The sequence below is a fragment of the Schistocerca piceifrons genome, chromosome X, assembly GCF_021461385.2.
Source record: "Schistocerca piceifrons isolate TAMUIC-IGC-003096 chromosome X, iqSchPice1.1, whole genome shotgun sequence".
Taxonomy (NCBI): domain Eukaryota; kingdom Metazoa; phylum Arthropoda; class Insecta; order Orthoptera; family Acrididae; genus Schistocerca; species Schistocerca piceifrons.
The window spans coordinates 207,225,860-207,297,948 of record NC_060149.1 but is presented as its reverse complement, the minus strand read 5'-3'; the positions used below and the strand labels follow the sequence as shown (position 1 = coordinate 207,297,948).

The 72,089-nt window shown below is 39.3% G+C and overlaps 1 protein-coding gene across 1 annotated transcript; it reads right to left on the bottom strand.

Moving 5' to 3' along the window:
- Positions 1-14,770: 14,770 nt before the first annotated feature.
- LOC124721234 (calcyclin-binding protein) lies at positions 14,771-49,285 on the bottom strand. The gene is made up of 5 exons (XM_047246091.1): positions 49,137-49,285; positions 38,368-38,575; positions 37,891-37,987; positions 15,250-15,359; positions 14,771-15,170 (listed from the first exon to the last, which is right to left on the bottom strand). The coding sequence occupies exons 1-5, from the start codon at positions 49,161-49,163 to the stop codon at positions 14,938-14,940; spliced, it is 675 nt and encodes a 224-aa protein (XP_047102047.1). The 5' UTR covers positions 49,164-49,285; the 3' UTR covers positions 14,771-14,937.
- Positions 49,286-72,089: the final 22,804 nt, after the last annotated feature.

The window sequence follows — 72,089 nt, the reverse complement described above, 5'->3', positions numbered from 1 at the left end:
GTACATGGCAACTAATTATATTATGAGCACTGTTTCACATGAATACACAAAAATGGATGCGACCACGATTGCTACCTATGTGATCGCTAGCCGCGAAGTAAACAGTGTAATATTAAAGTTACATTACATTAATACTTGTTCCATACACCATGACTGGAACATTTCGTAACGAAGTGAGACGTGTCAGATTAATATATTTTCTTCACACAACACTTTTTTTCTTTTTACTGTAGTATTTCATGTCTTAAAATTCCTCTATTGAGTAGAAGAAGCCGTCATCAAATTCTTTTAATTTGTTTTTAAATGTTGGTTGGCAATCTGTCATACTTTTAATGCTATTTGACAAATGAGCATAGGTTTTTGTGCCAGCATAATTCACTCCTTTCTGTGCTAAACTCAGATTTAAGCCAGACAAGTGAAGATCATCCTTTCTTTTAGTGTTGTATCTATGCACCTTGCTACTATTTTTGAATAGGGATGGATTGCTAACAACAAATTTCGTAAGTGAATCTGTGTCTTGTAAAGGTACTGTGAATATCCCTAGTTCCTTAAATAAATGTCTGCAAGATGATCTACATCTACGTGATTACTCTTCCATCCACAATAAAGTGCTTGGCAGAGGGTTTAATGAACCAACTTCAAACTGTCTCTCTGCCGTTCCACTCCGGAACGGGGCGCGGGGAACAACGAGCACTTAAATTTTTCTGTGCGAGCCCTGATTTATTTTATCGTGATGATCATTCTCCCTATGTAGGTCGGTGCCAATACAATGTTTTCGCAATCGGAGGAGAAAACTGGTGATTGAAATTTCATCAGAAGATCCCATCGCAACGAAAATCGCATTTGGCACTATCTCCCCTGTTGTGTTGTGGTCTTCAGTCCTGAGAATGGTTTGATGCAGTTCTCCATGCGACTCTGTCCTGTGCAAGCTTCTTCATCTCCCAGTACCTACTGCAGCCTACATCCTTCTGAATCTGCTTAGTGTATTCATCTCTTGGTCTCCCTCTACGATTTTTACCCTCCACACTGCCCTCCAGTACTAAATTGGGGATCCCTTGATGCCTCAGAACATGCCCTACTAACCGATCCCTTCTTCTAGTCAAGTTGTGCCACAAACTCCTCTTCTCCCCAATTCAATTCAATACCTCATTCTTATGTAGCACCAAATTTCGAAAGCTTCTATTCTCTTCTTGTCTAAACTATTTATCGTCCACGTTTCACTTCCATGCATGGCTACACTCCATACAAATACTTTCAGAAACGACTTCCTGACAAATCAATACTCTATGTTAACGAATTTTCTTTTCTTCAGAAACGCTTTCCTTGCCATTGCCAGTCTACATTTTATATCCTCTCTACTTCGACCATCATTAGTTATTTTACTCCCTAAATAGCAAAACTCCTTTACTACTTTAAGTGTCTCATTTCCTAATGTAATTCCCAAAAGCATCACCAGACGTAATTCGACTACTTCCATTATCCTCGTTTTGCTTTTGTTGATGTTCATCTTATATCCTCCTTTCAAGACACTGTGCATCCGTTCAACTGCTCTTCCAGGTCCTTTGCCATCTCTGACAGAATAACAATATCATCGGGGAACCTCAAAGTTTTTATTTCTTCTCCATGGATTTTAATACCTACTCCGAACTTTTGTTTCCTTTACTGCTTGCTCAATATACAGAATGAATAGCATCGGGGAGAGGCTACAACCCTGTCTCACTCCCTTCCCAACCACTGCTTCCCTTTTGTGCCCCTCGATTCTTGTAACTGCCATCTGGTTTTTGTACAAATTGTAAATAGCCTTTCGCTCACTATTTTACCCCTGCCACCTTCAGAATTTGAAAGAGTATTCCAATCTTGCTTCTAAGATAAGTCATAGGGTCAGTATTGTCTCACGTGTTCCAACATTTCCACAGAATCCAAACTGATCTTCCCCGAGGTCGGCTTTTACCAGTTTTTCCATTCATCTGTAAAGAATTCGCGTTAGTATTTTGCAGCTGTATTTCGCGATAATACAAAACGAGTTGCCCTTCTTTGTACTTTTTCGATGTCATCCGTCAATCCCACCACATGAGGATCCCACACGGCACAGCACATGGTGTAAGCAGTCTCTTTAGTAGACCTGTTGTTCTTTGTAAGTGTTCTGCCAGTTCTACTCACAACATTATCTGTGAGCTCGTTCCAGTTCAGGTTATTTGTAACTGTAATCCCGAAGTATTTAGTTGAATTTACAGCCTTCAGATTTGTGTGACTTATCACATAATCGAAATTTAGATGTTTTAGTACTCATGTAAGTAACTTCACACTTTCTTTATTCAGGGTAAATTGCCACTTTTCACACCATTCAGATATCTAAATCATTTTGCAATTCGTTTTGTTCGTTTGATGACTTTACAAGACGGTAAATGACAGCATCATCTGTAAACAATCTAAGATGGCTACTCAGATTGTCTCCTATGTCGTTAATATAAATCAGGAACAGTAGAGGGCCTAAACACTTCCTTGGGGAACGCCGGATATTAATTTTGTTTTACTCGATGACTTTCCGTCTATTACTACGAACTGTGACCTTTCTGACAGGAACTCACGAATCCGGTCGCACATCTGGGACGATAATCCATACGCACGCAGTTTGGTTAGAAGACGCTTGTGAGGAACAGTGTCGAAAGCCTTCCGGAAATCTAAAAATATGGAAACAATTTGACATCCCCTGTCCATAGCACTCATCACTTCATGAGTATAAAGAGCTAGCTAGCTGTGTTTCACAAGAACGATGTTTTCTGAATCGTGCAATATGTCAATAAATAGTTTTCTTCGAGATAATTTATAATGTTCGAATACAATATATGTTTCAAAATCCTGCTGCATATCAGCCTATTACTCGTACTCCTCTATTTGGGTATTGGTGTGACTTGAGCAATTTTCCCGTCTTTAGGTACGGTACTTGGTGAGCGAGCGGTTGTATATAACTGCTAAATATGGAGCTATTGTATCAGCATACTCTGAAAGGAACCTGATTGCAATACGATCTGGACCAGAGGCCTTGGCTTTATTAAGTGATTTAAGCTGCTTTGCGACACCGAGGATATCTACTTCTATGTTTCTCATCTTGGCAGTTGTTCTTGATTGGAATTCAGGAATATGTACATCGTCTTCTTTGGTGAAGAAGTTTCGGAACCGTTGTTATTGCGCAGTGAAGGTATTGACTGCGTCTTGCCACAGGAGTGCTTTCTGTATGACCAGAATATCTTTGGGTTTTCTGCCACATTCCGAGACAGTTTCGTTATGGAAATTATTAAAAGCATCTCGCATTGAAGTACGCGCTACATTTCCAACTTCTGCAAAACTTTGCGAGTCTTGGGGATCTTGCGTTCGTTTAAATTTGGTATGCTTTTCTCCCTGCTTCTGCAACAGCGATCTGACCCGTTTCTTACCGTCACTTATTAATTTATGTCGAATATTCTCTCAATTCCTGTCATACTATCTCTTTTAAATCATTCCACAACTTTTCTACACTTACATGATCAGATCGGAAGGAGTGGAGACTGTCTCTTAAAACGGCGTTAAGAGCATCTTTATCAGATTTTTCAAATAGATATACTTTGTGTTTCTTTTTTATGGTTGTAGGTGTTAAGAGTATTTAGCCAAGCACTAACTGCCTTGTGGTGTCTAATCCCTGTATTCGTAACGGTAAGTAACCACCGACTATAACTGTATGAGTCGGGTACCTATTTGAAATGACACTCCAGTTTTCTTTGAACTGCTCAGCAACTACATCCTCTTAGTCGGGGGGAGGGGTCGGTAAAACGATCAAATTAATAGTTTAGTCCGATTGTCAAGTATAACCTCTACCCATACTATTTCGCATGTACTATCTACTTCAATTTCACTACCAGCATAACTGCTTCTGGCAGCAATAAATATTCCGCCACCAACTGTATTTAATCTAACCTTTCTGAACACTGTTAGATCGTTTGAAAAAATTATGGCTGAACTTGTTTCCGGCTTTAGCTAGCTTTCTGTACGTATAATTATTTGAGCTTCAGTTCTTTCTATTATGGCTTGGAGCTCTGGCTCTTTACCAACACAGCTACGGAAATTTATAACTACAATACCGATCGTTTCTGCAACTAGCTTACTATGTTTTACCTGCTCCCTTTTAGATGGACGCCCTTTCTGTCGTTCCTTGGGGCCCTCTAACCTAAAAAACCGCACAGTCCCTTCCACACAGCCCCCGCCTCCTGTATGTAATGGACTCCTGACCTATTAAGCGGAACCCGGAAACCCACCACTCGATGGCCCAAGTCAGGGGATCTGCAGCCTGCACGGTCACAGAACCACCTGAGCCTTTGATTCAGACCCTTCACTCGACTCTGCACCGAAGGACCACAGTTGGTTCTATTGACAATGCTGCAAATGGTGAGCTCCGCCTTCATCTCTGAAGTGAGACTGACAGTCTTTACCATTTCCACTAGCTGCCCGAAGCCAGAGAATCTCCTCCGATCCAAAGCGACACGCATCACCACCTGCAGTTCGCTGCACCCTGTACTCTTCATTGCATCCAGAAGCACCCTTCCACATCTGGAATGACGAGCCCCCAGTATGCACATGGAATGCACACTGACTTCCTTTACCTCCTTGGCAGCCATGTTCCTAAGTGGCCCCATTACACACCTAACGTTGGAGCTCCCAACTACCAGCAAACCCACCCTCTGTGAATCCTCAGATCTTGTAGGCACCTCTGGAACAAGGTGGACGACTGCATCCAGCTTAGAGACATCGTCAGACACAGATAATACTCGAAACCTATTCGTGAAACAAACCAGGGAGGTCCTACGAACAGCCCATCCGATCCGATGCCAGACTTTGGAATGATCTCCCACTTGACCACGGGTGAGGAGTCAACGTCACTGCAGGCAGTATCTGGGCCGGCCACAGAAGTGGACCGATCACGGGACATGCTCGACATCCCTCGTATCCCCACATCCAACCTCCCACAGTGATGCCCCTCGACAGCAGCTTCAAGCTGTGTGATGGAAGTCAACGCAGCCTCGAGCTGTGAGTGAAGGGTCGTCAACTCAGCTTGCATCTGTACACAGCAACGACAGTTCCTATCCATTACTGTACATGCTCCCGTTTGAAGCCTGTAAAAATATATAATGAACGAACGGTTTACTTGCCTTATTAGCAACAGGAACACGAGGCGCTCTGTCTCTCTTGGGTGGGCCCAGCTTTGTGCTGATTACCCACTTTTTGTGCAATGAGTAATTTTTCTCTTAATGATGAATTACCCCAAAATATGATGCCACATGAAAGCAGTGAATGAAAACAGTCATAGTAGGCTAATTTACCAATATGTTTTTCACCAAAACTTGCAATACCCCTCATAGCATAAGTAGCTGAACCTAACTGTTTCAGCAGATCATCAATGTGTTTCTTCCAATTCAATTTCTGATTGATGCACACAAGCAGAAATTTTGAATATTCTGCTTTAGCAACAAACTCCTGTTCAAATTCTATAGTTAGCAATGGTGTTATGTCATTTACTGTACAGAGTTTTACGTAACGCGCTTTCTCAAAATTTAGAGAGAGTCCATTTACAGAGAACCACTTCACTTATGAGAGAGATTATTTACCATTTCCTCAGCCAATCCTTGTTTGTTGGGTGTGATTACTATACTTGTAATCATCATCAAAGGGAACTAGCCTTGCATGTTCATGAATATAGTGCAAGTCGTTAACACATATTAAGAACAATATGGGACCCAAGACTGAACCCTATGGGACACTGTTCTTGATACCTCTCCACTTTGAGTACTCCACTGATTTTTGCGGACTATCTGTACTGTTAATTTCAAACTTTTGCATTCTTCCAGTTACTCATGACAAACCATTTGTGAATTGTCCCACTCAAACCAGAATACTTAAGCTTATCTAGAACAATTTTATAGTTCACACAGGCAAAAGCCTTACGGATCACAATATATCCAAATGGGTTATATTCAATTATTGAGAGCAATTAGTATTTGATCAGTGATTACATATTTACTGTTGAAAAGCCTTTCTGAAAATCAAACTGACATTTTGTTGGCATTTCATTTTTACAAATAAGTGATGCTACTCTTGAATACATTACTTTTTCAAGAATTTTGGATAAAGCTGTCAGAAATGAGATTGGGTGGTGGTTGTTAGCATCAGACCTAGCCCCTTTTTTATGCAGTGGTTTAACAATAGCATATTTCAGTCTATCTGGAAAAATGCTATTTCCGTGAGCTACTACATATGTGGCTGAGAATCCTACTTATCTATTGGGAATAAGCTTTTAGTACTCTGCTGGAAATGCCATCAATTTCATGTGAGCTTTACTTTTGGGTGAATGTATTGTTCTAATTTTGGTAGGAGAGGTGGGTACATTTTCAGTTTTATCAAATTGTGTAGGTATTGCCTCTTACATGTACTGCCTTACATTTTCTAATGAATAGATGGATCCTATTTTCTCTACAACACTTAAAAAATGATAAAAGTATTTTCTACTTCTGACTTTTTGTTGCACTTTTTATTGAGTGATAGAAATAGTCTTCCCGTGCTCTTGGTTGCCCTGTTTCCCTTTCAACAATATTTCGAATTATTTTAATTTAATCATCACAGGTGCTGATCTCTGACATAATGCACATACTTCTGGACTTCTTAATAGTTGTTCTCTTTATACAGTGCAGAAGTTTTTATAATGTTCCACAGTTCCTGGATGATTACTACTCCTAACTATAGGATACACTTCCTTTTCTATTTACAAGATATTTTTATCCCTTTAGTAAGCCATAGCTGTTGACACAGTTTCTTAGAATTGTGTTTCACTATTTTCTAAGGGAAACAGTTTTAAAATATACTCAAAAAGTTATCATGAGATAGGTTAAAAATTAAATTAGCATCAGGTTCCCTGTACACCTCATCCCAGTCTAACTGTTGCTAGCTTTCCCTAAAATTTACTATTGTTAAATCATTAACTGAAAGCACTATTCTGAAGGACTGTTTTGTACTACTGTATGGAGCTATGTCATATACGATAACTAACTGTACATCACAATCTCACAGGCCATTCTTAACAGGAGACTTAATTGATTAAATTTATTTTGGTCTATAAAGACATCTATCAGTGTGCTGCTTTCCTGTACCAACCGAATGGGAAAACTGGTAACTCACATCAAATTGAAAGAACCAAGTAATACTTTAAGGTCAAGCTTTCTGTCAGACTTTCAGAAAATCAACACTCAAATCCTCACAAACTATAATTTGCTTCTCCCCGTCTGACATATAGCACAACAAAGAATCGGGGTTTTTCAAATACAGCTGAAAATTTCCCAATGGGGACCTAACAACAATTAAAGAAATATACTAGTTTGAGCTCACACACATAATGCTTCTACATGTTGCTCCTCAAAAAAATTTTTGGTTTCTAAATTTTTCACACTACGATAATTATTAACATATATGGCAACTCCAACTCTCTCCATAGTACCTGTCTATTTATATGTGCTGAAAGATTATATCCAGATACATACCTTTTCCATATCTGTCACTATATAATGTTCAGACACGTGCAGTACACCTATTCTACCCTCAGTTCCTAAATCTTCTGAACAAACCAGAAGCTTATCTTCTGTGTATTTTAATACCCCGATATTCTGAAGCAATATACTAACATTATTTTTCACTGTACTTTTACGATGATCTTATGATATTTTAAAATCTGGAGTACCTGCCTGTTTGCGCTTCTCATTAAGCTTAATTTCATTCATGTTTTATGACTGGACACTGATCTTAGCCTAAAAAGTAGGTATTCCATGAGCTTCAATGAACCCCTTAAAGATTTTGCTAGCCAATTTATCCTTTCCTATAGAGATGCAGGCCATATCCTGCAAAGTCCCACCTACCAATATCATCAACAAGAATCAAACCTATGTGTGACAAAGTAGTCACCCAAGTAAGCTGATCTAGCTCTATATTGACCCTGCTAACAAAGCTGTAAAATTTGAGCCAAACACTGCATGAAAGCAGGCACGAAGTCAACACTCGTATGGTTCATTGCTAAATTTTTTTTACCATGTCACACTCGATATTGTAGCTCTGATCTCTATTAATACTATTTCCTACTCCACCCACTATCACACCATGACCCAGCTTTGTTAAGGCCTTGCTAAATGATCCTACACCTTCTATCACTTGGCTAAAACATGCACTGGGCTTGAAAAAACTTGTGACCTGGTACCTGTCACCAAATTTTTCCTGTGACATCTTCCGTGGCTACTATCAAACAACAGAACTTTCCTCCTATTTTCTACTTTTTTTGAGGCAGCTGGTTTTCTGGTGAAAGTCTGTTGAGTACTTACTAAACTTACATCTACCTGAGCCTCTTCCATATTTAACTGAGGTAGCAAGGTGAATCTGTTTGTGCCAATAACAAAACTGTCAGATACTGCTGTTTCTGTGGCCCCTGTTCCTTGCTACCACTTCCCATCTGTCTCCACCCTTCTACCCTTTTAACCTCATCAGTGGAAACATTGTTCACAGGTCTGGCAACATAGCACACGTGTGCACAGAAAAGCAAAAGCAAATAAATTAAAGACGTGATATTAGTGTTTTATATTTAAAAACAAAGATGATGTGACTTACCATACGAAAGCGCTGGCAGGTCGATAGAAACACAAACAGACACATACATACACACAAAATTCAAGCTTTCGCAACAAACTGTTGCCTCATCAGGAAAGAGGGAAAGACGAAAGGAAGTGGGTTTTAAGGGAGAGGGTAAGGAGTCATTCCAATCCTGGGAGTGGAAAGACTTACCTTAGGGGGAAAAAAGGACGGGTATACACTCGCGCACACACACACACACATATCCATCCACACATGCAGACATATTTAAAGACAAAGACTATGGGCAGAGACGTCAGTCGAGGCGGAAGTGCAGAGGCAAAGATGATGTTGAATGACAGGTGAGGTGTGAGTGGCGGCAACTTGAAATTAGCAGAGATTGAGGCCTGGTGGGTAACGGGAAGAGAGGATATATTGAAGAGCAAGTTCCCATCTCCAGAGTTCGGGAGGGGTGGGGGGGGGGGGGTAACTTGTGTGCCCCCACTCCATGAACTGTAATTTTGTCTCTCAATTGACTTGTTTCACCCAAATCTCGTCACCAGTTATGATTTCAATCCAGTAATGTATCACCATATTTGTGGCAGGCCTCCAGAAATGTCAACGTTGCCCCCATTCGCAATTCTTTATGGTGCTCTGTAAGCATTTTGGGCACCAATCGTGCTCAAAATTTGTGGTAGCCTAGCTTTTGCGTGACCAGGGTGTATACGTGGACAAGGAAAAAAATTCCCGGATTTTTCCTGGATTTCCCGGTTGAAAATACACTTTTTCCGTGTTAAATGGCAGCATACTTTTCCTTGGCACTGCAAAACTTATCAATCCTTAGAATGTTTATGGTTTTCTACACAGACGTAGAATTTGCTGGCACTTTAGAACACGAAACCCAGGGGTGAAAAAACATGTTTTGGAAAGATCTTTGATGTGCAGCAACATGTACGCTGCATTTCTTCGTTCTACGGAGGCATAAATTCGAATTCCGCAAAACACTGCATGTTACTTTCCGAAGCAATGAAATAGAGATTGCGACGCACTTCTGTAAGCCATAGCTCATGTAACATGATCTCGGCAGCTGATGACAGCACAAGACCCTTAGTGTAGTCAACCAATAGCAAGATCACCCTTAAGTAGTGCGAACACACAAAAAGAAAAGTTGATGGTTTAAATTAATACACATAATTTTACTAGAAGAAAAACAAAGCTTTCACAAATAATATTTTCTCGAAGATTATTAAGCTGCAAGAGAAGCTAAGCTTCCACATATAATGCTGATCATTTTGCGCTTGTTACACTTCAAGATGCATCACACAAATGTGCCAGTAAAATTTTTAATAACGACGTAAATGTCTGATCTTCTGCGCTCGAAATTCTTCTAGATGGTCGTCCTCAAAGAGTTGATTTTTAAATGAGAGTCAAACGCTCCGCGATTTAAGAAATTCATCGTGCATAGTTGATCTTGCGTAAAAGGAAATTTACTTTGAAAGTAACACTTTTCAAACAACCATTCGCAATAATTTCCCATGATCTATTAGAAATTGGTTCATTTCTGCAGTTGCCAGAGAGGCGATTAATGGAAATAAAACCTGAAACTAACAACATATTTTCGCCTTCCGTAATTATGCGAACGTATTTTAATTCATTCGGTAGCTCCCGTCCACAGAAATCAATTTTGTTTTCATTTAATGTGAGAGCAATAAACGAAGAGGAAACTGCAAGATCACTAAACGTAAACACAGGTCACGTGGAGACTACCTACCTCTCCACTACAACTCAGACTTCTCTGAGTATCAGCCATGGATATACGATATTTCCGAACCGGAGCAATTTAGATAGTGGCCCACAGCCACACATCTGTAGCCAGAAGCGGGAGAAGATACTACTCAGACGCGACTCAACTGTGCATGCGCAAGAGCCCGCCCACAACTGCTCAAATGAATCAAATGTAAACAGCTGTCATGTCACGCTCATCAGAAGCAATTTGTTGTTAGGAAGCACTGTGTATTCTTCCTAAACCCTTTGACACACTTTGATTGGCAGACGCTTGTATGGGCACTGTTTTGTTGTTGTATATGGTGCATTTCCTTTGCGACGTAAGTTTTATTTTCTTTTTTTTCTGTCATTCATGTTTTTTTTCTGCAGCATTATTCTGCAGAAGCGGGATACAGTAATATCCTTCGTTAAAGTATTGGTTCTTACCAGTTAAAATCACAAAAAATAACTGGTAACTAAAACAACAAAAAATTCCCGTGATTCTAAAAAATTCTCGGGTTTTTCCCGGATCTCCCGGGTCGTATACACCCTGGTGACAATTTGAAACAACGAAGACTGTGAAACCTGTGGAAAAGAAAGTGAAAGCTCTGTTATTGTGAAGCAACACTTTTCACAAATCTTTTCAGCAACTTTAGAGACAAAATCATCAGTCAAAACGCTCGGGCATCCACTCTTCTGTCATGAACATTGGTTTGGCCATTTTTAAACCAAATGCACCATTTCCAGACAGAACATTCACTCATTACGTTGTTTCCGTACACTTCACACAGTTCACGATAAATTTCTATAGGTTTATTGCCAACAAAAACCAAATCACAGACCACATCTCACAACTGGTGGGATTTTCGATTGCACCGCACATTTCAAATTCGAATGTCGAAAAAACCAGACATGCAGTAATGTTCCCACTGTCACGGATGGATGCCGACTGAACTGCCGAGCACACACATAACAAAATATAAGCGATCGGTGCACGCCTGGCTATGTCAGACGGAAATGTTCCGTACTTTCTGAATAGCCCTCATACTACTGGGATTTGTGGCACTGTGTCACATATTCCTACAACTTTATTGGCTAGACTCTAATAATGCTGTCAGATGACGTAACAGAAGGGATTATGAAGAAGCCTGACTTCAACGTTTCACAACCCTTACCGTCTGGATCTCCTTCCCATCTCCAATCCAACACTAGCTCCCCTGAATGTCAAATGTGGGAGGGTCCACCTTCTGTCATGGAATTTCCCTGGCCTCATCACTGGTAGTTTGTGTCCCACACCCATCTCTACCCTGGGCCTCTGCTACACATTGCATGGTTATCTTTCCACATCTCATAACATAATTTGAAGGCAGAAAGTAAGACAACCCAACATATTTCTAACAGCTTATAAACATTGAGCTACAAATTAACTCCACACATGTTTAAAACATTAACATAATGATCTACATAAATTCTCAACAGATTTATATAGGATGCTTATACACTATTGCTGTGAGCAACTACCATTTTAATACTGTTCTTTCTTCCAAGATATGAGAAACCATTAAAATTATCAGTTTATTTCCAACAGTTCAATACATGATAGACTACTAATGATTATATGTGAACACTAAATTTAAGAATTAATTTAATCTACAAGTTTTTGGACTATTTTATGTTTCAACTGCAGAGTAGTATCATATTACAGCATATTTCATTAACAGTTTCTAGTAAGGTAAATTTAAAAAGATGGTAAATACTGTAAATACATGTACAATTCAGCTGATCCTTTAAATGTTTACTAAAAAAACAAGTACAACAAGGAAACAGTACTATAAGGAAATTCACCCAGTGGTATGTATATCAAGTCATAATGAAACCTACTAAAAGTAGGAAAGTGGTAGTTACGTCAAAGAACAAATGCTTCACGTCTATCAAAATATACTTTCGCAAAAAAAGAATCAATTTACACAAGCATTGTGCCAATCACACAAAATGTTTTGTAATATGTAAACCATGCATTCCGATTTGACAAGCAACTTTTTCCTGTTCTTGGGTACTTATTACTATGTACAGACATATGCAGAGTCCAACAAAATGTTTCAGCTCTCTGAGAAATACTTTGAGTAATTTGGTACACAAGACCAGTAGTCTCCCAGCAGTTCATCATGAAGTATTTGCAATTTTTTATTTTGTACTTGTCTTTATCTTTGTATCTGCATTGGGCTCAAAAAAGTGTAACCCCACTTTTACGTTCCCGGAATTAATGGTTTCCTGCTGTTTACAACAGTTTTGTATTGCTCCCATCAAATTTCGTAAGTCCACAATGTTAATTCGCACCCATTGTGTGTCAACATATTTATATTTTCCCCATGATTTACGCTTTATGAAAAACTTTCGTGGAGAAAAAACTGACGTAAAATGACATTGGCATCATGTTGGCAGTCAAGTAGTGTTCACAAACATTATGTGATTACCAGAATGAGATTTTCACTCTGCAGCGGAGATGTGCAACTTCCTGGCAGATTAGAACTGTGTACCGGACCGAGACTTGAACTCAGTACCTTTGCCTTTCGCAGGCAAGTGCTCTATCAACTGAGCTACCCAAGCACGACTCACACCCCATCCTCACAGCTTTCCTTCCAACAGTACCTCGTCTCCTACCTTCCAAACTTTACAGAAGCTCTTCTGCTTGCAAAACTAGCACTCCTGAAAGAAAGGATATTGCGGAGACATGGCTTAGCCACAGCCTAAGGGATGTTTCCAGAATGAGATTTTCATTCTGCAGTAAAGCTGTGAGGACGGGACGTGAGTTGTGCTTGGTTATCTTAGTTGGTAGAGCACTTGCCCGCGAAAGGCAAAGGTCCCGAGTTCGAGTCTCAGTCCAGCACACAGTTTTAATCTGCCAGGAAGATTTTTCATTATGTGGTTACATTTCTTGACATCAGGATGCTCTACTAAGCAAATTTTAACTGGTAAGCATGTGAACGTTAGAACAATTTGTGCCGTATCTCCTGCCGCTGCCAAACTCTACTCTGCGTGGTGGCTGATGGGACTAACTAGGTTAAGTAATGACAGCTGCAGGCATTCAGAAACATTGATTATGACGTATGAAATTGAATAAAATTTTTCTTCTTCCCAGTTATCAGTTCCTGTTGTAACAGGAGTTTTTATTAGCTAACAAACCTTATTTATTATTAAATAAATTCCCTGACAAAAGTATTTTGATGCACATACATTAAGTGCACATACATTAAGTGCACATACATTAAGTGCACATACATTAAGTGCACATACATTAAGTGCACATACATTAAGTGCACATACATTAAGTGCACATACATTAAGTGCACATACATTAAGTGCACATACATTAAGTGCACATAAAGTGCAAAATTGCAAGGGGTTATGCTATACGTAACTTTTACGGCTTAAAACATTATTTCCCCACATTTTACATTTTCCTGCATTTAAACCATTTTTTAAGGTCCCTCGAAAAGGGTAAAAGTGGGGTTTCACTGTTCCCATAACAGCGTCAATGTCTACTTATATGCTGTGTGCCTTGTTCTGAAAAAAAAGCTTGTTCAATTTACTTACTTGTTGTTGTTAATAGTAGTACCCATTTAACTCTCTACCCTCATGCTTTCATTCCCCCCTCCATCTTCCCCCCCCCCTTCCCCTCCACACCAAACGATAGTTTTACATTAACAGTGAGACACAGCAACATGGATTCAGTGAAAGCACCAGCAACCCCATCACAGTACTTTTGTATCAGTACATAAGCACTTACGAGAAACTAGGTTGTTCCACTTAGGTGATTCCATATTACAAGTGCTTTTATTGTGAAGCCATTTTCACAGAAGCCAAGGTAATTACGGTACCTATACAAATAAATGGTAATTAAATTTTTACTCTCAGATGAGCAACTGGATACTGTGGGTCCTCATACCAAAAGACTCTGAAAATATCTCTGAACAACCTCCAAAATTGGTATCAGAGTTCAAGTTTATACTGTGCATAACTACAGAACCCTACAAATATTTTTTTTAATTGCATCACTTTGGACAACTTACGAGAAGAACTAAACCAATTTTTTAACAATCGTGTTGCCTCTCCTCACTAATTTAGCGGAAGTTCATTATTTCCACTGTGTGAATACTGAAAAATCATTATTTAACACAATATAGCTAAAACAATCTGACAAAACGATGCTATATATTCAAATACAACATTTAACATAATACACACATACATACGATAACTTTCAACTATCAACATAAGATACAGGACACTATCACAAATAACTGATTCCTTGTGCTGCAGCCTATTACCAATTCTGATTCATTATGGTTTAGTCAAAGACTGCATATCAAATCAGTTTAGTCATGAAGTATCAATTTATTCTCTGTTTAATGACTGATCCCAATCTCTCTACTGGCGCAACACTGCAATGCACAAAAATTTGTATTATCCGTCCTTAGGTTCTGCACATGATGTTCAGAGAACAGCTTTAACAAAACTGATACTTATTTAAGAGTTTGCGACTTAATGAGGAAACTGTTTGTCACGAGATTCTGCCCAGGCTTTGGCAATGGTTCTCTTCATCTCATCATCACCTTCTTGATACATCTGTTTCATCATATCCATCAGCCCAGCACTTGGGTCATCAGAATGGTTTAGTTTTGGAACCTTCGGCTCACTTGCTTTCTTCTCTACTGAAGTCATATGTGACCAGTTTGCCCCTGGAGACTTTTTGGCCAAGAAAACAATCAAAGTATCTGAAAAAAAAGTGAACAGAAGTAAAGTAAGTGAACAAAATTTTATTTCTAATGAAACAGTATATAATAAAATACTTACCTCCCTTCTTTTTCCAGTAACACTTTGCAACAATTATCTTCTCTAGCAAGTTGCATATATTCAGTATATAATTTTTGCCATCAAGCCCATTGACCTTAAGACTGAAAGACCTATAAACAGAAAATATTTTATGACCTGTAAACAAATTTATGTAACACGATATCATTTTACACACAAAAATTATGTTTTATGGTCAATGTATGCAGACTGTCATTAGAAACCATTGAATATTGGTTTTACTACCACATGGGACAAGTATTACACAAAAATGAAACAACAAACAAATGGACTCCCCTATTTCCTACTACCTCTAGACCTAACATGTAGTAATATAATGCGAAAAGAGATTCATGATCTTAATTTCATGACTTATCACTTTATCCCCCTCCCCCCTCCTCTCTCTCTCTCTCTCTCTCTCTCTCTCTCTCTCTCTCTCTCTCTGTGTGTGTGTGTGTGTGTGTGTGTGTGTGTGTGTGTGTGTGTGTGTGTGTGTGTGTGTGTTTTTTGGCATGTGACATTTGTAGACAAGACAGTTCACATCTTCTGATGTAAGTAAATTATTACTTACATTTGTTAGAGGTTTTGGTGGGCATACGCATTTCCTCATCTCGTCACATGGTTGAGGTCGGAGTATAACCTCACTTATAAAAACACTTGCAAATTTTCACACTACGAACTACTTTCTTCACAATTTTCATGTTCTTTGCACTAATTGCTGTGCAGCACTATTTATTCTTCTGTTATTAGGTTAGGTATTTTATCGAAAACTGTAGAGCTCAAGAAACGTGACATTTTGCTTTTTATATCTCCGGTAGTAATTGTAGGATAAACCTGGAAACTTGCATGTTCTAAATTACCAATACAAAGTCTTTGAATACAAAATTTCGTTTTCCTAAATGCTGTGAAACACTATAGTGCTCTGCTTACAAAATTGACAATTTTGTGGAAAAAGAGGAAATAGAATTAAATTATTTCAAATCACAAACTTTTATTGTACTTAAATGTGTGTGCAATACAAGTTCTCGTATGTATATGGATACCGTGTACGTACATTTATGCTCCTATTTAAATAAAGGTAACAGTCATAGTAAAAAATCTTGTCCTTCAGAAACAGTGTACGATTCTGAACCAAAGTCAGTATATCATTTGGTCGAAAAACTGATGCTTTATGAAGTGTGTTGCACGTGAAAATTCAGAGCTGTTCATGTATTAGAATACTAGGGCGAAACATCTAAACCTACACAGATACTCTGCAAACCACATTCAAGTGCCTGGTAGAGGGTTCATCGAACCACCTTCACAGTTCTATATTATTGTAATCTCGTATAGCACGCAGAAAGAATGAACACCTGTATCTTCCCGTACAAGCTATTTCCCTCATTTTATCGTGGTGATCTTTTCTCCCTATGTAGGTTGGAGTCACAATATTTTCGTGTTCTGAGGACAAAGATGGTAATGGAAATTTCGTGAGAAGATTCCGTCACAACGAAAAACGCCTTTCTTTTAATGATTTCCAGCCCAAATCCTGTATCATTTCTGTGACACTCTCCCCCATATTTTGCGGTAATACAAAACATGCTGCCGTTCACTGAACTTTTTCGATGTACTCCGTCAGTCCTATCTGGTAAGGACCCCACACCGAGCAGTATTCTAAAAGAGGATGGACAAGCGTAGTGTAGACAGTCTCCTTAGTAGATCTGTTACATTTTCTAAGTGTCCTGCCAATAAAATGCAGTCTTTGGTTAGCTTTCCCACAACATTTTCTGTGTGTTCTTCCAATTTAAGTTGTTCGTAATTGTAATACCTAGGTATTTAGTTGAATTTATGGCCTTTAGATTTGATTTATCGAGTAACCGAATTCCTTTTAGCACTCATGTGGATGACCTCACACTTTTTGTTATTTAGGGTCAACTGCCAATTTTCACACCAGTCAGATATCTTTTCTAAATCGTTTTGCAATTTGTTTTTATCTTCTGATGACTTTATTAGATGATAAACAACAGCGTCATCTGCAAACAACCTAAGCCGGCTGCTCAGATTGCCTCCCAAATCATTTGTATAGGTAAGGAACAGCAAAGGGCCTGTAACACAACCTTGGGAAACGTCAGAAATCACTTCTGTTTTACTCCATGACTTTCCGTCAATTACTATGAACTGTGACGTCTATGACAGGAAATCACAAATCCACTCAAGTAACTGAGACGATATTCCATGAGCACGCAATTTCACCACAAGCCGCTAGTGTGGTATCTTGTCAAAAGCCATCCAGAAATATGGAATTGATCTGAAATCCGTTGTCAATAGCACTTAACATTTCACGTGAATAAGGAGCTAGTTGTGTTTCACAGTAACGATGTTTTCTAAACCCATGTTGACTGTGTGTCAATAGACCGTTTTCTTCGAGGTAATTCATAATGTTTGAAAACAATGTGTGTGCCAAAATCCTGCTGCATATCGATGTTAACGATTTGGGCCAGTAATTTAGTGGATTACTCGTACTACCTTTCTTGAATATTGGTGCGGTCTGTGCAACTCTCCAGTCTTTGAGTATGGATCTTTTGTCAAGCGAACGGTTGTATATGACTTAAGTATGGAGCTAATGGATCCGCATTCTCCAAAAGGAACCTAATTAGTATACAGTCTGGACCAGAAGACTTGCTTTTATTAAGTGATTTAAGTTGCTTCACTAGTCTGAGGATATTTACTTCTAAGTTACTCAATTCGAATTCTGGAATATTTACTTCGTCTTCTTTCATGAAGGTATTTTGGAAGGCTGTATTTAGTAAATCTGCTTTGGCAGCACTGTCTTTGATAGTATCTCCATTGCTATCATGATGAGAAGGAAATGATAGTTTCTTGCCGCTAACATACTGCCAGGTTATGAGACAGTTTCGTTGCGGAAACTGTTATAATCATTTTGCATTGAAGTCCACGCTAAATTTCGAGCTTCCGTAAAAGATCGCCAGTCTTGGGGATTTTGCGTCTGTTTAAGATTGGCATATTTGTTTCATTGTTTCTGCAACATTGTCCTAACCCGTTTTGTGTACCAAGGAGGATCAGCTCCGTCGTTTATTAATTTATTTGGTATAAATCTCTCAATTGCTGCCGATACTATTTCTTTGAATTCAAGAACATTTAGTCTACAGTTATATTATTAATTTTGAATCAGTGGACATAGTCTCTCAGGAACGTGTCACAGGAATTTTTATCTGCTGTTTTGAATATGTATATTTTTTGTTTATTTTAGGAGGATTTGGGGGTTACAATATTCAATCAAGTGTGTTTTCACAACCGTTTACTATTCGCGTGGACTCATGAACTAACTGCTCGAAATAATTTTCAGAGAATGCATTTAGCTCAATTTCGGATGATATTTTATGCATGCCTCTGGAATTAAACATGAATTTTCGCCAACATATCGAGGGTAAATTAAAGTCACCACCAACTCTTATCGTATGAGTCGGGTACGTGTTTGAAATCAAACTAAAGTTTTCTTTGAGCCTTTCAGCAACTGTACCATCTGAATTGAGAGGTTGGTAAAATGATTCAATTATTATTTTATTCTGGTTGCCAACAATGACCTCTGCCCATACTAACTCACAAACTATCTCCTTCAATTTTGCAACAAGATAAACTACTACTAACAGCAAAACACGCCACCGCCAACCGTGTTTAGCCTATCCCTTCGGAACACCGTTAGGTTCTTCACAAAAATTTCGGCTGATCTTGTATCCAGCTTTAGCCAGCTTTCAGTGGCTGTATCAATTTGAGCGTTAGTGCTTTCTATTAGCACTTGGAGCTCTGGTACTTTCCCAACACAGCTACGATACTTTACAACTGTTATAGCAATGGTTGCTGTATCTACGTTCTTCCTGTGTTCGGCCTGCACCCTTTGTGGCTGAAGCCCTTCTTGTGTTTTCCAGAGACCCTCTAACCTAAAAAACCACCCAATCCACACCACATAGCGCCTGCTACCATTACCAGCTTTTAATCAGCTTTAGAACAAAATGGTGACATCCACATGGAACGAGAAAGAAAATTAATCCAGAATTAAATGTCTAACTAATGAAACAAATCACATTAAACTGACTGCAACTATTATAAGAATTATAATGGAAAGACATGTTGTGGAGATGGTACCAGCAAACAGCACTAGACCATGGGATGAGTGGAAGTTCAAGAATTGGACTGAATCATGTTGTTATGTTTTATTTACGTATTAGTTGCTGTTTTCACACATCACCAACACATTAAAAGACATAGCTATCCGTGTTTCACTGTTGCTCGAGCATAGCACAACAGAAAGCTTGGAATGGAACATTGACACAAGCGTAGTTGACACTGAGTGTGGGGAGGGGAGTAGTGAGCATGCGGCAAATTTTGTCTTGTTGCCAACCATGGGAATTTATAATCCATACTTTGCCTTTTTACAAACATCTACCGCATTTAAACTGCAGTCTGCCGGAATCTATTTCAAAGTTTCCACAAGTTGAATTGCTTGGTATTTCCAGACAAGTTTTAGCATTTTCCCTGACAAACTGTGATATCTCAAAGGGTAAGTAAAAAAGTAAGGACTTCCACATTTCTCCCCCAATTTTGTTTTATGGTGCAAAACTAACGAGGGTCATACGAACCCATGTCAAAAGTGTGAAACATGAAGAAAAAGAGAGGAGTTAAAAATGACTACATGTCAATCCCCAATGATGGAAGATATGACAGGTACAAACAGGGATGTGGAGAAAGGTCTATAAAATATGTAAAAGAGAAGTGGAGGTCAAGAACTAAAAATTAAATGGTCTTCACCACATTGCTACAATGGATAAAAGTAAAATGTGGTCCACAGCGTATGCGTCATTCACTGAAACGGCCAATAACTCAGACGGCAAATGCAAACGGGAACATCAACGGTATAAAAAAAAAAGGGGGGCGCAGACAAGCTTTGGAAAGTCTTTTGATGGAAAAAAAAAGAGAAGTTTTGGAAAGACCTTTGATGTGCAGCAACATATATGCTGCATACTTTCATATTACGTAAGTACAAATTCAAACTGCACCAAACAACACGTTACTTTCCGGAGCGTTGAAATCGAGATTGCGATGTCCTTTTGTAAGCTAGTCATGCCACGTGATCTCGCCAGCCAATGACAGCAGATATTCAAAGCATAGGACATGTGTTATATTCAGCCAATAACAAGATCACTGTTATGTAGTGCCAACACACGAAGAGGAAAACTTAATGGTTTACATTAATATACATAGTATAGCTACAAGAAAAGATAAGATTTCACAAGTAATACCAATCTGTTTTTGCGCGTGTTATACTTTAAGATACATCACACAAATGTGCCAGTAAATTTAAAATTATGACACAAATGTCTGGTCTTCTGGACTCTAAATTCTTGTAAGTGGCTGGTCCTCAAAGTGTTCAGTTTTAAACGCTCTGTGATTTAGAAATTAATCCCACTTTCTCACACATACCATAATTCATCTTGCGTAAAAAGAAATTTACTTTGAAAGTAACGCTTTTAGAACCACCATTCGCAATACTACCCTGAGACTGGTAGAAATAGGTTCGATTTAGCAGTTGCCAGAGGGCACAAGAAAGCAGGCATTATTGCGCGTGTGCAGCTGCAGTGGTGTAGAAGTCCACATGTTCTTATGTAAGCACTAAGAGAGCTTACATTACGCCATAAAAGAAACAGGACATCAGAGGATACTCCAAGAGCATCGGAATTTTGTAAACCACACCAAAACGCAAAATTCGGCTTGAAGTGCACATTGTTACTTTTCCAGATTCACAATAAAGTAGGTCCAATCTGATATTAAGCTATTCAGTGAGGTTTTTGAAATGTAAATTTTCTTGGAGTACCAGTACTGTACTATCTCATATTCAGTTCTTTATTATAGCATAATGCCATACATGGCAGAAGCTGAAAACATGCACTTGAAATTCAACAAACAGTTGGAACTAGCCAAAACTGTGGAACGAAATACTTCGTTTAAAATAAATTGATTGCCTCAGGGGAAAAATTAATAAAGCCAAATTTCTTTAGCAAACTGACAAAAATAGCTTCATTGTTCTGCAAGCCGACTAATGCTTGACTGCTAATAACTTCAAAATAAAATAAAATCAGAAAACTGAAACTAATAATATATTTCGGCCCTCCATAATTATGTGAATTTATCATAAATCACTTGATAGCTCCCGGCCACAGAAATCCATTTTGTTTTCATTTGATATGGGAGCTGTAAATGAAGAGGAGGCTGTGAAATCACTCAACGCAAATAGGGGTCCAGTGACGACTAACCCCCTCTCCACAACAACACTACGCATGCGCGAGTCTAGCAGCTAGTGCGCGTGAGAATAATTTTTCTTGTTAGCATCTGATTGCCTGCTGCTACTGCCAATAGCTACACTTCAAGTAGTGGGAAGCGGGAGAAGGTACTGCTCATATGCGAGTCAACTGCACTTGAGTCCGGTGGTGAACCTAAGAACCTGTGTAAACAGTTGTTACATCACGCTCATAGAAAGCAGTTTATTGTTACGAAGTATTACATAGTTTCGCCCTAAGGCCTTCGACATATTTTTGCTGTTTGCAGACGCTTGTGCGTGCATGGTGTTTTGTTATTGTAAATGGCATATTTCCTTTGCCACCAAAGCTTTATTTTTTCCCTCTCATTTATATTTTATTGCTGCAGTATCACTCTCCAGTAGCAGGATACAGTAAGATTCTTTGCTGGAGAATCAGTTCTTACCAGTCAAAATTACAAAAATTTAACTTAAAGCTAAAACAATGAAAAGTTCCCGGAATTCCGAAAAATTCCGGGGTTTTCCCGAATTTCCCTGTTGTCCCAGGTCGTATACAGCCTGACAATTGAGAACACTGTGTTGCTGGACGTACTCTGTGGCTTGATACAGGGCGAAGAACTCTGCTGTAAATACTGAGTAGTGTGCCGGAAGCCAATACCGAAAAATACTGACTCCAGTGATGAAGGCACAGCCGACACCATAGTCAGTCTGAGAGCCATCAGTGTACACAAAGGTACTATCATGCAGTTCCATGTGAAGGTCATGAAACTGAACACTACATAGTAAGTCTGGTGTAGCGTCGAAGCAAATGTAGGCCTAGGCCAACATGGACTGCCACATGAAGCAAAGGTGATGAAAGGTTCATACCCACCGGGAAAGCTGCAGGGAGCGTGAAGTTAATCTGCCAGAGCAAGAGCCAAAAGCGAACTCCAGGAGGTAACAGAATAGCGATGTGCCCATACTGACAAAGGAGTCATCGAAGGCAGCATGGGATGGATGGCCACATATGGCAGACAAATGGCACGCATATCTGCCGAGGAGAAAGTCAGGGCGGTAGGAAAGCGGTAGTTCGGCAGCTCCTGCATACAGACACTCAACCAAGCTAGTAGTGTAATAGGCGCCAGTGGCCAAACAGATGCCACAATGGTGGATAGTACTGAGACGGATGTGCAGATGCATCAACAATGCAGTCTAGGTTCGAACGGACAAGGAAACAGTACAAACTGAGGAGAATGGTTCGATCTGTACCCCAGGAAGTATCATTGAGGACGCGTTGGACATTGAGAGACAGCGTACAGCAGGCTGCCAAGAAAGACATGTAGGATGCCCGAGATAATTTCCTGGGGCTCTTGCTCGACAGGAATTTCATAGTTTGAATGAATGGAAGAGTAACGGGCCCGAGATGTAAATATGGTGGGAGAAACCAACTGGACCACCAGAAATTCATACAAATGATTTTGTCAGTGGAAAAACGAAAGCCTTTGTTGACGCTCCACGAGTGCAGACGATTGAGACATCACTAAAGACGCCACTCAATTAGACAGGTCCATGAAGAACTGCAATAGATTGAAAAATAGTCAACAAAAAGGGAGCCAAAGATGCCAAGTAAAAGACAGGCCATTATAAGGTTAGTGGCGATAGTAAAGAGGATGACACTCAGGACAGAACCCTGAGGTACGCTGTTTTCCTGGATAAAGGTGTCCGACACGGCAGTACCCACACGCACCTTGAAAACTCAGCCCTTTTAAAATACCTCAATGAAACAGAGCAGGTGGCCAAGGAAGCCCCACATGTAGAGAGTACGGAGGATACTAGTCCTCCAGCAGGTGTCAGACTTTCTCCAAATCGAAAAACAAGGTCACAGCCTGGGATTTCGGCAGAAAACCAAACCATTCATGACATAGGTGGACAGTGACAAAATAGTGAATTGCAGAATAGTATGCTCAAAATCCACACTGTGCAGTGGTTATTAAATTGCGAAACTCTAGCCACCATACCAACTGGGCATGAATTATAACCATACCAACTGGGCATGAATTATATGTTCCAACACCCTGCAAACACAGCTGGTGAGAGAGAGGGGGGGCAGTAGCTAGAATGAAAGTGTTTGTCCTTATCGGGCTTAGGTATGGGTATGACAGTGGCTTCACCCCAGTGTCTGGGAAACGGGCCCTCTGCCCAGATGCAGATGAATGTATAAAGCAGAAAGTGCTTGCACACAAGAGAAAGCTGCTGCAACATCTGAATGTGAACATTGTCTGGCCCCGGGGCAGAGGATCAGGGTGAAGTGAGAGCATGATTTAGCTCCCTAACAGTAAAGGCAGCATTCTAACACTCATGATTCTGAGAAGGGAAGGGTATCGCCTGAGCTGTCTTCATTCGTTTATAGTGGAGGAAGGGCAGGATGATGGTGGGAGGAGCTCAAAATTTCCGCAAAATGGCAGCCCAAGGTGTTCAATGTAGCAATAGGGTCTACGATAACATCGCCTCCTACTGTCAGGCTGGAAATTCGGGAATGGATCTTGGTCCCACAGAGCTGTCTGAGGTTGGCCCACATGATGAAAGAGGGGGTGGGGACTGTTAAAGAACTAGTGGATGAAATTCAGTTAGCTTTTTGCTATCCCAAAGAACGCGAAGACACTGTGTACCAATCTGTTTATAATGAATGCAGTTTGCCATCGTAGGCTAACGTCTCTGCACGCAAATTGCATCGCGGCATGCCTCAGTCCACCAACTGACCCGTACATTGTGTGGTATAGACAAAGTGTGAGGAATGGAACATTCTATGGCGCTAAGGATAATGTTTGTAAGATATTACACCTGGTCATCACAACTGGGGAAATCGTGTTTGTCAAAGGTCGTCAGGGAGGAGTGAAGCCTCCAGTCGGGCTTAGTAAGCTGCCATTTGAGTGTGCACGTAAGTGGGGTAGGTGTCAGCAAACAGATAGCACACGGGAAATGGTCACTCGAGTAGGTGTCAGAAAGAATGGACCACTCGAGATAATGAGCAAGATGGGTAGTGGAGAAGGTTAGGTCCACATGGGACTAGGTGTGCAAGCAGCCACACAGGAATGTGGGTGCTCCTGTGTTACGGCAGAAAAGGTTAAGTTGATTAAGAAGGTCAGCCAAGAGGGCACCTCTCTGACAGGTTCTGGGTGAACTCCAAATGGGATGGTGCGCATTAAAGTCACTGAGCAGCGGAAATGGGCGAGATATCTGCCCAGTAAGCTGGAGGAAGTTGGCCCTGGTGACAATGAATGAGGAGGGAAGTAAATGGTACACAAGGAAAAGGTCGAGTGAGGAAGGAGGAAATGCGAACTGCAACAGCTTGAAGATGGGTGGTCAGGGAGATGGGTTGACTATGATCATCATACCATATGAGCAGCATTACTCCCCCATGAGACGGAATGCCGACCTCTGGTGGATGGTCAAAACGGACAACGAAAAAATGTTAAAGCTCAAAGCAGTCGTGAGGACGCAATTTTGTTTCTTGAAGGCAGAGTAAATGTGGACGCTGATATTCTAAAAGCGGCTGAAAATTCTCTGTCTGATCGAAGGCTACAAAAACTCCATTGGAGGAGAGTCATGATGAGGAAAAAATGAAGGGGTGTCACCTCGGTGGCTGCCGAGTGCCAGCCTGCAAAGACTCGCTGCTACAAGGCACATAAGGAGGAGGATCCTGTTCCATGAGGTCCACAGAAGCATTGGCTTTCTTCTGCATTGGACTCCTCAGGCCGACAGCAGAAAAACCAGAGACACGGAGACTGGTCGGACAAAGGTATCACATGGCGACACCTTCAAAGAGGATCTTCGAGTCTGAAGGAGAAGACCATTTGCCTTTGTACGACTTCGAGCCTTTCTGGTTAGCAGAGGAAGACTCAAGTGTTGGTTGGCTGGAGGGACATAGGAAGTTTTAACGGGAGTATTCCTTCTGTTCTTTCTGGCCTGCTGGTTGTGTAGCTGGTGATTTCGCCCCGTGAGGTGAGAGTTTGATGACTTGTTGCACAGCTGGACAAGGTGACTGCAATGCTACCATGACACTGGGCGATTTATCTGCATAGCCATGTCCTTCATGGAGGGAGATGTAGCAATAACAGTACTGTAAGTGCCAGACGGTCAAATGCGGGGTTTGCGACTAGCCAATAACTTGCGAGCAACCAGGTAAGGAACCTTTTCCTTTACCCAGATCTCCTGGACAGCCTGCTCATCGAAACACATGGGACAATCTTGAGAGGAGGCAGCATGGTCGCCATTGCAGTGGATACAGCAGGGAGGAGGAGGCGGACAATCACCCTCATGTCCATCCCTACTCATTGGGCCTGGTGTCAACAAGACATTCTAGTATGGTTGAAACAATGACACTGGTAGCAGCGCATTGGGTTCAGAATGTACGGTTGGACTGAGAAAACTTCATAGCCTGCTTTGATCTTGGACCAAAGCACCACTCTATCAAAGGTGATAAAAAGGGTGCACGTGGGCACTAAGGAGGCATATACCTTTTTCATCTCCCAATGGATGGAATGACACCCCGATGAGAGAGGTAGGTTTGGATTTCACCCTCTGTCTATCAGCCTAGTGTAAATAACCACAGGAATAATTCAGAGTAGTATAGGCCTCGACATGAACAGGATAGTCGTGGAGATGCAAAGCAGCAAGCAGTAGTTGTGCTTCAGAATCAGAAGTAGTCTTCAAAAGCAAAGTGCCATTACGTAAATGAGAGCAGGATTTCACAGGGCCAGCAATTGCATCAACACCTTTCTGAATAAGAAACAGGTTAACTATTGCAAAGGACTGACTGCCTTCAGTACATGAAACCATGAGGAACCGTGGTGCAGCGGGGAAGGTCTGATTCGTTAGCCTCATTCCGTTTACATTCTGCGGATGTTGATTGTGAAGATGATTGGCTCATTGTGAGGAGAACCTCCAGCAACTGTCAGAACATTCTTCTTATCGCCCATACTTCCTGATATACAAATTATTTTCGAAGCGCCAAAATATATTAGAATAAATAAAAGTCTATAAAATGCTGCACTGTACAATGTACTTGCAGTGAGACACTTGTACATCGTGAAATCCATCACTTGTTGCCTCTGGTCTGCCGAGGAGCACTGCAGTCCTGGATCCTTTGATCAAACATTAATATCCCTTGCATTATGTCATGCACAAACAGACCCAGACTGCAGGCAGATTGGTGAGACTAAATCTGATGGGCAGGGCTTGTACATTGGTGGCAAATGGGCTTCAGATCAGCAGGACCGATCTGTTACAGATACCCACAGAATTGGCCTGTGGTATTGGCCTGTCATGGAAGTCCACTTGTGTGGCCCATTATTTACATGTCACAGACAACATGTTGATGTAATGAGATCGCACTGATCAATCCATGCAACATTTAACTTGCACAAATGCTCTGAGAATCGATACTAATGAGGATAGGTAGCAACTCCTCATAAAGATGATTGCTGAGTTGCAGACAGACACGTAGAAAAGACAATCACACTCTCACAACTAAATTTTCAGCCAAAGCCTTTGGCAGAAAACGAGAGCATACGCACATTCACACGGTCCCTCCGACAACTCATGCATACATGACCACAATCTCTGGCTGCTGCGTCAACAACCTCCGAGAATCAGATCCAAACAAACCACTCCTCCCACCTCCCTGCTCTCATTGGCAGCTGCTAGGCTAGTTGCAAGAAGTGGTGGCAGCACCGACTGCAAGCTGAGGAGAGTGGTAGGAAGGGGAGAAGCAATAAGAATGAGGGAGTAGAGAAGTGATGCACGTACTCAACTGCGCCCAGCCAGTGACGACGCATGACAACTCAGTAAACAAACCATTTCATCTACTGAGACAAAAATAAAGATATTTCCAGTGTTTTTCAAATTTCCCCGATTTACAGAACTTCTCTGAATCAAACTAACTTTAAAATTGGACAAATCCTCGACAGCACCATACATTTCTGTAAGAGGTGCTAAAAATGTGGACTGAGGCGTGTGACGTACTTACACATTTTGTGCAGCAATGTTGTCGACGTTCACCATGAGGTACGACACAGATGACACCAGGGGAGGGGGTGCAGCAGCTGCTGGTTCTACATAGCCAATGAGAGAGTGGCAGGCAGACTACATGTTTTTTAAGTAAAAGCCATCATTGTAACATTCTCACATCAGTACAGAAATGAAATCAGCTCCATGTTCAAAAACCAGAACATATTTGGAAGAAATGGCCAAATATTTGTGACAGCAGAGATAGAAGAAGATGTAACTTTCACAGCTACCTTGTTGGGATGATTAAAAATAGTGGTTCCACAGATGACAGGCTAAACAGAAGAGGCAGTGAAGATAAAAACTAATGTAAACAATTTCTATTTGTTTATTTTATTTCTTCTTAGATTATCAAAATGTAGACAAGCCAATAAATGACATATGGGTAGAATAGGTGTAATGGTAACTTTTTAGGCAGATACATTAAGTCAATAAAGGTTTAGAATTCTCATCAGTCAGAGTATGTTGAAAAATCAATTTTCCTTTAGCAGCCTTAAAAGAGAAAAAGGAGAGAGAGAGAGAGAGAGAGAGAGAGAGAGAGAGAGAGAAGAGGGGGGGGGGGGGTGTGACACACTTGGGTAAATACGGTAAAATACTGGTCTGGTACCGACCACTACATAGATGACATCCTGCTACACACACTGGCCCAAACAATGTTTATGGTACCTTTGTCAATCAACTAAAGTTACATACTACAATTCAGTTTATGATTCAACACAGTACTCATGGTTCACTCCCTTATCTAGATCTACCAATTACCCTAAGAGGCTGAGATGAAGTTTGACATTAGCAGATAACCATCTGCCACAGACATTCTGATTCATCCACTGTCCAACCACTGTCTCAGCTATACAGAGACCAGTGTCAAGTCCCTCCTTTACAGAATTGATACTCTTCCACTCCTACATGAAGCCTTTAACCAAGAATTGAACACTATCAGCGACATTGCTTATACTAGCAGCTACAACTCTGATTTTAACAAAGACATCCAAAAGAAAATCAATCCTGTTCTCTCCTGCCCAGTGACAAATTACTCTCCCACCAGCCAAACTAATAGAAAATCAACTTTCCGTAGGATATCTTACTACGAGACTATTTCCGAAAAATATATGTGAACAGTTAAAAGCAAAAAGCATTCCCCCAGCCTTTTTATTCTGAGGGGTATTGGTTTCTAATTCCGTCATAATGAGCAGTAGAATTTTAATAATTTTCGCTCTACAGGTCTCTACTCCATTTTTTGTAATGACTGTCCTGCCCACTAATTTTGGGAAATGGGATGTTTCCAAAATCTGCACTTACCACTGACCTATGTATAACTGGACATACTATTTCTGATTCTACTACTAATTTAAGGATTTTATGTAATGGTAATGAAGGTAATATCCGTAACGTTCTGACAGAGGTATCTTGCACTCCTTAAAACTGTTTCCCAACCATATCCTGAATGGCCAATTGGGACTCATAGTGGCTTCCTCTCAAATTTTGACTGTCTGTGCACTCCCCTCTTCCTCAGTTTCCCACTGTAATCTCTTTCATCAGGTATCATTTTTCTTCTTCTTTTTGCATACTTGTCCTTGCAGCTTGGATTCCTTTGTCAGCTCACCACTGTACATTTTTGCACTAACTACGTTTAGTAACAATTTACAACTATGGAGCAGTCACTTGGCTCCATTTAATATGATCCCATAACGTGTTTTATCGCAATTTTAACCACTTTTATTGGTCAAACTGTAATCTCTCTATACTATGTTTTATCACAGGAAGTTTCTGTGCAGTACTTTCATCATAGCGGTTCTTCCTGCGTGCACTGTAATTCCTCTCTACATATTTGTTATACTGCTGTCTTTCTCCTCTCATTTTGTAACTGTTCCCAGGCTTCGGTTGGTGCGAATCTTGCTTCTTCCTTCTCCATCATTGCTCCCTCTAGTGGTGCATTTCCACACTACCTGTTGGCCACTTCTCTCTGGCAAACTATATGCCGGCAGTTTCAACAACACTATGTCAGCTGGGTTGTTTGATGGCCTGACCTTCCTACTGCATGCATAGTCATGTTTCCATGATGTGGTTTTTGTGGTTCTCTTGAAATCTCTACATCTACATTTATACTCCGCAAGCCACCCAACGGTGTGTGGCGGAGGGCACCTTACGTGTCACTGTCATTACCTCCCTTGTTTGTTCCAGTCGCGTATGGTTCGCGGGAAGAATGACTGTCTGAAAGCCTCCATGCACGCTCGAATGTCTCTAATTTTACATTCGTGATAACTAGTGATTATATTTTTCTATCCAAATGCAGGTTCATCATGTATATCTTTTTTCCCAGGATCTTATTTGAACTCCTCTTTAGTTCTATAGTCACAGCTCCCAGGGCTCATGTACAATGGCTGCACCTGATACCCATTAGTATTTTGGATGTTTTATTTTTATCCAACTCAAGCAGTTCTGAAAATTTTGAACACAATCTAAACATTGGAAGACCATGTTTCTTTCAATGTTAAATTAGTTACTATATGTGAGCACTTCTTTCCCTATCTTTCTGATTTAACTGCCTTGTTTTTTACCATCATTGTACTTTGTAATACTCATTATATTTTCTGTAAATGTATACACCTGAAAATGGGATTAAATCATCACAAAACCGTTTGTGTATGATCCTGTACTACAAGAACTATTAGCAGCTAATGCGAATATTAGATTTTTTAGAACAAAATATATCTTTGAACTGACTGATCTAGCACTCATTTCAGTGAACAAGTGTGTCAAAAAACATGGGTAGCAGGCATATTCTTAGAGTAGTTCGGCAATGTATTTAAAATTTAATGTTCAATTTGAGTAACAATGCAACCTGAAAACCAAATCAGGCCACACCGCCCTCACATGCATATAGGCGTAACACCTGTGCCATTTTCTTTTACAGGATCAGAAGACCTACAGGCAGCAAGCCATCTGATAAACCTTCCAATGCAGCCAGCAATTACCACTGACAGAACCTTGAACAGAGGGGCCCAGCTACATCCAGTCAGCAGCAAATTGATGGAACTGGACATTGTGCCTCACACCTGAGACCAGCTCCCAGGCAGCAACATGCTTAACTCTTAACCTGCCACCTGTTCACCATTGTTTCATGTAGGATTCCCATAGTGCCGAGGCCAAGTGGCATGTGGTGCAACATACATACATGCACGCATACACCAAATACCCAGATCAGCAAGCAAGGCTGTAAGACATTAACCAAGCCAGCTGGCTTCACCACCCCTCTCCCCACCCTTCCTACCAGTGCAGGGATGTTGTGACATGGCTTACGAAGTGCACAACATGTGTCACGATGATCACCAACACACAGATCCAACCACTCGCCTGGCACCCTCCCGATGGCACTCACACATCTGGACTACATTCTGTTTCTGTGCCACGTCCAACAGCACATTGTTCTTACCCATCAGTTGTATTGCCAGACACCAAACAGTGTTGTCAATGGGAGCACTGCTTCATTTCCAGCTAGTACTACCAGGTATGGATATCCTTCAACAGGCAGAAAAGATAATGTGCCACAGACACACAGACAGTTCCTACCCTGCAGTCGGAGGACGAAATTCATTGTCTGCAGCCAGCTCAATATAGTTCCTGCAACTATGCTGTTGAGTACAGTTTAACAATTTCTGTTCTGAGGACTACACTACAATTCAGCAGCCACTATTTAAGGGAAACATTGACAGTTAATCGAGTGTCTGCATAATTACTTTTAGTTGTAGTGCATAGTGACCACTTCACAGACTGAAGTTTGTCCTCCTCCCCAAAATACATAACTAAATGCTAAGTCAAACTGTAATATTTGCTGTTTTTAGTGATTTCTTCTGTCATATTCCATAATTGTTTTTGATTTTTCAGTTAAATTTGACCGAAAAATTTTGGTTTTGGTAGCAGATGTGACTAATCACAACAGACATATTCAATATTTTCAGGTTTAGGACTAGACTTACATATCTTTAGCTCTCTAAAAATTATCTTGTGAATAAAAAGTCAACAACAATTAACAAAATTTGTTTTTGTGGTGGTCATAATGTAGACCCCCCCCTCCTCCAACTGGCAGTACATGTTATAAAAAATACATTGCTACTGCTAAGGTTAATGAGCCACAGAAGTTAAATAGTCCCTTGATTTACTTATTTTATACTAGTCACCCTGGATCACTAGAGTTTATTAAAAACTTAAAAATCACATCAAAACAATAACCAGTATCGATTTTACAAAAAATCAGTCTCAGTCAAAGTTCCTGAAATGCTAAACATTAATATTCTTTAGAGGGGAACAGGTGTCAAAATTACACACTTCATCTACATAATAAATATGAAGTTTTTATACCATCATGTGGTAAGAAGAGTCAATGGCAGAGCATTCATAAGTGATTAAGAGAGCACTTGTAATTGCTAAATAGCAGCAAAAACCCACACATTATAAAGAAGTAGTTCCACCCTTCACCTGCTGCGTGACATCATTGGAAACCAATAGGGCTTAACGTATGATGGCACCATAGAGAAAACATGAAACATCTATATAGATGTAGATAAAATACAACATTAAAGATTACATGAAAGTAAATAAGATGCAGTGGTAAGTATTTTACATTGACAAGAACAATTAGGAACATATGTAAACAACCCACAGAAATAGTAGTATGAATGATAAACTGTCACCTAAAGGTGTTGCATGTAAGTTTGAACTCAAATATTGAAGCAAAGGTTAGTGTAGAGATGCCAACCTTTGTGTGGAGATGGCAGCTTAGAACTACTTCATGCTTAGCGTCGCTGGCAAAGAATATGGCGTGCCAAAGATTTAATGGTAGAATGGTGCCTTCGGTCACCATGTAGATAAGGATCAATGAATGAGGATTGGAATCTAATCGTGATAAGTATAAAACCTAAAATTCTATAGTCACACGAGTGGTGAAAGAATGTCTGAATATGCGGAGAATAGTTAAAATCAAAACAATAAAAGAAAACTTTGAATTTTTTGTTAGATTATTGCTTTAAGGTACACTTTTTCATTATTTCCAGGCAAATTTGGCAAGTTTTTTCTATGGCAAAGAAATCTACACTAATAAATGTACAATTAAGTGCACTAACATTCTGGTAAATTATTTCTATTATTTGCTATGATATTTTGGATTTGAACACTTTTTTTAAAGAAAAATTTTCCCTATGACAATAAAATGTCTAGATTAGAATTTTGTTCCACTTAATTATTTCATCAAAAGTCTTCCAGTACTTCCTGATTGTGTTCCTGGAAGGAGAAAACCTCAAGTTGCAGAAAAATCATTTTAAAATTTGAGTGAAATATTTTTAAAAAATTTTGATCATACCTTAGCAAAAACTGCCCATACCCATATTCCAGGTCTTCACCACCACCACCACCACCACCACCACCACCACCACCACAGCTCTTTTAGCTTCTCTGGGCCTTTACCTAGCAGTTATTTTCTTTATTCAGTACTTAAGTCTCCGCCTTCGCAATTCATTGTTCATTGATGATTGGTAATAACTGCTCTGTGAAGACTTCAAGTATGAAGCCCAACTTGCTGAGGATATGAAGTTTTTCCACATTCCCATCATTAAGCACTGCTTCAGCTTCCAAAGCAGGAATCTTCACTACCAAATTGGAAACAGTCTTTGGGACATCTCTTCCAAATAAGAGCATTAAAACTTTCATTTGGGTTCTGTATTTTGCCATGCAGACATTTTTCTAGCAGTTCTGGTGAAGCCAGTGCTCGAAAAGTTGGTTTAATGGTCATTGCAACCTCATGTGGGAGGTTATTTTTATGTCTGTAAGCTTCCCCACTTTCCTTGCTTTTCAGAAATTTGCACCATTCATTAGAACATAGGCCATGTTGAGGTGTAGTGTGTCTACAAGTAATGAAACCAAATAGCCCATACTGTCTTCCTCATAGTATCCAAATCTGTGAGGCTATTTCTAATTGCAGCACCATAACAGACTTGCAGGCTGCAAATTCTCTTCTTTGTTAGTCTGTTTTTACCTCCCAGTGGCTTCCCATCCTTTAGTAACTTGCCTTTATTGTCTGCAACAAGCCTTCTGAATCGTCCACACATCCTCTTCTGAATAAGGCCTAAGCACCCCAGTTTTTCAATAGTGCAGTCATTTCCATAGGGCTGACTTTCAACTGCATTCTTGAAATAATGAGTCTCCATCTCCTCAACACTGTGTGTATATCTTACTCCATACTTTCGCAAAGACCTATGGAAAATGAGTTCCATACCAGCAGCTACCATCCCACCACTGTAGCCTACATAATTCCTGATACAAACAGCTTTGCGAGTTCTTACCATTCTGTTTCTTAATCTACATCATTATATTCCTCATTCAAAGAACACGCAGAACAAAGTTTAGACAACACCTGTAAGTCTATTATTTTTCCAGTGTCAACACTAACGACTGTCGAAACTTCGTGCAGTGAAGTATACCTCTGTTCATGCAGGAACTGTCACAGGCAACTGCTATATCTTTGATATTAGTTGCATCACAATTTCCTTGGATTGCTCCCTGAACTGCCATTTTCATGCTCTACTTATTTACTTCTGCAACTGCACTGAGTTGAGTAGTGTTCACTGCAGTAAATTTTAGGAGAGGACCAGGCATGTTCACAATACCACTTAAAAGGCTTTATACATTCTATTACTGGCCTTCAATGTCTTGAATAGTGTGTCAGCACCACAGTTTTGACATAAAATGCACAATGTACAAACAAACTTTCTCTCTTTCTGTTGTCCACCAAATTCCCATTTCCTCCTTAAAACAAGCACTTGCAGGCTTTTCTAAGTGCCTCTGAAAGCGATTCGAGATCCACAATTCTTGAACTTTTGTTTCTTCTGACAATACCTTTCCCAAGTTTTAGTTTAGATGCACTTGGAGACAAGCTAATGTTTGCAGCTACAGGCCCAACCCTAACCTCAACATCTGTCTTAGTATATTTTTTAAAATACTTTACCTGGTCTAGGTGTTTAAAAACAATATTTTCAACCTTGCACAAAAAATGACAATAAATCCAACTTTACTCAAATTCCACTAAACAGCAAAAAAACTTGTTTACAAAGCTCCACAGCCTCCTATACCACACTGCAAGGCTGTATAAAAAAATCATAGCCTTCTAAAGCTATATTTTCCAGGTTCACAGGCAAAATTTAGCAACAAAATTTTTCCTCCACTGGGTACCTTGGAAAGTGAGTATGGCACATTACACTTCTTACCATGTTAATTTTTTTATATCATTTGTAGATCGACTTTCAAAGAAAAAAATTTAGGATGATCTCCATTATATTTACTTTCAAATAAGAAAATTAAAAACACTGATTTTTTAAATGATTTCTGTCCCCTTTTAAGAGCCCTTAGAGACACTGTGTAGGACTTTTTAGTTTCTTCTGGATAAGCCCTCCTGAATGAATTATATATGAGATACTGCTTGAACACTGATTTAGTACAGACTATGTCAGTTGTGTGCTCTCTGAAGCAAGCTAGAAAATCATGACTCGTTTGTCCTATATAATGTTTATTACAATCATTACAAAAAATCTTTTAAACCCTCAAGTTATCTCCACTTCCAATGTTATGTCCTAGCTTATTTCGGAGTAGGTGGTCTGTAGTAGATGCCAGGGTTGTATCCATATTTTTAAAATACCTATTTATGCTATCAGGCACATTACCTATATAGGTCATGTTAAATTTGTAGGTAATAGTGACAGGAGCATCTGAGCATTTTCATTTCAACTTATTCAATATGTCAACCTCATTTGCATTGAAATCATTAGTTGTAGCTATTTGTTTCAATATTGTAATTTATGAACTACTACTGTAGATAGTTTAATAATCTGCAGATCACTGAAAAAATGAAAGCTCTCTTATATTTCATTGGATGACAGGAAGTAGAGTTGATAATGCTCTCAGTTGCCATAGGTTTTCTGTAAATGGCAAAGTGATACTTACCATTGTAATTGGGAACAGTAAGATCAAGAAAACTGATACTTCTGTTCTTTTTGTCTTCTATGGTAAAAGATGATTTTGGATGAATGCTGTCTGGAACTGTAGCTAAATGATCAATTTCTTTTTCTGAACCTCTTTAAAGCAGGAACACATCATCCATATGTTTATTATAAATTTTTATATTAGGAATTTCTGGATTCTTTCTGAAAAATTTTGTCTCAATATAATTAATGAATACGTCTGCTATTGTTCCTTCATCAATTCTATTGACCTTATTATCTGAAATAACAATGGAAAACTTCACTTTGCCCTTTACAGAAAATGTACAGAAACTGATACCAATCTCAATGTTGCTTCCTGTCATCCAATGAAATATAAAAGAGCTTTCTCTTCCAATGATCCAAAGAGTATTAAAGTATCCACTAGCTGCAGATGAAATCCTCAGATGCTCCTGCCACCACTACCTACAAATTCGTTAAAAAATCTATATAGGTAACCTGTCTGATGGAATAAATAGTTTTTAATACACATACCACCATGGCATTAACTACCAGTAACATACTCCAAAATAAGCAGAGACTTAAGGTTGGAAGTCGAGATTTTTAACTCGGGGGTGGACAAGATTTTATTGTAATGATTGCAACAGTCATTATAAAAAGTACAAACTTATCACAATTTTCTTCCTCATTTCGAAGAGCACACAACTAGCAAAGCCTGCACTAAATCAGTGTTCTGGCAGCATGTCATATATAGTAAAAGTTCAGGACAGCTTATCCAGGAGAACTTTAAAATCTTAGATAATGCCCCCAAAAAGGCTCCTATTAGACACCTTGGAAGAGACTGATACCATACCTATTACAAAAGACTGTCATCTACCATTATGAATGAGCAACTATACTTTTGGAGAAACTTTTCTTTGATCTGTTTGATGATCTGCTGTAATGCAGGTCTGCCCTTGCTTCTCTCACTTTAAACCATTGGTAATTTCCATCAACCCCCTCTTTTTATAAAATATATGTTTTTCTTTTCTTTTTGTTATACTTTTTATGGCAGATTTTAATCTATAAAGGTGGTAATTATGACACGAATTCTGTCACGGAATTAGGTCAGAAGCCCATCACTGTACATATGGTGTTTTTCGACTAATTGTCAGTGCATTTTCTTTTATAGTTTCAAGTTTAACCATTTGGACGTGTTCAGTCTTTCACCACTCATACTGCTTTAGTACCCAGTTTTAGGTTTTATGCATTTTATTATTCAATTTTCATCATCATTAATCAATTCTTGTCTCCATGGTGACCAATGGCAACATTCTGATGTTGCATCTATGATGCACCATATTGCTTACCATCGACACTGCATCGTTAAGTTCCAAGCTACTGTCTCCACGGAATGGTTGGCGTCGCAACACTCGTCTTTGCTTCAATATTCGAGTTTGAACTTTTATCCAACACCCGTAGATGGCAGTTCAGTGTTCTTTCTTCTATTTGTGTTGGTTGTTTATGTATGTTTGAAGTTATTTTTGCTGAAGTAAAATAATTACTTTTGCATCTTACTTTATATAATTGTTAATGTTTTATTTTATCCATATCTACCACCCAACGTTTTACGTTTCTCATACATTCCCATCATGTTAAGCCCTATCGGCTCTCAACGTTGTCATGCAGCTGGCGAGGGGCAGAGCAGCTTCTTTATAATGTATAAAGTTTTGCTGCTATTTAGCAGTTACCAGCGGTGTCCTTCAACACTTACCAATGCTCACCATTCGATGGTGAAAGACCTTTTTATTTTGTTAAGCCTGTCTATCCATGTTTATTACAAAGTTGAAATGTGTAATTGTGACACCTGTTTCCCTCTGAAGAATATTAATGTTTAATGTTTTAGAGACATAGTCTGAAAATGATTTTTTATGAAGTCAACCAGTTACCATTTTGACATGTAATTTTTAGTTTTTAATAAATCCTTGCAATCGAGACTGATAAGTATTTTAATTATGTATGAGATCACTGTTAGTTTCCTATAATATTTACAATAGTTCCTTCTCAGCGTGCTTGTCAGGAATAACATTAGTCAACTCACCAGTTTCCACGAAACGCAGACAAGAAGTAATGAAGTATGCTTAGAGTGAATCAGTCTCTCTAAAAGATTAGATAAACTATGTTTGTCACAAGTTCCAGACAATTTTCCGCAACAATATCTAATTAAAATAAATAAATAAACTACTTACATTTAGCACATTCACTGCCATGGTCTACAGACTAAAACACATGGACATAACTATATTTGAACTTGTATTTACTCACCTTTCTGTGAAAACACATTCAATATTTGTTTCATTGAGTGCTTCAAGATTTTTTAAAGTAACATAAATTTTAACATATTTGTCTGACTGGTCCCATGCTGAAACAAACAACCACACATTAGATATCAATTATATGAAACCTGTTTATTGCCATAATGATAGGGAAAATTTTATAAGCAGTTCATATTTCATACATCAGTAAAAAAATCCAGAGCAGGATGACAAAGTAGAAAGGGAGTTTGTTCATTACAATGAATGTTTGTAGTTTGCATTGCAATATGAAAGACTGAATTTACTTCTAGTGACATAAGTGGGAAGAGAAAAAAGTAAAATAGAATTTATTTTTAAAAATAAATAAATACTAATAAAAGTTAGAAAATTTAACCCACTGCAGTCTAATGTGGCAGAACAGATATTTCTTCTTAATCTTCCATAGAGGTCTTAATACTATAATATTACTAATGGACTTGATACAAACCATAATTAGTTAATCGCACATCATAGCATCGAGCAGGTGCATTTCGGGCACCACCTGAAGATGATTCTGCTATTTCTGCTCCGCTCTGTTCTCTCAATAATGAAATTTCAGTCTCAATTTTCCTGGCTTCGACTAGCAAAATGTCCTTCACTTTCTGTCGTTCTGTCAAATTACTAAGTCTCTTAAGTTCTTCAACTGTCGCTTGGAGCTGAAAAAAAGTATGTATGTATTTGAAACATAAGTAGAGATATTGAGAAACCTCACGTCAATGCAGCATCCCCCATCTTTGAGACTAACAAAGCCTAATGACACATCATGAAATCCAGTGTGTTGACAATGTTAACAACATGCAGTTACCATAACCACAAAGAAAATTTATTAAATTAGTGCAGTCCCCACAACACAATTTATAGGTATACTAAATCCATGATTCTTTTTCTTAAATGTAAATTACCTATACGTATTTCTTATGTAAATAAAACTGACATGTAGATCAAGTGACTATAGTTTACCCTTATCTCCTGTGCAAGCACAAGATGTCTGTAGACAAACTGGAAACAAAACCTCTTAAATAGGGACCTTTCTCAAGAAGTTTATAGCAACACATGCTGACAAGTTCGGTGAATATGAGATGTCCTTGTATGGCTCTACAGTTGTCACCATATAGTATCTCTAGTGACAAAGGGATTTCAATGTGCAGAAAATGGGGTACTGTTGAGCAATTTTTTGTATTATAGAATAAAGTTGAAGTCACATGGCTTTTCACTTTTTTATTTTATTTCCAAATACAAGAAGGCCAAAAACGGACACACTAACTCCTCACTATGCAATGCAGCACTGTACTTCAAAACAAAAATACTCTTTTTTAGAAAAAAAGATAAATTACATTTTGTGGCTGTAGTGCTGGATGGGGAGCTATGTCTAGTGACAGCAAAAGATACTAAAAGACAGCCAAAGCCTCAAACAGAGGTAGCATCTGACAGTACACCTCTCTTCTACTGTGTGTAGATCAGCAAAGCTGTTTGTATAAGATGTGACAGGACAGTTTTAGCTAGTCAATGAAAGAATCAAAACAATATATTTATTATCAATTTCAAGGTTGCTTCCTGATTTTTGTATTCCTTTGGTGACTGGAAAAACCAAGTGCGTCAACAGACTGGCCTGTCTTGTATCCTGGGGCTTACAGTAGGTTGGAGAGTGAGTTTGGGTTTGAACTGACAGAGCCATTGTGTGTGTGTGTGTGTGTGTGTGTGTGTGTGTGTGTGTGTGTGTGTGTGTGTGTGTGTGTGTGGGGGGGGGGGGGGGCGGCCTGTTGCAATGGCAAAACTGTCTGTAGCTTAACCTGAGGTCTAGATTATGTTGGACTGTGATAATTGATTGTGAGTTGGTGAATTCAATGAATCTCAACACATTAATTGACTGCCATTATAGATTGATGTGAAACATAGCAAAGATACACATTCAGCACTGCAGTAACTTACTTTGATGTCTTCTTTCCAATTTCAAAATTCTGATAATGTGGTGAAATTCTAACCCTGTACAATAAAAAAACCTGCTAATTTCATTTGTGAATTATACAAAATTACAAATGAGACTCATTGGCTACCTACACCTCAGTCATGATTTGTCCTGTCGACTTCCTGTGATTCATTGCCCAAACCTTTACCAACAGAAGCAAAAGCACCAGCACAGTACGTGCTCTTGTACCGAGTTAGTCTAGAACCTCGGTTTGAAGAAGACCACAATGGACTGACTAATTAAGGAATAACTGACATTTTTGCTATCAGACTGTCTGGTTGTAACTATAGGTTCATGCCCAACGTGTGTCTTTACAGTGTGTCTGACTCAGGCTTCAGAAGCAAAAGCAGCAACATATAACCAGGTTGCTATGTTATTGCTGTTTATGATGACAAATAGTACTTAGGACGTGTTGCAGAGTGCTGTGAAGCAGAAGGTGATGTATTTGTGAACTTCATGGCACCAGCAGGACCAGCAAGATCATTTCAATGGCCACATTTGGCAGACAGGTGTTGGATTCCTTTTGAACATATTCTTATGACAGTTCCAGTTCCTACCACAGTATCAGGAAGACAGTACAACTTGCCACTCAATATACAGAGTACAGTAGCTAAAGTGTGGGAGAACTTCTGTTCAAAGAACAATCAACTGGTTTTTAGCAGTTAAAATGCAGTAAACATTAATGATAGATTGTGTTAATCTGTCTGTATGTTGTTGCTTAGTGATTAAACAGTTGTGGGAAAGGATAAGTAGAGGCAGAACAGTTTACGATATGTTTTTACAAAATTGTGTTGTGGAACAATGGCCACATCACCAAATACATCTGTCATCTTCCATTGTCCATTGTACACAAATGTCTTGCAATAACATGCTGAAATTTTGAGATATATATCATTATGGTCTACTTATGCAGAGTGTGAAATTTGGCTTGGATACCACTTGTCCCTTTTGTGCTACCACACATCAAACATCCATGTTTTTCAGGTAATTTTTCAAATTTTTGTATTTTCGTGTGCACGTAACTCAGTTTTTGTGACTGATTGGGCATGATGAGTTCTGTGTGTGTTTAGGCCACATTAAACTTACCACAAAAAAATTTATACCCTTTTTCCCTTTTTGAGTGAATTATATTTGGCATAGAGGGCACCTACAATATGTACCTTGTAACATATTACAATTTTTAATCACATTTTAGAATTTTTTATTTTCCCTCAGAAATATGTTGTTGGTGTTTTGATTCATGGAGTGTGTTCTGTAAATGGATGTTACTGTAAAAATTTCACTGGACTGTGTGGAATAGTTCCAAAGTTATTAAGACCTGAAGTTAGGTCTGAAGATAGATTGCCAGCTGCGAGTTGCAATTTCCGGGTCACGCCACCTTCTTTCACAAGTCATAATTCTGGAACTAATTGGCAGGGGTAACTGATACTTTGTACATTAGTGTTCCACACATGGTAGAATTAGTTTACTGAATTTCAGTCAAATCTGAGCCTTTGAGCTGGAGCCCTTGGTTGAACTGACATGGAATGACCCAACTGTCATGATAAGCCTTACACATTCCCCCATAAGACATGCATTTAAAAACAAATTCTAAAATATGCAGCAATGAAGAAATTGTTTGCAAAGTTGTTTTACATGATGGCTGAAGGATACCTATGGTGGGGATGCTTGATCCATGTTATTAGGATACTTGAGCTGGAAAATAACAGACTTAAATCATCATTTCATTCTCAAAACATGTTTAAGGATTTCAAATCTCATGTTAAAAACAAACAAACTTTACAAAATACTAAGTTCTTCAAAACCAGCTACGATAGTAAAAGTACTCACACAGTAATTTTTTAGCATTGATGATGGGAGGCTGAAGACTAATTGATCACCAACAAAAGTGGTGTCTTCAGGTAGAGGCAATTTAAACTTACAAGGAGAACACAGCACGTGCCATAGCCAGATTGTCCAGAAATGTTACTCAGTGGAAGAGAAGCCCAAATAAGCTAACACGTCTGAAGGAAAATGTTGGTCAAAGTTTTCGAGAGTAATTTACATGTGGTTTTCTTTTGCAAGTAAACAGTCCAACCGAAGCAGTGGCTCAGTGGCTAAGGTTGCAGCATCACACTTTTGTGTCCCATGTCTGAAGATTGATTATTACTTTTATTTCTGTTTTTTATTTACCTACTATCTACCTATGCCCACAGAATATTACTTTACGAATGTTTTCGAATGTATATTGAAATGTTGTCCTTATTTGGCTACTAGTTTTGTATCTGGTGTATGAATTAAAAAACAAATGATACAAGACTGGAAAAAATAATGTGAAATTGTTTTGCACGAAATCCCTGTGGTTTGTTTTGTTTTAGGGCACAAAAACAACAACTGGGGTCATACGTGCCCAAGTCCAAACTACAAAACACAAAGACAGAGGAGTTAAAAACGACTATACGTCAATCCCAATTGATGTAAGAGAAGACAGCTAAAAAACAGGGACATGGACAAAGGGCTACAAAAGACCCCATACAGAAACAGAGGTCCAAAAGTAAAAAATAGCCTTCACCATATTGCTTTGATGGACAAAATGTAAAACACAGTCGACAGCCCGCACTTCATTTGCTAAACTGATCGGTAACTCAGACGGCAAACCCAAGCGGGAATGTAAACGGTTAAAAAAAAAAAAAAAATGCGCATTCCGTCAGGAATTGGCCGACAGTTAAAACTTGGGCGCCATGTGTACAACGTGAATTCCTGTGGTGTATCTTTATTCATTATCAGTTGCAGGCATTAGTTTTCATAGAAGTGATCTGTTAGATATAGTTTGCTGCAAAATTATTGCCAACAGGTGAAATCTTCAGCAATGTTGACAATGTTTCTTTCCCAACTTAGATTCAAATGAAGAAATGTCACTGTAGTGAAACCTGTCTTTGCACAATGCTCACTGTCACCTTACGGGCTTCAAATCCATCCATGACTTGTGGACCTGACAGCAGCGAACGACACCGTCAACCAGCAGTTACCATTAAACAAGATCTACAACCTAACCATGGACTTCAGCCTCTCCAAGCTTGTCACCAATCTTCTGCAGAAGCAAAGATTCTTCGTTGACCTAGAAGGACTGTAACATAGCCGATTGAGGCTACAGAAAAATGGCCTTCCCCAGGTAAGTGTGTTCGCTCCACTTCTCTTCAATATATACTCCAACAACCAAACAATAGTCACCAACTGCAGGAGTTTTTTGTATGCTGATGATCTCGCTCTGGCAACTCAACTCTCAAACTTCTATTGAATACAAATCACCCATAAGAGTGCTCTTTAAAATATGTCAAAATACTACAGAATAAACCAGCTTAAACCAAACCCATCAAAGACACACACATGTGCTTTCCATTTGAATTATAGGAAAACCACCTGCAAGTTAAAGATAGAATGGTCAGGGGTTAAACTGGAACACTGTGACACTCAAAAGTACCTTGGAACAACACCTGACAGACCTCTAACATTCAAAAAACACTGCATGAATTTCAAATCAAAGGTCTACTCCAGGGACAACCTACTGAGAAAACTGGCCAGATTACAGTGGGGCAGTCAAACTGGAACCATCCGAAATTCTGCTATGGCATTATGCTACTCCACTGCAGAGTATGCCTGTCTTGTTTGCTGTAAGTCAACAAATGCCAAACAGGTGGAAATTGCCCTAAACAACACATGCAGAATTATAACAGGCTGCTTGAAGTCAACTCTAGTTGGTTGGCTCTACAACTGCAGGAATTGCACCACCTTCTGTTTGAAAAGAAATAGCAGCAAACGGGGAAACAACAAAACTGGAGCACCAATGCATGCATGAGTAACAATCGCACCCACAATGACTAAGGCCAAGGGAAAGTTTCCTCAGAACACTGGAGAAACTAGAGACATACAGCACTCCTGGTTGGAGAAGATTTTCAGAATTTTTACCCCCTGGTCGTGATGAGAATTGGAAAATCTCTATGTCCTTGAATAGGCTGAGGTAGGCACAGGCAAATCATTGGCTAACCTGGTAAAATGGGGATACACTGAAGAAAACAAAACCCAGTGTGACTGTGGGGAAGAACAGACTGTTCAACATACGCTTCAGTGTCAACTGTGTCTTAGCCACCTGTACAGAAGACAACAGTCACCAGCCAACAGAAAATGCACTGAAGAGGCTAAATTTTGGCCAAATATTATGCCAACTATGTTTATCTGTCAACAATTGTATAAACGTTGTTTTATGTATGTTTCTAATAATAATAGTAGTAATAATAATAATAATAATAATAATAATAATAATAATAATAATAATACTCATTGTGTTCAGAATTTCTCCATTTCCAAGTGTTTCTATGATCGATTTCATCCGAGGAAATACACCAAATTTTCCTGAAGAGTAAATGTAAGAATGGATGTAAGAATGAGAATTTACAATGATTGTAAACCCTGAAAGTCAGTCTCTCTCTCTCTCTCTCTCTCTCTCTCTCTCTCTCTCTCACACACACACACACACACACACACACACACACACTCTATATGTTATACATTTATTGTGAAACCCAGTTGTAATTTCACTGTTAATGTAACACCCTTGTATCCCCTACTTTATAACAAACATTTCTGTAGTAACCGTCTATGGATACGGTAGATAAATGGAAAACATGGGACACTAGAGTGAGGGCAACAATGCTAGCCACCACGGCAACAGCTGGACTGACGTTACCACACACTAGAAAGCAACTAAATCATGTGACTAACTTCAACAGTCATTTACTCTATGGATAACCTGGCACACATGTTTGTTTGTTCTCACTCCTCTTCCATTGAATGAAGTTTCTATTTTGTTTTTTTTTGTTTTTGGAAAATTAACTTTCAGTCCTTCCTTTTCTATATTAATAACTTTCCCAACAAATTGCATAGCACATTTTCCCTCTCTTATTATACCAACAAGCAATCACTTATGCTTGGCTTCCTGTCCACAACTACATCTTCAGTGTCCCTCTTATTACTCTTGGCCCTGAGTGAGCTTGTGCTTTTTGTTGAATAACTGTCAGATTCTGTTAGATGATTCCGATTAAGCCTATTCTGAATTTCCATGGTAGACGCATTGCTTTGACTGTTTTTGTGCAGGTCAAAGTTTTCCCATTACCCGTTTTCATCTTTTTCTGCTCCACCCAGAAGTGATTTCTCAATTTATAGCTTTTCAGAAGCAGAAATTAAAACTGCCAATTTAGCTTTTTCCTACTGCCTTTCATAAAATTAGGCATGGCTTTGTGGAAAGGTCTCACAGTTCTGGTGAAACAATGGGTCTACTTGCTGGGGGCTCAACGCGAAAGTAGACGAAAGCCCACCCACACGTCTTTCAATGTGCTTGGTATCATTTGCATTATTTGAATGAAGCCCAAGCACTTTCCAGGAGGACATGGGACTGTCTGGTTACGGAAACCCATAATTAGTGAAAATTCACATTACGGGCAAAAACACCACTAACTTTAAAGCCTTTGCAAACATTTACATTTGTGGAAGCTAGTGAACAAGCTTTACCTACTAACAAATTACACTAATGATGTGTAATTGTCTAAAGGCTTTTGCACACACTTTTTTTGTAACAATTTTGTAGCACTTGTTCACACAAAGTTTCTTTTCAACAAAATGCACCTATAAATGTATTTTTAGCATAGGGGAAGTTAAGCCATAGCTCAACTAGCCCATCTCACGAGTCAGAAGCATCCGTATCTTCAACATTTTTGTTCAACTGGCTATTTCTATGTTGTGTAATCAACTATTCTAACTGTTATAGAACAAAAATAATGTTCAAACTACAAAGGTTCCAGTCACTAGGTTTCTTTTGGTCAAACATAAAAATTAACCAAACAAAAATTGGAAACCATTTAGCTATTTACTGCTAGGGTGTCGAAAACTGTAAACAGACAACACAACTATCGTGCTCTAAGACAGTAGATGCCTTTTCCCTTGTAAAATACTGACAAACTTAACAGTTTGGTTGGGTTGTTTGGGGAAGGAGACCGGACAGTGAGGTCATCGGTCTCATCAGATTAGGGAAGGAAGTCGGCTGTGCCCTTTCAAAGGAACCACCCCGGCATTTGCCTGGAGCGATTTAGGGAAATCACGGAAAACCTAAATCAGGATGGCTGGATGCGGTATTGAAACGTCATCCTTCGGAATGCGAGTCCAGTGTCTAACCACTGCGCCACCTCGCTCGGTCAAACTTAACAGTGATACCACCTATGTAAAAATAAATTAACCTGATGAGACAACATCAGTGGCTGAAGTATTCCACATGCTCAAGTATCCACACACTCCCTGCTCATGGCCACCACTGTCACACTTTTTGCAACCAGTTTATACATGAAATAATCATGTAACATTCAACAAAATGCTCTTAGCATTTCTCAACTATGTAATAGAATTCCTAGTGACATTTACATCCATGTCTACACTCAGTAACTCATGGTGACGTGTGTGGCAGAAAATACATTTTATTGTTCCACATTTTTTGTTTCTTACAGTTCCAGCCCTGTATGTAGCACAAGAAGAGCAACTGCTTTGATGCCCCCGCAGAAGCTGTTATTTGTCTAATTTTATCTGCACAATTTCGAAGGGATAAACACCTATGAGACTGAAGAATATTCTTAGTTCTTGCCCTGAAAGCAGGTTCTTGCTGTTCTCTAAATAGGTCATCATGAGATGCAGGGCATTTTTCTTGGAATGTCTGGACAGTAAAGACTCCAGTTAAATAAGCCTGTCACCACCCTTATTTTCTGTACAGTTGATATCTCCTCTTAGTATGACCTTATTTGGGTCCCATTAAATTCAGAAGTTTTCAACTGTAGGATCCAATATCACTTGCAAACTCACGACCCAACTGAGGTAGGCTTTCACAGCTATTATTTGGATTCACCAACCCTCAGCCGTACTGTCACTTTCCAACCCAACCTAGAACTCTGGTTACACTACAGATTACTCTGTCATCACAACGTAATTCTAAAACTAATAGAGATGCAAAAGAAACAGTGTCAGTATTCTGGTCTCCTCCTCATTGCACATTATGACATCACACGTAACATTGGGAGAACATTATGGAACAAAACTGACACATCCAGTATCAATACATGCAGTTGCTCCCAACTGTGGACTGTACAAGTTTTTTTGTATGAAACCTCCATCTGTACACAGACTGCTATTTACCAGTTACCAATGTATCACTTTAGCTGATCTTACTTTGTGAACACAAAACATTTGCACCATTGTTCTGTTACTTTCTGTTTGTCTCATCCATAAGTGAATGGCTACTCATTTTTGTGTTTTTACGTCTGACATTGTAGAGAAAGTGGATATGAAAAGACATCACTTCAGCACTGGACTGGACAAATACCTGAAGTAATTGTAAATCTAGCTTCATATTCCTGTAGATCTGATATGGATAAACAAGTTCTCACAAACAATTTTGATTATGTATTTAGTCTCACAAAATTTTTGTAATATGTCTTTTTTAATAGCTCTATGCTAAGCAGTATTGGTAAAAACTTTATCAATAAATACTGTAACATACTTAAAACTTAGCATTTGACATATTTTTCCTCCATGTTCTAATGAAGCCAGGAATACCATAACACAATCATATGTACAGCACATACATATGCCATTGATACATACACTGTCATATCACAAACTATACCCAATTGCAATAAATAATCAGATTACATTCAACAATCAGAAACTTTCAAGGGTAGGGGGAGATTACATTCACAATTATGGCAATGTTAACAATAAACTCAGTTGAATTGTAAAGTTTATGTTTATTTTTGAAAAGCAGTCCCAGATAGTTTCACTTCTTTCTCAACACTTTCACCACAGGCAGAGTCTATGTTCAAACTGCTGGTGGCCAAGCAAGTTCTTGGGTTAGAGTAAAGGAACTGTTCAGCACATTCAACAGAACACCGTTCAATGAAAATAAACATGTTTATGACAGCATTACTTTGTATTTAAAAAAATCATTTTGAACTGTATCCAAATCACGGAAAAAGAAACAAATTAACAACAACCAGCAAACCACATTTGTATCATAAATGTTGCGATACATTCCTTCAGAGAAACTAGCATTGGCATAGGCAGAAAAAATTTGAACAGACTGGCAAGTGTAGAAGACAAAGTTAATTTTGCGCAAATATATTCTTGATATAGGTAACATTTCAGTCTCACAAGAAACTCTTACGTTCAGACTGTTGTGTTTCTTTTGTAATTTGAAGACTTTTCAGAAGAGTGAAGTGGTGAGAATGAAACATAACAGTAACTGGCATGAAGCCGACATATAGAAAGCATTAAAATGATACAGGCTTTTATTGTGGAGGTTCAGATACCTGTAGCTGAAATGAATACAGAATGAACTACTGAAATTAATGACTGTCTGACCTTATTAAACCTACACGTCGAATAACATTGGAAGAACAAATTCTACTTGCAAGTGGTTTAAAAAGAAATAGCGCAATACAAATTCAAAATAGGAAAGCATTTCATACGGCACCATCACTAAGGGAGGCACGTGGCACTAGACAGAGTATGACAACCAACAATGGTTACTGACTGCATATACACGGCGAACTACACTATTTCCAGCACCCAGCGTACTTATGAATGGTGCACTGCCATGCCAGTACATTAGAGTAACTGCATGATAATACCAGCACAAAATGTTAATTTTAACTAATAACTGGCAATGAATACAGAGTGAAGGACGGGGTCTGTTAAGCACTCACACGGCCTTCCCCTTAGACACTTCGATAAACCATTGAAAGAGAGAAATCAGCTTGCTGAGACTATGAAACAACAGTACGCCAACAAGTACATTGTTCACTAAACGCAATTCACTCGCCGGAAAACTGCAACTAATTTCCAACTTTATTCCAATTCTCTATCTGTCGTTGTGAAACAATTAGGAAGTTTTAACTGTAATGTGAAAATTAAGCCGCTATCGCCCACTTTCCAGAACATTCTAAACGTTTCGCAAAACGATTTCTACGGCGCTAGATCATAAAATAACAAATTTTAGGAGTAACGCACCTACATTCAAAGCCGGCAGCGATCTATTTCGTTAGACTACTGACTTCAAAAATTTACTCGGCGATCAACCAAGAAACGTCGACGTCTACACCACCCTTTTGTTGATATGAAATTTTTTTGTTAGCGGCGCAAGGCATGCAGTAATAGTTTTTGACTTTTTATTCCATTACCTGCTCCATTCTTGAATTAACAGACATTCTGGATAAAACTCAAACTGAGACGCACTCTTACTTCGACTGTATAGTACACACAATCTCAAACTTTCCTGCCTAATCACAAAGAGCTTACATTCAAACTTTGTAGTCACAGATCACTGTTTGTTGTCATGCCTAGCAAAGCTCTCTCTCTCACGGCGGGTTGGACACAGTCTGTCAACGGGCCCATACACGAAGGTTTCTCGGGAAGAAAGTTCTGACAGTTCCGTCGGCTTCTAACGTTGGAAGTTATCCTATTTTTGCTGCGCTAACTCATATCTTATTAGTGGATTTTATCCTTCTTCGTTTTCTTAAGGCCAAAACACATTATATCTTTGTTAGCGTGATTATCTTCCGCAGCAGTTGATAAAATCAGTTATTACTGGTTTTTCCGTCTTAAGCTTACTACAATTTAATTAAAGAGAATTTTACACCAATCGCATTTCGTTTTTATTTACAAAGCATCTTCCGCAGTTATTCTACAAATTGGATACGTATGTTTGTACACTATTGGTTGTTCCAGATTAAACTCAGAGTTTTGTTTCTAAAGTTGAAGTGCAAATTACATACGGAGTTTTCATCTTGTTTACATATTCTCCAAACCACGGATTGTTCCCTCCTTGTTAGCATATTAATGAACCATGTGTGACAAGTTATACAGGGTGTGTCACTAACTATTGCCACCAAGAGTAACTCCGAAATTATTGTAGGAGCTGAAAAGTTTGTGGGACAGAAGTTGCATGGGACATCGGGGGTCATGATATGACGTCAGTTTTTTGTTGCTAGGTGGGCTCGCCTCAGAGATATAAAGGTCAACTTTTTTTTTTAATGGGATGCTATAGTTTGGTGCTTATTTTCTGATAGCGGCTATCGAGACGAGTCCAATGACGTGTAACAGTAAGGTTAATGAAGCTCACAAAGGTGGCATGAACAACCATTTACAGAAGGTGTTCGAAATGATGACCATTGGTATCAACGCAGTGCTGTAATCTTCTTGTCATGGATTGAGTGGTATTCCTTATCACATCGACACTTATCGAAGCACATGCTCTGACAATTCTGTCTCTTGTATCTTCAGGTGTAGTTGGAACATCTTTATAAACAATCTCCCTTACGAATCCCCACAAGAAAAAATCTAGAGGCGTTAGGTGTGGCGAACGAGCCGGCCACGAAAAATCTCCTCCGCGTCCAGTCCAACGATTTGTCAATTGTCTCTGCAACTCATTTCTAGCCATCATCGAAAAATGTGCCTGACAACCATCTTGTTGATCAACATTCTGTTCCTTGTCCCTAAAGGTATTTCTTCCAATAACAGACCTAATGTTTCTTGCATGAATGTGGTGTATTTCGTACCATAAAGATTTGCTTCGATGAAATAGGAGCCTATAATTCTGTCCTCCAGAACCCCACACCATAAATTCACCGACCACGATTTTTGGTGTGCAACTTGACGCAGCCAACATGGATTTTCAGTTGTCCAATAATGCATGTTATGCATATTAACATTTTCATGGTTCGTGAATGTAGCCTCGTCAGCAAATAAAATCAAATTAATAAATGTGTCATCCCTCTGAATCTGAAGTTAAGCCCATTGCAGAATTCAATGCGATGCATATAATCCGTAACAGTTAATTCTTGATGGAGACTGATATGGTAAGGATGATATTTATGGCGATGCTGAACACGAACAACGCTACTCTGGCTCATGCCAGATTCCCTTGCAATTTGACACGGTTAACACAAAGATCTTGAACCACAGTGGCAAGAGTACCAATTTCCGTTTCCTTGTTAGTAATTTTCCTTTGCCGGATATGTTTCCAATGTGTTAATGATCCAGTTGTCCTCAATTTATCATACACATATTCAAATGTATGACGTGTAGGGCGAGTAAGTTGAGGATATCTTTCAACGTGCAGGTCTCTAGCTCTCACTGAATTTCGTTGGCATTCTCTGTAAACGAGAAGCATATCGACTTGTTCTTTGAAGGAATACATCATCCACATTCGCTTGATTCGACGATACTAGCCTTACCATTCCTATTAGTGTTGTATTGCGAAACCGTCGATTGGTGTTCACATGTCAATGGCACTTGGAGAATATTTACTATTTGCACGATATATGGGAGAGAATTGTCAGAGCATGTGTTTCGATAAGTGTCGAAGTGATAAGGAATCCCACTCAATCCATGATTGCAGCACTGCATTGATACCAATGGCTATCACTTCGAACACCTTCTGTAAATGGAAATTTATGCCACCTTTTAGACTTTCATTGACCAAGACCTTATTGTTACACATCATTGCATTCGTCTTGCTATCAGAAAATAAGTACCAAACTATAGCATCCCATTTAAAAAAACAAAGTTGACCTTCATATCTCTGAAGTGATCCCACCTACCAACAAAAAGCCATAGTCCTATTACGGCCCCTGTTGTCCCATGCAAATTTTGTCCCACTAACTTTTCAGCTACTATCATACTTTCGGAGTTATTCTAGGTGCAATAGTTAGTAACTCACCTTGTATTTAACAAAGTAGTGCAATACAGGTGCGACATCCTATATTAGATTAGATATATTGATAACATTTTGTGCCTGATAAATGAATCTAACAATAAAATTGACCAGCTACTCAAACACAAAAATTCAGTTCGTTAAAAGATACTTTTACAATAGAAAAAGAGGAAAACAGGCAGTTAAATTTCTTGGACATCACCATAAAGATTCAAAACGACCAACACACATTTGACATATACTGAAAACCAACAACAACAGATCCACTTATACATGGTACATCACAATACCCTGGTTCTTAAAAGCAGGTAACACTTAGGTACATGCTCCACAGACTAAACACAGTGCCATTAGATACAGAAATTGTCAAAAACAACTGAATATCATAATACAAATAGCAGCAAACAATGGATACAAAGAAAACTCAGTAACAAATAAACAGTAAAATCAAGAAACAGAAAAGAACAAGCAACCAGCCTTCAACAACACAAGGACAGAATCCTGCACCAACAAACACACAAAATACGACAATAGGGACCACACAGTATGAGCAAGAAACAGAAAACAAAAGATGGTACACTCTGACTTACAACCACAAATACATATACAGAATATCCAATATTTTCAAAAAACAAAGCATGAAAACAGCCAACAATTCAAACAATGGATACAAAGAAAACTCAGTAACAAATAAACAGTAAAATCAAGAAACAGAAAAGAACAAGCAACCAGCCTTCAACAACACAAGGACAGAATCCTGCACCAACAAACACACAAAATACGACAATAGGGACCACACAGTATGAGCAAGAAACAGAAAACAAAAGATGGTACACTCTGACTTACAACCACAAATACATATACAGAATATCCAATATTTTCAAAAAACAAAGCATGAAAACAGCCAACAATTCAATTAAAAAATACTTCCCAAAAATAATAGAAGAAACTGTTCTATAACAGAAATCAGGAATGTATCAACTGAAATGCAATACATGTGATGGAAGATACATAGGTCAAACCAGAAGGACACCAGAGACAAGGAACATGTAAGAGCATGGAAGTACAGGACATAACATTCACATTTTGCAGAACACTTACACCAGCATCAGCATAAACGTACCACCAGAGCCACAAACATGGAAATCATAAGGATAAACAACAACAAAAACCACTTCCTCACCATATAAGAAAAGTACCACATTCAAAAAGGCATAACAAAAAAGAAACAACTAATAAATGATCAGACCAGTCTGGCCAACCACACACTCTTTAAATTGTTTGGCCATTTAATATAACGTTAAGTATCACATATAACCACAGACTACATTTACCACTACCATCTACTCCATACAAAACATTTTCACTAATTTACACAACTCAAACACACACTTCACATACATTCAACCTGTACCCTCCTACAGCTTCTAATCTCTCTTTCTCTCTCCCCTTCCTCTCCCTCCCCTCCCCTCCTTACACACACACACACACACACACACACACACACACACACACACACACACACACACACACACACACACACAAAGCTGCTGCCACTGAAAATCAAAAGTAGGTTCCTGTTCTTGTACTTCCAGAAGCTACGGCAATGTACTGACCAACCAGTATTTTCACTTTTTTCACTAACAAAAATGAAAACACACTGAAGTCTAATGGAGCACAGCAGCAATTACTCCATGAGAAAAGCGACAGAATGCTCATGTTTCGAAATACTGCAACCATGGGGCAGCGGTGGAACTAAAGTGGCTCAACAAAGTACAGCCAAGCTGAACTTTTCGTGGTGTGACAGAAGTTCTGTCTCTTAAGTTGCACCACTGAAAACTGGAAGTTCACACATGCAACTGCATTGGAACTACGGTATGCTACTAGCTGTGTAGCTGTGGCGACACTTTCGTTGAGTGTGTCAGCCCAGCTTCATACTGTGCTGAGTGAGAACACAGGTAACTTCAATTGGATGTACAAAAACGAGATAAAGTGCAAATAATGTAAATGCAGAGCAAAAAATACTGCAAAAGGCAAAAACTGCTGACTGGATATGTGAAATTGAGTTTTTCGATACCTGTCGCTCATGGTTCATAAATATGTTTGCTATGGTCCCAGAACTATCCCCATGAACCATGGACCTTGCTGTTGGTGGGGAGGCTTGCGTGCCTCAACGATACAGATGGCCGTACCGTAGGTGCAACCGCAACGGAGGGGTATCTGTTGAGAGGCCAGACAAATGTGTGGTTCCTGAAGAGGGGCAGCAGCCTTTTCAGTAGCTGCAGGGGCAACAGTCTGGATGATTGACTGATCTGGCCTTGCAACAATAACCAAAATGGCCTTGCTGTGCTGGTACTGCGAACAGCTGAAAGCAAGGGGAAACTACAGCCATAATTTTTCCCAAGGGCATGCAGCTTTACTGTATGGTTAAATGATGATGGCATCCTCTTGGGTAAAATATTCCGGAGGTAAAATAGTCCTCCATTCGGATCTCCGGGCGGGGACTACTCAAGAGGACGACATTATCAGGAGAAAGAAAACTGGCGTTCTACGGATCGGAGCGCTGAATGTCAGATCCCTTAATCGGGCAGGTAGGTTAGAAAATTTAAAAAGGGAAATGTATAGGTTGAAGTTAGATATAGTGGGAATTAGTGAAGTTCGGTGGCAGGGGGAACAAGACTTTTGGTCAGGTGAATACAGGGTTATAAATACAAAATCAAATAGGGGTTATGCAGGAGTAGGTTTAATAATGAATAAAAAAATAGGAATGCGGGTAAGCTACTACCAACGGCATAGTGAACGCATTATTGTGGCCAAGATAGACGCGAAGCCCATGCGTAGTACAGTAGTTCAAGTTTATATGCCAACTAGCTCTGCAGATGATGAAGAAATTGATGAAATGTATGATGAGATTAAAGAAATTATTAAGGTAGTGAAGGGAGACGAAAATTTAATAGTCCTGGGTGACTGGAATTCGAGAGTAGGAAAAGGGATAAAAGGAAACATAGTGGGTGAATATGGACTGGGGGAGAGAAATGAAAGGGGAAGCTGTCTGGTAGAATTTTGCACAGAGCATAACTTAATCATAGCTAACACTTGATTCAAGAATCATGATAGAAGGCTGTATATATGGAAGAATCCTGGAGATACTAGAAGGCATCAGATAGATTATATAGCGGTAAGAAAGAGATTTAGGAACCAGGTTTTAAATTGTAAGACATTTCCAGGGGCAGATGTGGACTCTGACCACAATCTATTGGTTATGAACTGTAGATTAAAACTGAAGAAACTGCAAAAACGAGGGAATTTAAGGAGATTGGACCTGGATAAACTGACTAAACCAGAGGTTGTACAGAGTTTCAGGGAGAGCATAAGGGAACAAGTGACAGGAATGGGGGAAAGAAATACAGTAAAAGAAGAATGGGTAGCTCTGAGGGATGAAGTAGTGAAGGCAGCAGAGGAGCAAGTAGGTAAAAAGACGAGGGCTAGTAGAAATCCTTGGGTAACAGAAGAAATATTGAATTTAATTGATGAAAGGAGAAAATAGAAAAATGCCGTAAATGAAGCAGGCAAAAGGGAATACAAACGTCTCGAAAATCAGTTCGACAGGAAGTGCAAATGTAAGGATGTAGAGGCTTATCTCACTAGGGGTAAGATGGATACTGCCTACAGAAAAATTAAAGAGACCTTTGGAGAAAAGAGAGCCACTTGTATGAATATCAAGAGCTCAAATGGAAACCCAGTTGTAAGCGAAGAAGGGAAAGCAGAAAGGTGGAAGGAGTATATAGAGGGTCTATACTAAGGCGATGTACTTGAGGGCAATATTATGGAAATGGAAGAGGAGGTAGATGAAGATGAACTGGGAGATATGATACTGTGTGAAGAGTTTGACAGAGCACTGAAAGACCTGAGTCGAAACAAGGCCCCGGGAGTAGACAACATTCCATTTGAACTACTGACGGCCTTGGGAGAGCCAGTCCTGACAAAACTCTACCATCTGGTGAGCAAGATGTATGAGACAGGCGAAATAGCCTCAGACTTCAAGAAGAATATAATAATTCCAATCCCAAAGACAGCAGGTGTTGACAGATGTGAAAATTACCGAACTATCAGTTTAATAAGTCACAGCTGCAAAATACTAACGTGAATTCTTTACAGACGAATGGAAAAACTGGTAGAAGCCGACCTCGGCGAAGATCAGTTTGGATTCCGCAGAAATGTTGGAACACGTGAGGCTGACCCTACGATTAAGCTTTGAAAATAGACTAAGGAAAGGCAAACCTACATTTCTAGCATTTGTTGACTTAGAGAAAGCTTTTGACAATGATAACTGGTATACTCTCTTTCAAATTCTAAAGGTGGCAGGGGTAAAATACAGGGAGCGAAAGGCTATTTACAATTTGTACAGAAACCAGATGGCAGTTATAAGAGTCGAGGGGCATGAAAGGGAAGAAGAGGTTGGGAAGGGAGTGAGGCAGGGTTGTAGCCTGTCCCCGATGTTATTCAATCTGTATATTGAGCAAGCAGTAAAGGAAAGAAAATAAAAATTCGGAGTAGGTATTAAAGTCCACGGAGAAGAAATAAAAACCTTGAGGTTCACCGATGACATTGTAATTCTGTCAGAGACAACAAAGGACTTGGAAGAGCAGTTGAACGGAATGGACAATGTCTTGAAAGGAGGATATAAGATGAACATCAACAAGAGCAAAACAAGGATAACGGAATGTAGTCGAATTAAGTCGGTTGATGCTGAGGGAATTAGATTAGGAAATGAGACACGTAAAGTAGTAAAGGAGTTTTGCTATTTGGGGAGCAAAATAACTGATCATGGCTGAAGTAGAGAGGATATAAAATGTAGACTGGCAATGGCAAGGCAAGCGTTTCTGAAGAAGAGAAATTTGTTAACATCGAGTATAGATTTAAGTGTCAGGAAGTCATTTTTGAAAGTATTTGTATGGAGTGTAGCCAAGTATGGAAGTGAAACACTGACGATAAATAGTTTGGCCAAGAAGAGAACAGAAGCTTTCGAAACGTGGTGCTACAGAAGAATGCTGAAGATTAGATGGGTCGATCACATAACTAATGAGGAGGTATTGAATAGAATTGGGAAGAAGAGAGGTTTGTGGCACAACTTGACAAGAAGAAGGGACCGGTTGGTAGGACATGTTCTTAGGCATCAAGGGATCAGAAATTTAGCATTGGAGGGCAGAGCATTGAGGGCAAAAATCGTAGAGGGAGACCAAGAGATGAATACACTAAGCAGATTCAGAAGGATGTAGGCTGCAGTAGGTACTGGGAGATGAAGAAGCTTGCACAGGATAGAGTAGCATGGAGAGCTGCATCAAACCAGTCTCAGGACTGAAGACAACAACAACAACAACATGGTCCCAGACGCTGGAGATCCCATTGTTAATCCTTCACTTCATAAACAGAATTCATTATTGAACTGGAAATACTTCTGTTCTGTTATTAGCTCTAGCAGCTTGACTATTTTCTATATATATTCATGTATATGTGTACTGTGTGTCTTAATATTTTGTTCAATCATGTTTATTTTTTCAGTTGTTAGTATATTGCCATGCATACTGTCTATACAAAATAAAGGGAGTGTGGCTGTGTCTGGAACCAGAATGTCTTTTATGTAATGTATGAATTGTGTGGTGTACCTTATAATTGTATCTTCTGGTAATTTGTAGTTCTCTGATGAGATTTGCGATATGTACCTGGCAGGTGGATAAGTGGGACCATTTCTCCAAACCACAATGGCTGTGACAGGAAGGTCTTTCTTGCGTAGCTTTGGTTGGAATCAGAGGGAAAGTGCAGTGTAATTTGCCTGTAGCAGATTTCTTTTTTCACTGTTTTCTACTGTATGTTCAATGTCTTTCACGGTGTTTTCCAACTTCGTTTGGCGTCTCTTAGCTGGATATGATTTTAATTTTGTATGTTAGTTATGAAAGTATAATATTTTTCTATTATGATATGAGATGGCCGCATGTGCGTATTCCCTCAGGGGCTTGGGACTTTCCAGTATTCAAAGGAAAGCATCTGTCTACACATTCACATCTCGGTTATTTTATTTTCTGTGTTCAGGCAGTCTTGATCTGCCTGTTGATGTCGGTCAACTGAATTTCCAGTTAACACTTGTCCATGAATTGTATACTGTTGTCAGTTATTTGGGGGTTCATATTCTATAGAGAGAGCAACTCACTACCACATTTTTGTTAATGTGTGGGATGGGGCAAGGACATAGCGAAATGGGGGCTCTGGAGAGTCTGTCATCTAAATGGAGTTACACATGACATAGTTGACATGCAAGTGTAATTGAAAGATATTTTGATTTTCAGCTATATGACAAAAAAGGGATAAGCATTAGCGATAGTTATCAAGGCCATAGATACATTTCAGTCATGTACATTGATAGCATTATTGGCTATCTCCCAACCCTAATTTAGCCAAGATCAACTAGTTTACATCGCTAGCCTTACTTACTTCAGTTGTTGTTTTGTTAATCATTTCAGTTCTTGCTTGCAGTTGAATTTAATTTAAGTGCTGCTGTTTACTGTTTTTGTGCTGAGTGCTGTTATGATAGTTTCTATTTACAGATAAGTTTGTAACAAGAACGGAGAGGAAAACCGATTTTCATTCGTCCACTTGCATTACAATAAGTTAGAAATATGCACACACTGCTATGATAGCCTAATTACCTATCTACAGCTGTTTAACATTAGCGCTGGAGCCATTATTTGGAGACTAGTAGAGTTTCACAATTGCAATAATTCAGTATTTCACAAGTCAGTGGAGATCTAAATAACATTACAAATAATGTTATATTAAAATCAGTGCACAAAAATACACTTGGGTTTGCCTGTATTTCCCAAATATCGCGTTAATCAGCAAAAATACCGACTAGGTATCGATGGTTGCATTCCTTTAAAAAATTTGCTCAAAAATCTATCATTAGTAGGCCAAATGGCAAAAAGTCACCCGGTCTGTTCCAAACCAGTTTCGATATGGAACGATGGGGAAGGGTTTGTGGAGAGTGGAAGAGGTATATCATGACAGCACATTCAATAGTTCGTTTATTTCTAAGAGATTTTTTCAGCAGGCTGCGTGAATTCGTCCTAACCGACTACACCCTGCATCTTCCAAACCCCCCCCCCCCCCACCTCTTTCGTTCAAAATCTGTTTACGCTCTTGTTATGCTATAACTGAAGCCAAGAATTCCATTACATTAAAACTTAAAAAATGCATGTCTTTGTGTACTATCAAATGACTAGACATGCACATTTAAAGAAAAAAAATGCAATATCTGAATTCCATATTTTGTTATGATTAATTTTGTTTTATTGGAAAACAATGTATGACATCTAGTTTTCCGAAATTCTTCACCGACTGGGGAGGCCCTGCTCCTTGAGGCACTGAGCTGGCAATCCCTAGATTTAGGAAGCGAGGTGGTTAGCGTCCATCCGCCAGCAACCTTGAAAATTGGGTTTCTGTGGCTTCCCATTTTCGATTTAGGTGAATGCCGATGTTGACCTCTTACTATAGGCCACAGCCAATTCCTTCTGAATTCTTTCCTGACGGATTCCAATTCTCTTAAAGATGTAGCCTCCCTGCTAAAATGGAAAGATCTGCATCAAAGACGAAAAGAATACCACTTCAGAGACTCCCAGCACTAAAATGTACACAGTAAATCAGTGTGCATGCAACAGCATGTACTAACTAATGTGTTCTAAAACTCAGGATTCTTCTGTGGCTCATACCTTGGGTGCTATTGGTGATAGAATGGTAGGATCAACTGTTTTTGGTAGCCCTTGAGCTAGAAACCATTTTCATACACAATAGATGGATCGTGTTAGTGTTTCTATCATACAGTACAGAGTTAAAACATGCATATTGCACACTTACTCCTGCTTATGCAAATGGAGCACATTGGTTGGTCGTTTTTGTATTTCATATGTCTTACTGTAGGCCTTAAGGGGTTTATGGGGGCACCATTGGTTCGTGGACGGTTCCTTAGGAATTCCCAAAAAAGGGTTTTCTACAATTTTTTCGTACCAAAACAGAGCCGCGGATTCGAAAACGGCTATTCACGGAAAATGGCTGAAATTTTGACGATAAATTCCCAAGATTCCGCTTTCGAACTACCTTGAAAATTTTGCTGATATCATTATCCGTTTTGAGATACAGAGGTTCAAAATTATCTTCCATGTACACGTAAAATCCGGTGTGAGAAGAACTCGGAATAATAAATAACTGCTTCAAGTTGCTCAGATAACGTTATATTCTATAGGCATTTATCTAGAAGTGTCATCTTACTGTTTTCAAAAGTCTTTACCCTTTATCGAGAAATGCCTCAAAATATGTTTTTTCGGTAGGAAAGCAGACCTGCAGAGTCCAAGACAATTATGCACACCAAATGGGTGTAATTTTTACTATATGTTCCTATGATCCCCATGTCAAACAACGTTGAAAATTTTCTTGATAGCTTTACCAGTTTTACAGATACAAAAGTTCAAAGTTACCATACTTGAAGATGTAAAATACACACGTAAAATCCCGTATGAGGCGACAACGTAGATTATAAAGTGACGTTACACGAAGAAATATGGTGTAAAGTGTTTCTGTAGTCATCAGAATGGTGCTGGGAACCCAATTTTGTAGCACTTAAGCACAAGCAAAATTTTTGTGCACATAAATTCCGGGATGAGCTGCAAAATGAGTTTTATGTTATTTCATTTTCACATAAGTAAACTATCAAAATTTTACTTACCCATATAGTTCTCTTCATATGAGCGACATATCCTGCTGTAGTAGAGAAAAAAAGGAAACCAGTGTAAAAATGCTCCTATCAGAGTAGAAAAAAGGCGAATATTCTCATGTTTAAAAGACTGACTGAAAACTTGGGGTACTAGCTGCCTCGTTCTACCTTACTCAACACCTTCAAAAAAATTTCCCATAGGTTTGGTATGGGAATATAATCGCCCTTTTTTGTGCTGAGAGAGAAGGAAACAGGGGCAGTGGCAGATAAATACTGGACTATAGTAGATGGTGGTTGTGGTGTAGAAAGAGCGAAGGAGACGATGGTAGCGTGAGAGAAAGAGAGAGACAGTAGGATTGGACACACAGTTCACACTGAGAGAACAGTGCTATGACGAATGAAGCAGACAGTGTCAGTGGGTGAGAGACAGCGGTAATGAGAGAAAAAGTGTATGACAGTGGCAACGAGGAAGAGGGAGATTATGACTGTGGAAGAGACAGCAGGAGTGGGAATGGATAAATGAGATAGTAAGGGTGAGAAATGTGGGAGCTGATATAGGGTAGTGAGTAGAGGGAATTGTTGCCAATCTTGTATGAAATATTTTCACTGGGGGGGGGGGGGGATGCAGTGGGGAGAACGTTGGGAGAACAGAAGAGGCTCTCTCCTGGAACTGCAGAGTATGCAATAGGAAGATTTTGATTGGGGAACAGGAAAGGAAAATCTGTGCCCTTCAGGCACAGTTGGAGGAATCAAGGAAGGAACTGATAAGGATCAAGGGCAATAGGGGGGAGGAGGGTGGTTGGGAACTGACGGCTAGTAGGAGGATAGGAAGAAAGAGAACGCGATCTGACGGCTTTATCATCAACTCCAAAAACAGGTATCTACCACTGCCAGAGTTAAGTGGAGAAGAGCCTAAGGTAGAATGAGTAGCAGGAAATGTGCAGCACACTTCAACCGATGCCAAGAAGCTTAGGAATGTACAAAGTGTTAGGAAGAAGAAAGTGCTGCTGCTAGGTAGTAGCAATGGGCGAGGTGTAGGCCCTCAGTTACAGGAAAGTTTAGGAGCAGCGTACCAGGCCACCAGCATCTTCAAGCCAAATGCAGAGCTGGATAGAGGACTTAGGGTCTTTATGTAAAGACTTTACAAAAGAAGACCATGTAGTGATAGTGGGTGGGTCGGTAAACAGTTTGGATAGGGAGGGGCATATGACACAGGTGGTGACCTGGACAAGATAGCTTCCTTGACTCATGGTACCAATGTACACTTTGTTGAGCTGTTCCGGCGTCATGATCGACCACACCTTGATGGAGCTGTGAGGTCAATCAATGTGGGGTTGGGTTGGCTCTGAGGACAGCCAATTTGCTCATGTTTCTCTGGTTCCTGTGGGGACTCTCAAGAGATAGGGTTTCACTAGGCATGGCCTACACCTAAACAAGACTGGGAAAGGAAGAGTGGTACAGCTGATTCAAGAAAGTATAAGCTGCAGATCTCGGGCCACACATGGTCAAATACCTGTTGTCATGGGTAGGAGAAGTAGGTCTTCTCTAGGATAAATGCAGACAATAGGTTCCCCTGCCTAAAGACTATCTCCAGCACTTCAAAAAATACTGAAACAATCAGTCACAAGTCAGATTTTAGCACTTCAAATAAAACACATACCAGATGTAACGAAGAAAAACAAACCATTGGAAAGAGTAATAAGGGGTATTTCACAGAGTTAACAATTCTCCATCAAAACATGCAATCAATAAAAAATAAAATACAACTATTAGAAGTTGAGCTCCAATCCTTGAACTGCACAGTAGTTTGTGTTACTGAGCACTGGTGTAGAGGCACAGAAATCCAACATGTAGTATTATCATTGCGTGAAAGGGCAAACTCTACTGCTTCAAGGGGTGGAGGATCATGCATTTATATCAGAAAAGGTTGTTGTTGTTGTGGTCTTCAGTCCTGAGACTGGTTTGATGCAGCTCTCCATGCTACTCTATCCTGTGCAAGCTTTTTCATCTCCCAGTACCTACTGCAACCTACATCCTTCTGAATCTGCTTAGTGTATTCATCTCTTGGTCTCCCTCTACGATTTTTACCCTCCACGCTGCCCTCCAATACTAAATTGGTGATCCCTTGATGCCTCAGAACATGTCCTACCAACCGATCCCTTCTTCTGGTCAAGTTGTGCCACAAACTTCTCTTCTCCCCAATCCTATTCAATACTTCCTCATTAGTTATGTGATCTACCCATCTAATCTTCAGCATTCTTCTGTAGCACCACATTTCGAAAGCTTCTATTCTCTTCTTGTCCAAACTATTTATCGTCCATGTTTCACTTCCATACATGGCTACACTCCATACGAATACTTTCAGAAATGACTTCCTGACACTTAAATCAATACTGGATGTTAACAAATTTCTCTTCTTCAGAAACGCTTTCCTTGCCATAGCCAGCCTACATTTTATATCCTCTCTACTTCGACCATCATCAGTTATTTTGCTCCCCAAATAGCAAAACTCCTTTACTACTTTAAGTGTCTCATTTCCTAATCTAATTCCCTCAGCATCACCCGACTTAATTAGACTACATTTCATTATCCTTGTTTTGCTTTTGTTGATGTTCATCTTATATCCTCCTTTCAAGACACTGTCCATTCCATTCAACTGCTCTTCCAAGTCCTTTGCTGTCTCTGACAGAATTACAATGTCATCGGCGAACCTCAAAGTTTTTATTTCTTCTCCATGAATTTTAATACCTACTCCGAATTTTTCTTTTGTTTCCTTTACTGCTTGCTCAATATACAGATTGAACAACATCGGGGAGAGGCTACAACCCTGTCTTACTCCCTTCCCAACCACTGCTTCCCTTTCATGTCCTTCGACTCTTATAACTGCCATCTGGTTTCTGTACAAATTATAAATAGCCTTTCGCTCCCTGTATTTTACCCCTGCCACCTTTAGAATTTGAAAGAGAGTATTCCAGTCAACATTGTCAAAAGCTTTCTCTAAGTCTACAAATGCTAGAAACGTAGGTTTGCCTTTCCTTAATCTTTCTTCTAATATAAGTCGTAAGGTCAGTATTGCCTCACGTGTTCCAGTGTTTCTGCGGAATCCAAACTGATCTTCCCCGAGGTTGGCTTCTACTAGTTTTTCCATTCGTCTGTAAAGAATTCGTGTTAGTATTTTGCAGCTGTGACTTATTAAGCTAATAGTTCAGTAATTTTCACATGTCAACACCTGCTTTCTTTGGGATTGGAATTATTATATTCTTCTTGAAGTCTGAGGGTATTTCGCCTGTTTCATACATCTTGCTCACCAGATGGTAGAGTTTTGTCAGGACTGGCTCTCCCACGGCCGTCAGTAGTTCCAATGGAATGTTGTCTACTCCGGGGGCCTTGTTTCGACTCAGGTCTTTCAGTGCTCTGTCAAACTCTTCACGCAGTATCATATCTCCCATTTCATCTTCATCTACATCCTCTTCCATTTCCATAATATTGTCCTCAAGTACATCGCCCTTGTATAGACCCTCTATATACTCCTTCCATCTTTCTGCTTTCCCTTCTTTGCTTAGAACTGGGTTTCCATCTGAGCTCTTGATATTTATACAAGTGGCTCTCTTTTCTCCAAAGGTCTCTTTAATTTTCCTGTAGGCAGTATCTATCTTACCACGAGTGACATCCTTACATTTGTCCTCTAGCCATCCCTGCTTAGCCATTTTGCACTTCCTGTCGATCTCATTTTTGAGACGTTTGTATTCCTTTTTGCCTGCTTCATTTACTGCATTTCTATATTTTCTCCTTTCATCAATTAAATGCAATATTTCTTCTGTTACTTAAGGATTTCTACTAGCCCTCATCTTTTTACCTACTTGCTCCTCTGCTGCCTTCACCACTTCATCCCTCAAAGCTACCCATTCTTCTTCTACTGTATTTCTTTCCCCCATTCCAGTCAATTGTTCCCTTATTCTCTCCCTGAAACTTTGTACAACCTCTGGTTCTTTCAGTTTATCCAGGTCCCATCTCCTTAAATTCCCACCTTTTTGCAGTTTCTTCAGTTTTAATCTACAGATCATAACCAATAGATTGTGGTCAGAGTCCACATCTGCCCCTGGAAATGTCTTACAATTTAAAACCTGGTTCCTAAATCTCTGTCTTACCATTATATAATCTATCTGATACCTTTTAGTATCTCCAGGGTTCTTCCATGTATACAACCTTCTTTCATGATTCTTAAACCAAGTGTTAGTTATGATTATGTTGTGCTCTGTGCAAAATTCGACCAGGCGGCTTCCTCTTTCATTTCTGTCCCCCAATCCATATTCACCTACTATGTTTCCTTCTCTCCCATTTCCTACACTCGAATTCCAGTCACCCATGACTATTAAATTTTCGTCTCCCTTCACAATCTGAATAATTTCTTTTATTTCATCATACATTTCTTCAATTTCTTCGTCATCTGCAGAGCTAGTTGGCATATAAACTTGTACTACTGTAGTAGGCGTGGGCTTCGTATCTATCTTGGCCACAATAATGCGTTCACTATGCTGTTTGTAGTAGCTTACCCACATTCCTATTTTCCTATTCATTATTAAACCTACTCCTGCATTACCCCTATTTGATTTTGTGTTTATAACCCTGTAGTCACCTGACCAGAAGTCTTGTTCCTCCTGCCACCGAACTTCACTAATTCCCACTATATCTAACTTCAACCTATCTATTTCCCTTTTTAAATTTTCTAACCTACCTGCCCGATTAAGGGATCTGACATTCCACGCTCCGATCCGTAGAACGCCAGTTTTCTTTCTCCTGATAACGACATCCTCTTGAGTAGTCCCCGCCCGGAGATCCGAATGGGGGACTATTTTACCTCCGGAATATTTTACCCAAGAGGACGCCATCATCATGTAATCATACAGTAAAGCTGCATGCCCTCGGGAAAAATTACGGCTGTAGTTTCCCCTTGCTTTCAGCCATTCGCAGTACCAGCACAGCAAGGCCGTTTTGGTTATTGTTACAAGGCCAGATCAGTCAATCATCCAGACTGTTGCCCTTGCAACTACTGAAAAGGCTGCTGCCCCTCTTCAGGAACCACACATTTGTCTGGCCTCTCAGCAGATACCCCTCCGTTGTGGTTGCACCTACGGTACGGCTATCTGTATCGCTGAGGCACGCAAGCCTCCCCACCAACGGCAAGGTCCATGGATCATGGGGGGCAGAAAAGGTACACAGTTCAAATAAAGACATGACCTCAGTACAGTAAGTGAAGACAAACACTTTGAAATATGAGCTATCGAATTAACAGAGCTTGATATCACCAAGAAACTAATCCTTTTGTGTGTGTATAGATCTCCCAGTGGCAGTGTGGACACTACCACAAAGTTTTGGCATGTCCCTATTGGTCAATAGTGCAACAAGGGTTACTACAATGACTGCATCAGTAACTGACAATGTGGCCACAAATATGGACAGGGAAAAATGTGATTTAGCTGTAGAAGAACTTGGACTATCAGACCACCTCTGTCAAATAACAACAGTAAAATCAGGCATTGAATCATTCCCTAAACTACAAGCCTACAAACGACATCTATCAGAAATCAAAATAAAAGATTTTTTCAAAAGAACTATCAAAACAAAGCTGGGATGAAGTGTATAAGGAAACTAATGTTAATATGGAATTCCCCAAATTATCCACTTATTTAAATTGAACTTTGAAAAGGCATTTCAAAAGTATGCATTTCTGTATCAACATCTCACAAAAACAGATGGCTAACAGCAAGTATTACGAAGTCCTTCCAAACACTTAAATACCTCAGTTCCATGAAAAAGAGTCGCAATGATCCAGAATCCTTAAATTTCTGTCACAGATACAAAAAGATCTATAGGAAGGTGCTGATTGCTGCAAAAAAGTCATTTAATGAAAAAAATAATATATAATGCAGAGAATAAAAGCAAAGCAGTCTGGGATGTTATAAAAAAGGAAACAGGGAGAGACAAACAAATGCAGAATAAGATACTGCTAAGGGAGGGGGATAAGGTAATAAACGATCCACAACACTTAGCAAACTATGTAAACGAGCTTTTTTCAAGTATTACAGAGAAATTACAGCAAAAATTCCACAAAACAAATATAACACCTGTAAATAATGTTGCACTAAATACAATGATATTGTTTCCAACCACAGAAAATGAAGTCAATAAAACTGTTCCAAAACTAAACAATAAAAAGTCAGTCAGCTTAGATGAATTACCAATGTGTGTACTTGAAACAATGCATAGAGATTATACAAGGCCCCTTAACAAGTATAGTAAATAAATCCTTCACATCAGGGAAATTTCCAGATCAGTTAAAACAGGCAAGAGTTGTACCTTTGCTTAAGAAAGTTAATGCAGAAGACATAGAAAATTACCAGGTAATTTCCCTGCTTTCACAATTCTCAAAAATAATAGAATCAATTATGAAAGACAGATTAATGAATTATCTGAATAAATACACTCTTTTAAGCGAATCACAGTTTGGTTTCCGAAGTGGCAAAAATACAGAGTCAGCCATAGTAGAATTCACAAAAGTTGTACTTGATGCTCTTGATAAAGATGAGTGTGTCACAGTCATACTTTTGATCTTTTTAAGGCTTTTGATACAGTCAACCGCTAGATTTTGTTAAATAAATAACAAGTATTAGGAATAAGAGGGGTAGCTAATGACTGGTTCTGGTCATACTTATCAAATAGTGTACAAAGAGTAGAGATAATACATACTTAAAGTACATCTAAACATTTAGTAAAACACTTACCAGAACCACTTACATTAATACAGGGGTTCCAGAAGGTAACATATTAGGACCAATACTATTCCTGATATACATCAATGACTTTCCCAGTAGTGTTATTCATGGTAAAAAAATTCTCTTTACTGATGACAGCAATATTACAGTCACTGAGAAAACAAGAGATCTCCTTGTAGAGAAATAAAATGAAACTCTCAAGGAAGTTTATGATTGGTCAATAAGCAACAAATGTGACTCTGAATGTAAAGAAACATGAGTTTCAGTTTCAATACGAAAAATGGCAATGTTAAATTAAATGTAGGTGGCACCTCTATAGACTGTGTAAGAAATGCAAAATTTCTAGGAATGAATATTGATTCTCAGTTGTAGTGGTGTGAACACACAAAGGTACTTGGAAACAGAATGTCATCGCCGTGTTATGCCCTTAGAATCCTATCGTCAGTGTGTAACATGCAGTGTCTTTTGGTTACATACTATTCATATGTACACTCAATTCTTAACTATGGCATTCTTTTTTGGGGAACAAATGCACAAAATATGAACACAATTTTCAAACTCCAGAAAAGAGCCATAAGAATCATAACTAAAAATGGTAGTCAAGCTCATTGTAAAGATCTGTTCAAAAAACGGGATTTTAACTGCTCCGTGTGAATACATCTACCAGTCAGTTGTACACATCAAAAATAACATTGGTAATTACTGCACAAACAGTTCTGTCCATGACCATGGAACAAGAGCTAGCTTCAACTTACATTTGACAAGAAAAAATAAACATAAAACTCAAAACATCATTTTCTACCAAGGAATAAAACTATACAATAAATTAGCAAAAGAGATAAAAGAAATTGCGAAAATACACTTATTTAAAAAGGCAGCAAAAAGTACCTGTTACGCAATACATTTTATACATTGAAAGATTACTTAGATAACACACGGTGGGGGTTTTGTAAAAAAAAATGTTATACAAGTAAATAATAATAATGATTATAAAACGTCCAACATTCCACACAACACCTTCAAACTATGATTTTTTCCTTCTTTTTTTCCTTTTCTAGAAATACTTACCCCCAAGCTATGCATAGCACAGTACTAATACCTCTTCCTGTTTCTGAGCTCAAACTCTCACTCATTATAGAGGGATGCTGACTCGGTTTTTCAGGATAGCGAAGGGGAAGTTGCGGTACAGAAAATGGCCCAGAGGTCACCAGTGTGTGTGTGATGGTGTGTGTAATCAGTGAAGTGTTATGAAACAATGTGTGTATAGTGTGTGCAGTGACAGATAGTGAGATACGAGTGAAAAGTGTGGCATTACATTATTTAATAAGTTATTTGTAAAAAAAAATTGTATACCAAGAGTAAATCTAATCATTGTCTCTAACTAGAAGTCTGTAAATGTATGTGTATACGAATTCGCTTATTTTAAATTGCTCTAAACTTGTAAATACTTTGACATGTCCTATATCCTTGTAAAAAGAGATCTACGGATGAATAAAGCTACTGCTACTACTACTACTACTACTACTAAGAGAGAACGTAAGGGAGACAGTGGCTGCATGAGGAGACAACAGTAGTATAACAAAACCAAGGAGACTGTGGACGTGAGAAGGGAGATAGTGACAGAGAGACACAGAGGTATCATGATGAAGAGATGCCCAGAATGAATCTATGAGAATGGCAATTGGAACTGTATGCGTATGAGCGGCGTTGAACAGTGAACTAGTGGGTGTGAGCGACTTACAGTTGCAGTAGAGTGTGGGAGTGAGAGATGAGTTTCATGTTGAAAAGATCGCGAATATGTTAGCATGCCAAAATGTTCAGGAAAATTTTTAAAGCTTCTGAGAAAGATAGAGTGAAAGCAATTGGTGCCCCACTTTTCAATCAGACTCTTTTAAACGGAACATATTTGCCTTTTTAGTATTCCAGTAGGAGGGTTTTCCTCTGGTAAATAATAATTCAAATTCTCATCATTTAGGCTGATGGGTTTATATGCAGAAATAGATCTTTCTCCATTGCAAGAAGTGACAGATGAATACTTACATGAGGAAATTTTGGAATGTGTGGGCTTGAATAATTCCTGATCCTTTCGATTTTCGCCACCAGATATTCTTTTAGCTTGTCTGTCTAACACAACGATATACTTCTGTTTACTCCAACAGTCCTGTCGGTAATGATCATGGTATCCGAAAAAAATCAGGTTTGTTGATTCCTGTTCACTTCCTCAACTCAAATCGAGACTGAAAGAAGAAGAGCGAGAAATAACCTTTGATGGTGAAGAGAGATCAGAACATCACCATATCTCAGCTGTTTGCCAAATTACAACACTCCTAAGGAATGAGATTATATCTCTGCTTACTGAAAACTCTGAGATAATTGTCGAAGAAAATCCATATTTTATGCGGCCAAACTGTGTAATATTATGCACTAAAGACATGGAAAAGTGGTTAATATGCAATATTAAAAAGTAAAATGTATCATATTAAGTATAAAAAATCAAAGTATGCAATACGCATGTGGTTACTTCATGTAAAGTCTAAATTCGCAAATATGCACGAGAAAACCCAGAGGCTGCCTTTTACGATATGGCAGAAATGGTAATAATTTGTTTGAAAGGACTGGAATTTTATTTGACCTACATGGGTAGCCATATCTGTTAGAACACCGCTTACGGGATTTGAGGATGTGATAGTAAACATTATATTAGAATACTGAGATGAGTTTTGACAACAAAGAGGCCAAACAGATAATACTTTATAATCCTTTTGATAAAGAAGTTTTAAATTGTACATTTGGGTATTTTTACGTACTATTGACAGTATATATGTTACACTTTTTAAGAAAAGCTTTTGTGGCTTAATTTTATACACGAAATACTACTTCTATGAAGACCTCCCGAAAGCTGATTATCTACGAAAAATTAAAAAGTAAATAAACATGTTCTCAAAATAAATGAAAAACATAAGCTCTTTTGAGGTCCTCTTTAACAAATCCCACCCACCTTATCCCCCCCCCCCCCATTTGGCACAATCCTGGCTACATCCTTGGTTGGGGAACTGACTGTACGGTGCCTGTTGAACAGGCATCGCCGCTAACTTCTGGAGATGTTGTGGTTTCATGTTAGCCTTACTGTTCTGTCAATGACAGAGGCGTCCTCGTGGTATCAAATGGTACACAAATTGTTATCCACCAATGAGTACCTATTTTTCATTGGACATAGTGTCACAGATAAATGTAGTCACTGTCCTGCTGTAGAGACTCTGCAACATAGATTTACCTGTCATAATCACGAAGTGATCTGGCACTTGCTTAGGGTTGCTAACTCCTACTTTCCCTAAGCAAAGTCAGATACAACTGCTTGGCTGTTGGGCAACTATGTCATTATATTGTAGATGGAGGGGCGATATGGACCCACTCGCCTTCAACAAGTATGTGGCCATTGCGTATAGGAAGTGTTTAAGCCTGGAACAATATACTGACTTATTCACTATTACTCTGAACCTCATATTTGGTCGTCAAGTTATCGGTTGAGTTAGTCAGTCCTTTTGGCATTTCGGTTATTGCCCCGGTTCAGATATATTGTTTCACAGTTTATTTCATTTTTGTGGCCTTGTTGATCTTGTCTTTTTTCAAAAAATTTAAGAAAACGAAACAAAGGTGGTAACGTTGCACTATGAAGAACGTGATGTGTAAGGGTCATCTGGGTAACAGGGCTCGCACACATCATAGTATATTTAGGCGCTTCGAGGTGGATGGAGGAACTTTGACAATTCAAACAAATTAGTGATACACAAATATACACTTTACTGCAGTGTGACACTTAAGATGAAAAATAACTCGTTCAGTGTGCTTGTGGACAGATACAACTAAATAGTGGCCTGTCAAGGGGTGTGTTACTCAATACAATGTTAACAAGACTTTGTCCATCCTGGTCATCACACCACATTGTCAGTAACTGTAGTAAACACTTGTCCCTATGTGAAGGCTGTAGGCGACTCCACTTGTAGACTAAGTCTCACAGGCTGATCTACACTACGAACTGTAGCTACGAACTGCGACCCTGGAACTCCGTACTAGAACAGTTGTACACCCACGCCGAACATGAACCGTTCATTCCTACCTGTTGCAGCCACTTATCTCAATGCGGATGTCCATCTTATTGACGGCAAGAAGGAGGTTGCTGATCGGGCCGCGTTTGTGAATGGCGGCGAACTTAAAAGCGCTACCCGTGGTGCCAGTCTGAAACTGTTTTAGTGCGCCAACCCCAGTTGCGTCTATTGGCGAGGACACAATACTCCTCCCTCTCGAACCCCCTCAGTGTCGTCGTGTCAGTTGCTGGTACAACGCCGGGAGGGGGGGGGGGGGCAGAGTGTGAATGAAGCAAGCGATGAATGAGAGAACAGGAACCAAGTCTGTAGATGGTGCCAAGACCCTGCTAGTGCCCCAGCATTCGCCTTGCGAACGCCCCGGAAAGCCAGCCGAAAATCCAGGCAGAGGACACACTTCATGTCACTGGATGGAGTGCGGACTGCATCATCTAGGCAGGCAACGAATTTGTAAAGAAAGACTCGGGTACAGGATTATGCAAATGAGAAGGATGAAGTTGGTTCTAGTGCCGCTGCTGCAAACCTCCTGGACCCCTGTACAAGAAACATGGACCTGCCTAAGGATTTTACAATACTGCAGCGCTCCCAGGCCTTCTATCTGCTATACAATCTGAAAAATATGTTGATTAGCTTTATGCATTCGCCAAGTTAATAGAGTAGGTGCTGGCCACTCCGCTGGTGAAGAGCTGTTGTGGGTCTGGTAGCGCTAAGACAAGAGGAATAGCAGCAAAGATTTGCAGGCTTCCAAAAAAAAAATATTGGTAGCCCTCAGACACAGAGTT

What these genes read in the sequence shown, in the direction of transcription:
- LOC124721234 (XM_047246091.1), bottom strand. Translation starts at nt 49,163, where the DNA reads ATGTCTGTTAATTCAAGAATGGAGCAG. An exon ending in TTAATTCAAGAATGGAGCAG is followed by an intron (nt 38,576 to 49,136) that starts GTAATGGAATAA and finishes ACTTTTTTTCAG; the next exon opens with CTCCAAGCGACAGTTGAAGA. An exon ending in GAATGTGTTTTCACAGAAAG is followed by an intron (nt 15,360 to 37,890) that starts GTGAGTAAATAC and finishes TTCTGTTTATAG; the next exon opens with GTCTTTCAGTCTTAAGGTCA.